Here is a 51943-nt window from a genome sequence, read left to right as displayed (position 1 = left end):
TGTCATCAGGAGGTTATTTCAACTTCAAAACTTTAACAAAAGTCCTGCATTACAAAGTTTCAAAGATAAGTTCTTACCAGACAGGGGAGTGTAATAAAAAGGCACAATGGTTTCCCATTATCACAAGTCAGTCCAATGTTTTTGGAGCTTGATTCATATTAATGTCTAAAAGTCTGAATATTATGACCTAATTAGCATCAAAGTCCCCCAACTTCATGGAAGTGCAATAACAGTCCTATAAAAGTAGTTTTTTGACCCAGCAGTCATCTGACTTTGGAGCCTTTAGCCTAAAGTTTTATATGAAAAGAGCGAGTCATAACATTTCAGAAATAAAGTCCACAAAACCCAACAAAGAGCATCCAGTTAATGGTCTGGTTAGTGTGTACGTTCAGTGAAATGACACAGAACTTTGTTAGAAGCCTCTTGTGTCAAGCATGACGAATTAAAAAGAGAACATGAATAGTTATGCGAGAAGAAAACCACAGACAGGCCCAAACGCTCAAGACATCTACAGACCCACAGGCACAACTGTGAAAGTGTGTTTACATGTGGCGTTTATATCTGGGAGACATTTTGAGTCTCATAAACTCTTGATGATCCTGACAGTGGTCTTGGTTACAGATGTTTCAAGCAGACTATACCATAAGAGCGTCACATCAAAGATCCATAACATCAACCTCCTCTTTCTCATATATTTGCACGCTGTCACAGTGTCACCACGTTCTCACGCAGCCCACCTCATAGACACTGAAATCACTCTAAAAACACAGCAATCAGTTCAGCGGAGTCTCAGCGTGACCTCAGACAGTCAGCGCCACTGAGGTCAGCAACATCATCACCACGCTGACGATGGCAGCTGCTAATAAGAGTGTGAATGTAGGCGGCCGATGGTGTGGCGGTGACTCACTGGGTTATGCCCGACCCCCACAGCCAGAAAATCGACGCTTGCTAAAGGAAAGCTGAGTGTGTGTGTGTGTGTGTGCTTGTGAGAATGTGTATATAGACAGGGAGGGTCGCTTGTATGGGTGTAATCACAGCCAAGTGAGATAGACAATTACTTTCAGAGTTTTGACATCAGGTGGAATTGGCGACCTGAAAAGAGGAGGAGCCCACAGCAGGTGAAGTCGACTTCGGGGGATGAGAGGGAAAAGCGAGAAGGGTCGCGAGTGAAGAGTGAAGCGTATTTGAGTTGACATTTATCAGGTTTGCAGTCGGAGCGATGGGTGAAACAAAGTGCAAGATGGGAGGATGAGTCAAGAGGCAAGGTAATTGCCATCAAATGGGATAAAATAGGCTTTTAAAGCATCAGCTGTCACTGAGCAAGAGTGTTGGTGGGGTGGGGGTGGTCACTCCTCTGACTCATTCATTTTGTTCATAAAGGTCTGTCATCCATGCTACCATAGCTTGTGTATGTGGAGGCTCTTTCTTCCAATCATGAATGACTATGATTGTTTCTCCTCCAAAATCCATTTACATGCAACTCTTCCACACTAGCACTTCTACTCTCTGTGGCAATCTTCAGTGCCAAAACAGGAAGTAGTGTCACGTTCATTTATTGCAGTGAAAAGCAAAGACTGTCCTTCTATGAAGAACAACAACATTCAGAAAGTGCCCCCAAAACAACATCATCATCAAACTCTGCATGTAGGTCACACTATACGGCCATCCACCACCTTGACCTCCTCACCCTCACATTCCACCTCGCTTCATGTTGGTCACACGACTTCCTGCTTTGGCTTTGAACGTTGGCACTGAACATAAATCATGAGGTGCAGATTCGTCAAACATCAGAGACGTCCTATGCAATTGGTCTGGAATTAGATGAGCATAATTCAGAGGAGATACGGTCTTCTTATGTGACTGCGGTCCTGCTCTGCGTAGTTCTCAGGCAGACCAAACATTGCAGCTCATCTCCCCCAGGAGCTGTGACTACTGCGGGCTGAAGCATGATCTCTGGGAAGTGAGGGACATTAGCAGATCACCACAGGGAATTTACATCAGCAGCTAGCAAAGAAAATGTCAAAGTGGCCAACTGAATATCTGAGTAACCGTGAATCATTTTGACCTTGCTTGTATTACGTGCAGCCAGGGCTTTGTTGTAGCAGCATTATGAAAAATAAATACAAAAAAAAAAAGTAATTCTACGTATTCTTTATTTAGCAAACTAATGTACTCAAGTTCAAGCGTTTCTGAATTAGCTCAGAAAATACTTGTGGGCAACTAGAATGTGAGAAAATGTGAGTGAGACTAGACGGCTGTTCAAACAAATAAAGTCTCTGTTTGTACTCTAAACTGAAATACTGAAGAGCTCTGCTCCTCTCTGCTGCCTCCTCTATCCCTCTGATGGCAGAATAAGCTGGCAGCAACTTGAAAATACATCAGTGAATTTGGGTTATCACCAGATTACAGATTACATTTTTGAGGAGACATTTATGCAAATTTTGCCGTCAGATTTCCTGCAGGTCTTATGCTCAGAAAACCTCAAACATGAGCACACAGAATTATGGGATTCTGTTGACCAGCTCGTCGCTTCCTGCTCCCAGATCCTCTCTAGGAATTCCACTCAGAGGGGAAATGCCTCACTAGCATCCAGCCCCGCCCGGCTCCTGTCAGCTGGGAGACGTCTGCCTGACTCGTCCCCTTTCATCAGTGCCAGAGGCACTTCATGATAACAGGCTTTAGCTCCGTCTCTGATTGAATTCAGGTAGAAAGGCTCATTTCCAGAGCATTGATCGCTTCCTTAATGAACAGACACCATGGAGCCTTTTGTATTAAGACCGCTAGTTTTACATTTATATGGGTAAAACTCAAACAAACAAAGAACAGAGATAACCTGGCTTTGAGTGTATCTGCCTCCATCAAGGAGGGAATCGGAGCAAAGCGCTCCATCAGTGGCAGCGGTAGATTAAATGGCCATTAGCCGACGTCAGTGGCCTGACTTTCAGGCAGACAGGAAATTACCTTTTGATCTTTTCTTTTACCTGTTTACCAGGCAAATAGACTTTTACAACGTGAAAACAAACACAGGATGATGATTTGCTCGTGGAGCGGAAAGGCAACTCATCCCAAGCAGCAATTTACCAACAATTCATGGAGTGCAGCTGACTGCAGTCTGTTGATGCTTCAGTTGCCATTTTAGATGCTCCTCTTTGATCCAGCTGACAGTATGTGACTCAGAATGAGAGTGCAAGCGCATTTCTCATGTAGACCCTCATGTGATGTCATCATCGTGTTTTTCAGAAATCAGAAAAAGCTTTATTGCCAAGTACGATCTTACACATACGAGGAATTTGTTGTGGTGAAGTTGGTGTATGACGCATCTACTGAAAAATAAGAGTACAAAATATAACAATATAAATATATATACACAAGTCTGTTTTATGTTTGTTTGTTATTTTCCGGAAACACAGAAGGAGATGAGGAAAAAGGAGGTAAACTAACACGACTGTTAGTTAAAGGAAGATTGTGTCTTTGGAGGCTCTCACAGCATTAGTCATTGTCATCTTTGGTACGTTCCAGGAGTTATTTATGAATAAAGTGTTGGAAATATCTTTTTGTGTGTCTACTTTGCATCTTCTGTCAGTGATTTCATACCTTCCCTATAATGGGAAACAAATATTCTCAGAGGACATGCCTGGACATGTTCAGGCTGTGGATGGAGAGGAAAGAACTGACAGCAGGAAAAAAATAATAGTTTTTGGAAAACTGAGAAAACGTGTAACGTGTTATTCATCCTGATCAACTGAGCCTTCAAAACGGCTGTGACCGAGTCTGAGTCAAAGCCCTCGATTTTTAATTTAGCAAGGCTGACACCAAACCCTCACCTCAAACCAAGAATGTGGGCACAGAATTGAGAGGTGCATCACCAAGAACAGCTGTTTAATAGTGTCACTGTGCATATAGATGGACTATTACTTCCACATCTGACCTCTTTGTGCTGCCGGTCTCGTCTGTCTGCTTCAGTACCAGAGGGACTTGTCCGCCCGCTGTCCTTCTGCTGAATCGGAAATGACTGCATGAGGGTATTCCCTGCAGATAGATCTGTCTGATTCTTTACTGGGTTGTGGTTGTGGACGTTTCGTTCTGTGCATCTGTGCGTGTGTGTGGGTCCTATCCATAGCCTGTGATGGACTTTTGTTGCTCATCGTTTCTGTCTCAGTGACTCAGGAGTGAGATTTATTTTTCACCAGGCTGACTCATCCAGGGCGTTTTGATCACCATCTGAATAACTGTCAGAATCTATTGGTAGAAAGTAAAGGTTGTTCATTCTGACATTCACAATTTATTTGTGTCTTCTCATTCTCTTGTCGTCTCTTGCTCTTATTGGTCATTTCAACAGCCTCTCAAATTCTCTATCATTGAATTTACTATAAGTTCTGAAATCGTAGATACAGTGTGTCTCCTTCTCTGGTAAACAGTTTCTACAACTAGTGCAAATGTAGTTGTAAGAACATGTCAGAAATAGATCTGGACTAACTGTCTGAGCCTTGTCTGTGACATGAATTAACTGATTAAATATAGTTTTGTTGTCACCAATTGTTCCTGACATCTGACCTTGAACAAAACCACATGAAGACCTTTAAGTAATATGTTTGGGAACCTCTGTACTGTATATCCCCACTGCAATTAACAATAAACAAGATGAGCTATGGACACCAAGGCAGGTGCAACAAATAATATTAAGAAAGCTACAGAAATAAAATAACTGCCACTTTAACAGCAAAACAAAATATCCCTGAAGCAGAGAGCACAGAGATGTATAAACAGTCTAAACTACTGTGGCTGCAGCCGCAAAACACACAGCACACAATCAAAGAGAGCTGCACAGTTTTTATAGACCTCAAAGTGCGCACACACACAATGCTGTTATGCTATAGGCAGCGTGGCGGTTGTCGTTTGTGTAGTAGTTGCGTACTCTGTCATTACGCACTCACCTGTCAAAACGTCATTCTCTGAGCCTCGAGTCATGTGAAGTCCTCGACAGTCTGCTCTTGTGTTAACGTCTTTGCCCGACCAATCTCAGATCATATTATAAGTAAGGTTGCAATGGTTTGAGATTTTCAAGGTACGGCAGTCGTCTCAGAAACTATCGTGGTATCACAGTGTTACACAATTATTTCTATTATAATTATCAGTTAAAATGTCAGATACAAAAGAAAAGAAAACAGAAGCTGTCTTGGTTGAACAAATGCTTCATTATAATATAACATATATTTCACAAAATATTACACTGACACACATGAAACTTGACGTGAACTTGCTGAATGAGTCTCACACACTCATTAATTCGCAAGTAATGTAGGGAATGTAGAAATCAACACTGGAGGATCCATCATGAGCATTTCAGCATTTAGCCGAATTCAGCAAGCACCTGTTGTCCACTCAGCATCTCAGGTGTGTTTGATTGGTGTCAGTTAGTGTGCTCAGCAGGTGGTGCATTAAATCAGTGATTAATTAAGGCAGGTATGACTTTTTTAACCAACCTAAAGTGAAACATAGTGTGCACAATAGGGAAATGGCTCTGAAACCAAGCAAATCTGAAATTTGTGTTTTGAGGTCACACTTTGTTTGGCATCTTCTTTCATTTCCTGTTAAAATGTTGAGTCAGACACACGTCAGCAAATGAACCATTTATAGAAAACAGATAAAACAAATCTGCGCATTTATGAGGATTCTCCAAGGAGAACCAACCCGATCTAATGAACGCATACATCCTTCATTCAACAATAATGAAAGTATTGCACATAGGGAGGAGGTTAGGGTGGTGGTGGTAGCTGTGGCAGCAAACACAGTTACCAGGAGTACATCAGCAGACTAACAGCAAGAAATGTCTGGTTATAATGGCCACGTAGCACACGTGCACGCATTTGATTGGATGTTATTAGTCAGCTGGTAGCTAAGCAGCTGATGAATGAGCCAGTGATTGTGAAGGATGAATGAAGCGGTTGATGCCAACAAGCCAAGGAAGGCGAGCCCCCGCAATGTGACTGTGTAAACAGATTTATGTCCCCACAACATGAGCAATACACACACACGCGCGCACACACACACACACACACACACACACACACACACATACACACAGCCCCTGCTCCTTCAGCTCTGCTATCTCTGACCCACATGTCTGCCCTCTTCTGCCCCTGCAGATTCTGGAGGATTAATGTCTTTTTCTCACTGATGACGGCACAGCAGCTTAATGTCAATCTGCCTCTAAACTCACAGACACATCCCCCCCACCTCACACTCACACACACACACACACACACACACACACACACACACACGCCTCCATAGTCCATAGTCCCTGTCTCACTTAGTTTAACAAATCAATGAGTCATTATTGGGGGTTGCTTAAATGAGTACAGATGGCAAAAATAAAAATGCACTTCCAATAATTCATCTATCTACTGAGGTTATTGGCATGTTGGTCAATACATGTGACTAAGTTTTCTTTCGCCATAAGCCAAGATCTCTTGGTTTCAAAACTGACTTTCAAGAACATCCTGGAACAAAAAAATTCTCCTCCCACTGATATTTCAAGGCACTCCCAACATGAGCAGGTACAAACCTCTCACCACAGTTTCGTGATATTAGGCCAGCACTTACAGAATGTGTTGGGACACACACTATTGGCTTAGTATCAAGGTTGCGAGAGCTCAGCCCTGATGTAGTTTAGTTTGGACCTTGTCCATTGCCCACGTAGTGCGCTCTATCATCTGTGACTCAGTCATTCATGGGCATTACTGATGTGTGCATCATTTCAGACAAAGCCATGTTCTAATCTTGGAGTAATATGCTGCAAAAGTCAGTGCGTCCCTTTGTGAAATCTAAATCTAAAGAAATGAAGACTTTGAACTGTGAATGGCAGTTTTGTGAACTGAATTTTCCTTACTGTAAATTTTAGGTTTCACACCTAGTAACATGTTTTTTCACCAACATATATATATTGTGTACCATATGTTCATCATGTTACCTTTCCTCTGAGAGCTGGATTTATAGTTGTGCATGAAGGTGTCACACGAGTTATAGTAGACACTGCACCTGTGCCATTGGCTACACAGTAGCTGGAGTAGGCAGGTGGGGTGTGCCTACAACTACACACTGGTGCTATGCGGCTATGGAGACACAACACGGAGACCATGCAAACTGTGATTGGTCAAGTTGGGTTGCTTGTTTTTACTCCTTTCTGATGCCAGTAAAGAGCGTCAATGGTGAAGACAACATTAAGGAAGATGAAGAAAGACTCTTTTTAGTAACACATCTAAAAAAACATCTCCACGGCAAAGCTTCCCCTAAAATAGAAGAAAAAAAAGCAGAGGAAGAAAAGAGTTCCACTCTGGTGTAACTCCGGTTTAGTGTGTGCACAGCCGACTGCTGCTCTATAACAACGTGAATGAAATAATTTGAACACAGCTGAGGGAGCAGGGGATGTAATGAAAGCGTGGTACAGACTGATGTTTGACAATACATCTGTTTAGTGTTGCAGTAGAGTTATCACCCAGTGAAATCTGACACTGAATTACACATCAAAGACTTGACCGAGGTACTTACCTTCAACCATAAAAACAGCTTTCTCCATGAAGATTGTGTTCAGTGTATGTTGCCATGAATCTCATTTCATTTTTGTTGCTGTCTTTATTTTATTTTATTTGTGTATTTAGTTATGTCTTTTTTTTTTTTTTTTTTTAGAAAACTGAGACTGGCTGTTTGGCCTTTTTTGAAGCCAGATATTCTTGAGAGAATCTTACATTATCAAAATGCTGACTGATAGACCCATAATATGCCAATTGGCAATGAAACTGAATTGAGCCATTCTGTAGCAGCGCCTGCAATACTGACTAAATTAGCCAGATGTGTATGTGATCTTGTATACCCTCTGTGCTTCACTTTAATGGCCACATGATCAAAGTCAGTGAGATGCTTTTCCATCAGGGCATCTGTACTGATATACCTCCCTCCTGTGATGGATGGATACTCATGGCCAGATGGGTGCCACGTCAAAATAAATGGACAGATCAGTTCGTCCTCCATCTTTACTTTTGGTTTGTCGGTGAAATCAATAAGAACTCGTATTTCTCACTCTGTCATCTGACCTGTTTCAGAACTGACAATCTGGAACACAGCTGGGTTTCTCCTGTCCTCCTCTGCCCCTCCCTGCGCCACTTCAGCCCTCCCACCCCACCCACAGACCAGCCTTATCAAGAAGCAGCGGCTCTTTGTAATCAAGGCAGTGGGTTATCCAGATAAAATTAGTCCCTCATTCATTTTATCTGATAGCTGTGTGGGAAGGAAGGGGGGAGTAATGCCTTCTGCAGTGAGGGATGCGTAACCTTCGTTTCCTCTAAAACAACCCAACTCTTCCCTGAGTCAGTTGGTTGAGGTGGCAGCCTCGGGAGTTACAGCCAATATGAGGAGCAAAAATGAAAGAAAAAAAAAAGAAATTGAGAGTCAAATCTCCCACATCCTTCTCCCCCTCTGTCACTGATTGGGGGAAGTTAGATGGAGACAGACAACATATGAGTCACCGGCCCAGCCCCCACCTCATCTCCTCTGAGAGGTTGTTAAAGACTGGTATAGAAAGAGGAAATGTCAGAGCTCAGCTGACTGTCTGTATGCCTGATAAACACACAGCCAGTTCAGTGTACACATCAGCTTCAACACAACTGCCGTGATTACACACGTACAAACACGGGAACAGTGGCCAACAACATTTCCATATTTCCTCTTCTAGGAGGGAACTGACCAAAATGTAAATATGATGTCACACAAAGATGATGGCAGGGCAGTTGCAGTGACGTCTGACGCTGAGGACGTCGGCATCGAAAAGGCAGGACTTTTTCCTGAAGCCATCATTCAACCAACCCTTGTCAAAGTATGGTGCCTACATTATCCACAATGCAACTGAACCAGTGGCGGTTCAAATATGAGATTCAGATCTGTTATGCTAGTAGCTCTAAGAAACCTGGAGCCTCAAGCAGAAATAAGGAGCACCACACCAGATCTATTCTGTGGTTTTCAGCCCTCAGTTTTCATCACTTAAGGCAGTTTGTCAGACTTCACGCTGCTCCCTCTTTATTAAGTTGTACAGTCAAAATCATTTGGCACAAGATGACCTGAAATTTGAAAGCATGCTGTATTTCCCAATCAATGAACTCTGCTGACTCAGCACGTACAGTGCAATAAATGTCATATCAGAGCTACGAGTTCCTTGCAGTTTACACTAAACAAGACTGATGTGTTTGTATTTCAGACATGAATGTGGCTCACCACCTGCACCGTCCAGCACAGGAATTCTTCAATAAGCTGTTTTAAACACCATGAGATCTTAGTACCCAGGGGTGGTAAGCAAGATGTAATGGAGAGAGGAGAATCGACTCTAGATTACAACAAAAACAGCACTTAAAGGCAAACAGCAGAAAGTGTCTGCGGACATGTGGTTAAACGTGGACTTTATTCCTCTGGGAAGTTTGTGGCAGCAAACCAGCTGGGGTTTTACTTTACAATGGGCTTTAACTTCACATCATCTAAACACAATAGAGTTGGCAATAGGTTTGTGGCTCATCATGGAAACAAATAGTATGTGACCTTCATGGGAAGCCATGTCACAAACCCTCCCCCACAGATGCACTGAGATAAGGGATTTTTTTTTTTGTTTGTTTTATTAAAGACCGGAAGTTAAGAGTCACTCCGACACCCTCCCCTCTGTCTGTCCGTCAGTCTGTCTCCCACTTACCCTCTCTCTCATCCTCTGTTTTACTTCCATCTCTCTCATCCTCTGTTTTACTTCCATCTCTCATTCTGTTGTTGTCCCCCCTCCATCCCCTTCATCCTCTGCTCTCATCACCTGTGTGGGAGGCACAAAGCCAAATCCACAAATCCACTCAGCTGGAATTAAACTCACTGGGACCTTACAGATTGTACTGCTCCACTTTAATCACACATAACACACACACACACACACACACACACCTGCAGATGGAAAGACCAGGGCAGGGATGGAAAGATGTGATAGATAGGAACGGGTGGAGGCTGGGGAGTGCCCACGTCATAGGAAGTAGGTATAGATATTACTGTCATACACGCACACACACACGCACACGCACACACAGCAAACAAAGTATAAACACACACACACACACACACACACACACACACACACACACACACACAAACCGTTATCACTGGAAGCAGGTGCCGGTGTGTCAGAGACATAGAGGAAAAGCATCAGCAGAGCAGACTGTAGTGATTCTGGATACGCAGCAATGACACACACATCACTGGCCGGTTGGTGGCAGTTGTTACACTTTTGCTGGTATACAGTGAATCCTGAGTCTCACATGTTCAGGAACTAACATTTATTTTGTGATCCAGTAACTTTAGTTTGTGTACTTTCTATCAACATCTATATCAGTTTGACATTTCCTACATTTCCCAGGATGCCTTTTGACAACCCAGAGAACAATTGTAAGGCTAATGCTTTCAGTCGATGGTGAGGGCATAAGTGTACAAATGCTAAAAGCTAGCCAAGCTGTTTACAAACATCAAGTAGTGTCAAGCATTATGTAACATGTGCTGTGGTTACATTTGTGTACTGAGTCAGATAGACTGGCTTCATTGACCTCTCCGTGATTAATTTATGACTGTTTGGTTTCTGTTCATCAGTGTAAAATGCAACTCTGTCTCCTAGAAATTACATTTACACAGTACTAATATTTTTCCCAATTAAAACATGATTTCTGCCTGGTTTATGTTTTTTGTTTCCTTACTCAATAGTTCTTAAGTTATTTCTTTAGCCGAAGGCTACAATCACAGGCCTCACTGCTTGCATACTTTCACCTTTGAAACACACGCACAGCTGCAGACACAAGCATTCAATTGTCTACGGGAATGTTTTTGAGTTTCCAAGCGAGCGTACTTCCTTAGACAACAAAGGCCGGTTTGCCAGCCAACGGGAAATGCTCAGTAGATGCTGGTGGTTGTTTTGCCTGTAAATAAATTAAGTTTTTCATGAGGTTCTGGCGGCGAACAATGCCTACAAAGGTAGGGAAGAAGGAAATAATGCACCCAAACACTGACTGGCACTCTTGCAACTACTTCAGTGTTGTGGAGTGAAAGTCCGGGGACTTTCCCAATGTTTTCCCAACATTTAGTTTTTTGCATATTTTCTTGCATCCGTATTAGTGCACTCAGTAAATGTGTAGCTCGTCATTTTATGCCTGACCAAAGGTGAACTACGACACACAGCCACTGTGACTGGATGACTTCTCCACAGTGACCATGACATGAAAAACCTTCAGTCTCCCCCATTACCTCTGCATTCATACAACCCAGACATTTTGTTCTTTTATGCAGCAAAGCTTGATGTACACATCCATACTAAGAGCATTTCAGGATTTATTCTGCAGGACTCTGAAGTTGATGATCCATTGGCTGACTCACCACCCAAGGATTAAAGTGATATTTATTGCCTCCTCAAAGTAACATTAACACCCTCAGAGAAGCTACATATCCAGTGCTGCCCTCTTGCTTATTTATCTTCTGGCTTCCTTCCTAATTCTCTTCCGTGACCCACTGTGCTCAGCGGAAGTGAAGATGGATAACAGTATAGTGACATATATGTATATTTATAGACACTAAAATGAGTTAGAGAGCAAAGTCGCAGCTTTAGAGGCATTGTTACATATAATGCTGAGGATGTGTTAGAATAATGCAGAGCAGGCAGACATGTGTGTGTTCACACTCTCAACTTGATTAATTACTGAGGCTGTTGTCAAGTTGCATTTCTGCCCAGATTTTCCACATCCTGCTGAAACAGGATGAGGCCACGTGAACCAATTTAGCACAAAAACACCACGTCTGTAGCTTTCCAGGGACACAAAATAAGCAATTATATACAGAAGTGTATCTGAAAGGGTTTGATGACGTTGTTGATTGAGCCCAACGATAACTCACATCTGGCTGGTGTCATACTAAACTTTCCTACACTGTCGACAAATGCCATGAAAAAACAAACCATGCGTGAGTTCATCACTCTCACCTCACTACTTGTCGTCTAAAGTAATCTGTTGAAACAAGAATTACCCGTCAATTGGCATTTCAAGACACTTTTATTTTCTGTAAGCCTTCCCTCAACAGGAATTGAGCTCAGTGCTGTCAGCAGTGTGTCAGTTTTGTAACAAATTGGAGTTGCAAAAGGCCAAGTAGCCTTCTTGACAAGCCAAAACAGGAAATGACACACTATTTTGTGCGATGATGTTTTACTTCTTCACCACATTTCTGTTAGATCTCTGCTGGAAATAAATTCCTCCTTTCTGTGTAAAGGGCAGGGATAAAGCACACAGCATACTCAGTGCTCTGGGTTTATGAGCGGTTGTGACAGGAGGCAGTACACTGAGCAGTTTCCAGATACGGCTGCATGTGAGTGTGAAGCAAGTGAAGTGAGTTGTCATCTGTTATGGTAAATTTCACAGATCTGCATGTGCAATTTGTGTTATTTTAAGAGATGTGATAAATGGGGCTCTTCTATGAAACTCCTCTTCGGTAGCCAGCATCTTGTCAACATGAAATGTTGTCTGCATTGTGGAACATCTGGACACGAATGGCAAAAATGGGGCAAAAAAAAAAAAAAAAAAAAAACTCAGACATGTTTGTTGTTCTTTATAGCTTGCACGTCACAGAGCAGCATGACAACACCTCGAGCTCCACAGTGAATTCCCACAGCACTCCTACCTCTGCATTACAACCAGGACAAGCCAAATTTATCACCACCTGAGGCCTAGGCTATTTTTATGCAGTGGAAATTTCACTGCAGACCCCACAGTGACTTTTTCTTTGGAACAATAACTGGGGGCAAAGAAAGGGTGAACTACCTTCTGTTTAATCCACCTCACACACACACACACAGAGAGAGAGAGAGAGAGAGAGAGAGAGAGAGAGAGAGACACACACGCACACACACACAGAGTCATGTTTCCATCACTTTCAGGGTCATTGCATAGACTTACGTTCATTTCCTGGAGACCATGACCATAACTGCAGCTTGCCTAACCCCTCACCCTAACCTTAACCCAAGTGTTCAACCTAAAACCTAATGATTTACATTATATGGACTTGTCCTTATAAGGAAGGCGAGTCCCTACAATGTGACTGTTTAAACAGATTTATGTCCCCACAACATGAGCAATATACATCCACAGACGCGCAAACACACATACACATAAACACACACTCTGTCTCTGTTTCTCTCCCTCCTGGACTGTCTTGCCCAAGAATTTGTCTTTCCTCGAAGAGTCATGACATGACGGTGAGCAGTGGGTGGAAATGGGGGGAGATGAGTCAAGCCTTTGAAGCGTGCGTTTGTGTTTGTGTGTGTGTGTGTGTGTGTGTGTGTGTGTGTGTGTGTGTGTGTGTGTGTTCAGCATGTGTCATCTGGGCCATCATATCATGACTTGAACAGGAATACCAAACATTCCTGTTTCATACTGAACTTGGCAGCCATTGGCTGACGGGTGCTTTGGATGTGATGTGATTTGAATGTGTGGTTACTCACAACGCTGACATTTGATGTTGCTGTCTCTGATCAGACACTGCATGAACAAGAACTGGCATGCCATCAGCAATCCCTGAAATACTTTCTGATTGACTTTATTGAGAATCCCATCAGGGTTACTAATCTTTCTTTGCTGACTTGTTACAAAGTTTATTTGCTCAACATTCTGCTTGTTTTTTCTACACTAATTCTGTGACTGCTGCTTTTGTCTGCCTCGTACAGGTGTTGCCAGATTGGATGTTTTTTTGCCTAGTTGAGCTACTTTGTATTCATGTGGGTGTTTAAAATTGTTTGGGGCAGGTCGTGACAATGTGGGCTTCTTTTTCTTATTGGGCGTTTTCCACCGAAAGAAAAGTTAGGCTATAAATCTGCCCCTCCTCTCACCTGAGGGGGATGATTGAGATTGACGGGGCGCTTTGGTGTTTGGTGGGCTCAGCTTGACCTGCACAGACTGATATCTGATGACCATCAAAACCAAAGGGTTTTTTTTCCCAGTGATAATTTAATTCCATGAAACACTAAAATACCATAAATATAAAGGTAAAGCAAAATATATGAAGTAAATGTATAACCTTAAAATGCCAAAGATTTACATTTCAAGAGCTGAATAACTCAAACATATTTAAATACGTAAAATACCACAAATAATTTAAAAAATTTAAAAAAAAAAAAAAATATGACCTTAAAACTAAATGTACCTTCAAGTTCCAGTGGGCTTACCATTCAAGACAAACAGCCTCAATGTTCTTCTTTTCAGACTTTGAAGCTGAACTTTTATAAGTGAACTCACTGTGGCATTTACTGTCTGTTAGCAGCAGCAGTCCTTAGTAGAACGTGTCTTTACTCTGAGAGTACACGTCATAATTTCCCCTTTTTTTTATCAGTAATGGCCACACTGACTTTCATGTCATGGGACTTTAGTGCTGTGGGGGACATTGCCAGAAATGACTGCTGCTTCTACAATAACTGCAACTGTTGATTGCAGTTGTCCACTGAAACTCCTTCTTTGAGTCATTTTTGGGACCAGAAAGGCATTCCAGCCTGCTGTACTCAGTGGTCAGCTGAGGTGAGATGAGTAATATGGGCCTTCTTAGGAAACAGCATCATCATCTGGAGGCTCTGTCAGCAAACCAGGAAGCACCTGTGCAGCTGAGGGGGGAGGTGGGGTGAGGGGGTGAGGGAGGGCACATGTCCCAGCAAAGGCGACCTATTGTGTTTTGGTGCTTTTTATAAGTCGCATGGAAAAAGGGACATTCTGGACAGGAAGTGACTTGACGCATTCACATACCACGCTAATGCAGTCTGGCCAACTGTTATTGTCTGTGTACATAAAAAGTCTTGCGGCAGAAGTTACATTCGCCACAAAAACAGACACATTACGCTGGCTTCAAACTATTCTGTCAGCGAATAATGTAAACAAGCAACATGCAGAGGAAATCTCTTCTTTTATGCAAGACTTCAGCATAAAATAATCCACATAACCGGTTTAACACCTTCAACTGGATACATGGACATTTTGAGTTTATTATTAGTTTATTAGTGTTTTGTATTTTTTAACTATTTTTGATTGCAAACAAGATAAATGAAGATAGTGTGATTTGATATCAAAATACAAGAAAGTTCCAATGAAGCTCAATAGCAGGAAATATTTACGACAGCAGGAACGATCCAGATGACATCAGTGACCTTTAAAATGACCTCACAGAGGCTAATGAAGTTGACCTCAGTTGACAATGAGTATCACATCACACGTCATTTGAAACCATGTCTTTTCTAGAGAAAATGAAATTGTTCAGCAGTCATACTGAAATGCTGGGGAAGTTTTTAAGAAGCTTCTGTAGTTGGTTATTGGTAACTGCAAGCTGCTTGTCACTCACACATTTAATGATATTTTCTCCCTTTATGACTGTAACTAAGGGTTATTTTCATTATTGATAAGCGTACCAGTTATTTTCTCTGTCTATAGAGCATCAGCAAATAGCAAAAAAGCTCCCAGAGCCCATAGTGACATCTGAAAATGTCTTGTTTTATGCAACCAACACTCCAAAACCCCAAAAATTTCGGACTGACAAAAACAGAAAATGTCCACATTTGAGAAGCTGGAAGTGTTTTTCCATTTTTGCTTTAAACACTGCCATCCAAATGGTTATTATCTGTTGATCAGCTCGATTAATCAACAAATTATTTCTGCTCCACTCTAGCTCAGCTGGAGTCTTGTGAGTCAGAGTCTTGAGTATTTTTTTATCTTTTATCTTGTCTTTATTCATATGTGATGTCTTTGACCTGTTACACTTGAAGACCTCACCACACAGATGACACACTCTGTGAAAATACTCTGTTAGACACAGTCACAGTCGATACAACAGAGTCCTAATAGCTGACCGGCTGACTACAGGACTCTGTGCAAGCAGGATTGTGGCTGGCTTAAAAAGTGCCAGCCTGCTTCCTAAATATATTAGCGATACTACAGAGCCACTGATACATTGAAGCAATCCTGTTAGAGATGTGTATGAACTCAAACAAATGATGTGACATGGAGAGAGGAAGGAGAGGGAGGGGTGGAAAGAGACCAGAGGAGAGAAAAGGGGAGAGGAAGAAAAAGAGGGAAACAGAAATGAAGCCAATTGAATACACATCTTGTTTATCTGGCTCATCTGGGTGTACTGTTGTTATTTACAGCTGACACTAACATACCCCATAATGAAATGAGAGCTCGGAAATGGATGGTGGGCCTCCCCACTCATCAGCCATGATGTCACAAGCCCAGATTAGACTGGACCATATGGCACGCTGCCTGCTGTCCTGCTAATCCTCAGCCGCCATCCAGGCATGTCTCCACCCAGCCCCGACCAACCCATCCAATTCATCTTAAATCTGTCCCTCTATCTATCTATCTATCTATCTATCTATCACACATTCATTTGACTGCCTCTTTTTAGGAATCCATTGTTTTGTTTATTACTGGGTTTTTTTTTTTGGGGGGGGGGGGTGTCAGGGTTTTATTTTGTCTGCTGTCTGTCCATCTGTGTCTGTTACAGGAGCTGTCACTGCGTCTGTCCCACTGTCTGTCCATTTGTCACATTGCTCTGTCTCTCTCTCTGTTTTGATCCTGTTATCAATTCCCACGCATCCATGCAGCAGACGCAACATGATGTAACACATATTTGTTGGACTCATTCGACCAAAGAGGCTTTCAGAGCCATGTTGTTTACATTATGCATAGGCTGCAGCTGCTGGCCGTGGTTTCATATTTACCATACAGACTTGAGAGTGGAATTGATATATTCATATAAAACCAGGAAAAGGGTAATAAGAATATTTCCTGCAGTGTCAAACTATTGCCAAAGATATGATTCTCTCCAGATTGATGAGAATCACTTTTTGTGTGTTTTTGTGCTCTTTGGTTGAGAATCTATGAAATGAATAATAACATCTGTGGACACAATAATAGGACATGGTAGCATTGTTTTCCAAGCATGACAAGGTGTAAATTCACATTTCATGGTATCAGTTGGATTAGGGGCTACAGTTACACATTCAAATCCAAACACGCACATGCAATACAAAACTTGAACACAGTCCTGAGCTCCATGTCGGGATTGATTGCACGTCATGTGAGCGCATGCAGTGTGACGTTTAAACCTGTTAATTCATTTGAGGGATTAGGCTTACATGCTGAGGAATATAAAACAGGTTCACTGGGCTATACATGGGACCAGGCGGAAGTTAGAGGTTGCTCTTGTCAGCTGCTTGTTGTCCAGTTCCTGAGCTCTCCTTGTCAAGTCAATTTTATTTAAATAGCCCAGAATTCTAAATCACAATTTGTCTCAAGGGGTTTTGCGATCTGCAGTATACAACACCCTCTGTCCTTAGACCCTCGATAGGGATAAGGACTTTTCCCCTGAAAAAACATTTAATGGGGGAAAAAGGAAGAAACCTCATTATGAGGAACAGAAGAGGGATCCCTCTCCCAGGACGGACAGACATGCTGAGGTGTCACGTGCACAGCAAAAAACAATCACAATGTATACAAATTTTGATGGCAAATTTACACATAGATTGTGAGAGAGTGAAGAGTATTAAAGTTATTGAAGATTATTCATAAGCAGCCTTTACAAAAATAAAATGAATTACCTTTGGGGATTTATAGTCAAGTGAGTACAGTACCCACTGATGTGTTTGAGATATTATATGGCATTTTACGTTTACTACTCGAAACGTTATTTTTGGAAGACTTTCAGTATGCCATGTCATATTCTATGCAATATAACGGAAATATCCTTCTGTATGATACCCCATGAGTGTGTGCATTTAAGCCCATTTGTGTGTTCGTGTCTGGTGTGTTTGTGTGTGTCTTCTATAGTGTGTGACCATAACCAGCTTTTCGTATAAGGGCTGAAATGAGTTGATTAGTTGATTAATTGAATGGTTGACTAATAATCAATTAATTGTTTTTCTTTTTTTTTGAGCAAAATTGCCAATATTCAATAGATCCCTGCTTTGGATTTGCAGCTTTTCTCCATTTGATATCATTGAAAACTGGTTAACTCTGGGTTTTGGACCGTGAAAATGTGTGAAGGGCATTTTTCAAGATGTTCTCATATTTTGCAAATGAAACAAATAATAAATTACTGTCACTGAGTAATGCAAGCAATCATCACTGCTGCCCATATTTCATAAATTGGATGGCATTGTACGATATTTCTTGAATACCTACTTTTGGAAGGAGCTCTGTGCTTGTGTCTTGATCATTTATCTAATAGCCTAATATCTATACTGTGCTTTTTCATAAGGACGTTTGTAATCCTGCTTGTGATGTTTGTGAGCAAAAACGTTCAAAACGTTGCATCCTTTTTCCAGTTGATATGATGCACATTATTGTCAGCTGTAGTCATTTTTCTCAAGAAAAAAAAAAACAACCAAAAAAAACTATGGTTTTATGTCCACAAAATAATATTGGCTGAACACAAAGTACAGCATGGAACTGAGAGGATGGAGCTAGAGGACACACAGTGAGTAATCCTTGAATCCGGCGCTCTGCAGGAGCGGGGTTTATTTACCAGCACCGGGGGGCGGGGTCACAGCTCAGTCATAGATGTGGGCGGGGTTTTTTGTGGAGGTCACACCTCGCCGGTGTCCATATATGGTTCATGACGTCAGTCGCCGGAGGTTCATTCACATAAAACTGATCGGCCGGAATCCCCTTGGAGGACATGTAGGCACAGACGCGCGCGGGACTCCTCGTTCGCCCGTATCTTCCGTTTAGGAGTAATCCAGTTTTTTCTTTAGGCAATAATAACAACTCCTGGACGTCAAAATGAAGGTGTCCAGCATAGACTGCCGGCGTCTGAGGAAAATCATCAGGAAGGAGTGCGGCAGCTGCCTTATTGTGGATTGCCGACCTTATTTCTCATTCACGAACTCTAATATCAAAGGCTCTGTCAATGTCAATCTCAACTCCGTGGTGGTCCGGAGATCTCGAGGAGGGCCGGTGCCCCTGCAGTTTGTCATCCCGGATGAGAGAGCCCTGTTTCGGCTTCGGGAGGGCAGCATATCGGCTATCGTAGCTCTGGATGACCGGACGTCCCACTGGCAAAAGCTGAAAAAGGACAGTGTAGCACAAATAGTAATAAACACTCTCTCACATCTGGCGAGTGGGGCAAACATCTGTTTCCTGAAAGGTGAGATATTTGGGACTGTTTCAATCGAGAAAATGAAGATAGTCTACCAGTTTGTCGAGTTGTTAGCTCATAAAATAGCTTTTAAAAACGAAGTGAAAGACAGACAGCACGGCAATTCACTATTTCACATTTGAGAAAACTTTTTTTTATGAGATTGTCTTTTAATCAAACAGTCTTGTTTTGGGATTCAACTTCAGATAGTTTGTGGTTTCTGTCCCACAAACTTAACTTTTATGTGAATGGCACCTCCTTGATATGTATTCTACTAAACCAATCTTGTAGTTTAGTAGAATATTAAAATTGTATTATTCATAAATCTTCAGAAACTGCGCTCAGTGGGGTAGAAAGAAATGATTCTCCTCTTCGGCCCATGGTTTTAAGGAGTAATTCTTTTTTTTTTTTTTTTTAATCTTATATGACTTTTTCTAAAAAAAAAAAAATCAGATGCCGTTATGGCTAAGTCATCTTTCTCCCCCTACTCTTCTCGCCTGTCTTGAGAACATTTTTGTCTCACTTCTTTGAGGGACAAATGTCCTGCGTGCGTCAGCGATGAGTCGGTGCGGGAGAAGCGCAGCCAAATTGGTGGTGCACTGACTGTCATTAATGAACGAACATTAAATCTCCGCAGACCCATTTCTTTTAGCCAGACCTAAATAAGTCCATCGGGTTTGTGATGTGTGGAAACACATCCATTTCCGTCTGTCACCTCTGCGTCCTCAGGATGTTGCTCTAAAAGGATTACCGGTCCTTCAACTGCGGGCTCCTGTAATTAATTACGCGTTTATAATCAGGTTATAAGGGTTATAATCCGATGCTAAGGCTGTTTCATAAACGCTGCTATTTCACAAGATGTGTGTGTGTGTGTGTTTGTGTGTAGAGAGAGAATTATACTAAGCTTATTTATAACAGTATGTACTCATGGTGCTCCCCTTTTCTCAGGAGGATACGAGAACTTCCACTCTCAATACCCTGAACTTTGCACTGAGGTGAAAACCATCGACCAGAGTGGAACTGAAACCGAGAAAAGAGTCAGCAGCCACAGCGAGAAGCTTTCTCACCACAAACCAGATTACGATCAGGTATGGAACACCCTTAACAATAGACTGCAGTCCTTGCACTCTCCCAGGCATCCTTACACTGCTAGTATTTTATTTTTAACCTTATCAAAAAAAACAAAAAAAAAACACATCCAAGCCCATGCTGACATCAGAGAGACTCATATTTGGCATGAAAAAAAAATCTAAACATAGATATTCTCTGACCTTCACTGCTCCCCGGCCATCTCATATGTTGCTCACAAAAGGGGAGAAGCCACTCCATGATGCCCAGCTGACATCAAGACAACTCACAGAGAAGAACCCTCTTTCATCTCTGACCTTTCTTCTGTCTCCTCCTCTGCCCAAACAGAAAGCATGTGGCTGCTTCACATTAGAAACCGCACTCTATTGTGTCTGCAGCTGACATATTGTGGCTTATTTCACTTGGTTTAGAGAACAGAGGAAACGCATTCCTCCAGCTGCGTGCATCTGTGTGCAGCTTATTGGGCTGACAGGTGTCTGGGTGTTGTGGCTTGGGCCGACCAATGGTGCATTCTCTCAGGGGTGGGTTATGGGTATGTTAAAGCGGATGCATCAAGGTCAGGGGTCCAGTGTTTTGTCTTGTCACTGTGTTGTATATTCCAGTCCTTGTCAACATTAACTCACGTCTCCCCCTCCCCGTCTCTCCCTCTCAGGGTAAACCTGTAGAGATCCTGCCTTTCCTCTACCTCGGTAGTGCCTATCACGCCTCCAGACAGGACTATCTCAGTGACCTTCAAATCACGGCCTTGCTGAACGTGTCACGCAGGGACCTGCAGCCGGCCAAGGGCCACTATGACTACAAGTGGATCCCAGTGGAGGACAGCCACATGGCCGACATCAGCTCCCACTTCCAGGAGGCCATAGAGTTTATTGGTGAGTTGAAGGGAATGAACGCCAAGCCTAGCTCTCTGTTCTCTATTTTCTGATAGACGGGGTTGCGCTCAAGGGTTTGAAATCTAAAGTCACTGCAGGATGGGCAAGGGGAATAAATACACCACCACCAAGATAGAGTCTTTTCCTGGAATAACATCAACCTCAGCTTCTGTATATTTATAGTGCAACATCATCCCAAGGAGTCTTAAAAAACTCACCTAAACATAGACGTGTTTATGTTTGCATCTTCAAATAAGCCCCTTTGTCGGTGCCTCTCACCTGCTGTCATTCACAAATAGAGGGCTATAAGAAACCCAGCTGTAATCAGTTTAACTTGATGGCCTGCCTTCAATCCCTCACCAACATATACCAGCCAGCCTGCTTTTCATTCAGGATTTGCTCACTTCCCCCATCCCCTTCCGACCTCCCTCCCTTCCTCCCCCGTCTTAACTTGAAAAAGACGCTCCCATGCCGTCATCGCCTCCTAGGCCTAATCTCAGCGACTTACTCTGCCGGGTGTGGCCAGTCGGTGTGACAACTGGGTGAGCTGTCCGCGTTTAGTAATGGCTGGGTGGAGGAGGTTAGGGGGCTGACTGACACACACACACACACACATACACACACACTCAAACACAGTTGTTTACGATGGCTGGGTGGAGGATAAAAGCTAGCTGACTGACACACAATGAGAAAGCACAGTTTTTGGTTGCTCACAGGTGGGAATCATTGATGGACTTGAGGGCAGCAGGTAGGCTAATGTGCTACAGAGGAAGAGAGAGTATGTGGGAGAGGAGAGAGGTGCTGGATAATAGCAGCAGGAGCAAAAGATGTACACAATGTGCTGATGGCTATTTATAGCCAGGCATAACCAAGGACAAAGCTCACCCACCAGCAGCTTGGCTGACCAGCATTGGGTGGCTGCTATTATTTGTATTGTGCATTGTTTGGGGATGCAGCTTGCATGTAAGGTGTCTTTTGTGTAAGCCCGTGTATTATTACATAAGGCCGAAAATTGTTCCAGGGGCAGGTTTAGCCTACATTCAAAAAGGGCCTCCAAAATTCATTAACCATTCCAAGTGATTAGAAATGCGATGCACACAAATCCTCACCAAGCTGCAGCCGGTCCCCAAAACAAAAATCAATCACTGATCAGAAACCCCTCTGACCTGGTGGCTGATGTAGAGTCAAAGAGCAGATAATAAATACTATCGACTTCCCGGATGAAAGCAGCTGCTGAAGCGTGTGATAACATCTCCAGCCAGTGAGGGCGCATCACTCGAGGGTGGTCATTTAAACACCCACTGCCGCCATCACTCCTCTTCCCTCTCTTGTTGAATCCTCCTCTCCAGATGGGAAGTTTGTGATTCATTTATGCGATTTATCGAGGATCAGAGCTGTCACAAATCATCATCGTTCCCGATGCACTGGCTCTCGGGAGCAAACAGAAGTGGCCCTCAGTGTTTCTATCTAATAGAAAGAGAGAGGCACATGTGTAGGTGGAACTGAGCGTCTGTAGGTAGATCAAACTTTAATGAGACAGACAGAAAAGGAGACATGTAGGTGTTTGCAGTAGTTCTAAGAATTAACAAAATCTTGAAATGTGTCATGTGTGACACTGAAACAGATGACAGAAAGATTTTTGTGTGGGCATTTGAACCTACAGAAAAGTGTGTAGGAGTGCTGCAGCACTGAATTAGAGCACACGTCTCTGTATCACAGTGAACTCTGCAGTAGCAACCAAGCGCCTCCACAGCAGTGTAGGAGATAGAAAGTCTCATGTACAGCTGCGCTCCGTGACTCACACAAGCCTCACAAGTGTGTGCACAACTGAAACTGGTATAGGATGTGTGTTTATTTCTGTGTCCCTGCGAATGAGGTGCACCGATAAAGTTGATGTTCCTGTTTGTCCATGATATCCTGCTGCTGTGAGTGTGTGTGTGAGAGACAGAGAGAGAGAAAAAAATGTAGATGTGCTAGAAGTGTTTGCATTAATAAGTGAGTGGGAGAAAGGAGTAGGCAATGGTTACAGTTAGAATGTGATTTTCATTTATTATTATTCACTGTTTCAAAACCGCTGTTGATTCATCGTAACCTCTCCGCCTCATAACTTGACTTAAAGTTATAAATAAATTACAAACACACTCACAAACAAAACAAAACATGACCTGCATGTGATATGGCCTAAATCATTTTGTAATAATTAAACTGATTGTTTGATTTTGTGCAGCAGTTTTGCCAGTGATCACTGATTGTGTCTCACCACCGATCATTAACATTTGCTTGTCTACGTCTTCTCCTTCCAGATCACGTGAAGCAATCAGGGGGAAAGGTCCTGGTCCACTGCGAAGCAGGCATCTCACGCTCACCTACCATCTGCATGGCCTACATCATGAGGACGCAGCAGCTGCGGCTGGATGCGGCCTTCGATATCATCAAACAGCGTCGGGCAGTCATCTCCCCCAACTTCAGTTTCATGGGTCAGCTGCTGCAGTTTGAGTCAGAGGTCCTCTCCACAGCCCCGGCTCATGCCGCCACACCTGAGCCGGCCACACCCTGCGCCCCGGAGTCTGCATCCTTTTTTGCCAACGACTTTGCCACAACCTTCAACACCAAAAACTTTGAGCCATCTGTGTTCACCCTCCCTACCTCTTGCCTGCAGACCCCGGTCCACCACCAGTTCAAACTGAGCCCAATAACTGCACTGCCTTAAAATGAACTGTGACTGCTTGTAGTCTTACTTGAAAAAAAAAAAATGCTGTCTGTGTGCCTGGTGTTGAAACCAGCAGAGCAGATAGACTGGAGATCAGCAGAAACAGAAAAGAGTTGAGATCATAGTATTCAGCTCATGGGTCTGTGAAATCGATGGGCGACAGAAATCGATGCTGTTTTCCCGTCTTCTGAACTGCAGTGATCAAACTCAGCACAGTGATAAACTACAATATACATGCCTTAGGTTGATATTGTGATTTATTTGCCTATTCACAAATACAGTCAGGCATTCAAACCTAACTTATTTGAAAATTACAGTCTGTCTGATTTTTCTTTTCAATAATGTGGATGTTATGTGTTTAATAGATGTTTTCACCACAAAAATAAAGTTGTTATCATGCAATCATTGTAATGTTGTGTTTGTAGTGGCAGTTGATGGCTCTTTAACTGAAAAGGATTGCAAATAAACTTTTTCAAGTTAGTGCAGGCCTATTCCTGCAAAGCGTGAGACAGAGGAAAAAACAAGACCATGCATTGGTAGAGAATAAATGTGGAAGGACAGGCCACAACAACAGGAGGGGCAACAGTGACATCTGCAGTGACTGAGTTGGCCCTAATGAGCGGATTCAGATCAGCAGCTTTGCTTCCATTCATACTCAGATAGCGTATTTCTAGATTCTTGGTCAATGAAATGGTGTAATCCAGTACTACCAAAGCAAATTACGAGTGAAAACTGCTGCATTAGATTTAGGGGGGGGAAAGCCACAGATAACACATTTCAGTCGAAGTTCCCATTAGAAAGAGCAATGTTATGCTTATTAAATATATAGACTTACTTAAGCGTTTTCTTTTGTAATTCTCAATTAAATCAGCCTTCGCCGACTGACAAGATACAACTTCATCGGTCTTAGTTTGCACTTTGGTATTCGGTCTTTGGCGCCTAGAAGGCAGACATCGAGACCGTACCAAATGTAGAAAAAGGGGTGTAAAGAAATAGCAAACGTGTCAAACCTATTGTTTACGGACAAACATTTAGTGACTAAGATGTAAATTATTGGACTTTAGCATGTGGCATGTGTTGTTGTCAAATTATGTCCAATACATTTCACTACTCATATAATTTAGCAACAGTTTTATTGTCACATCCCTGTTTTCACATAATGGTGTCGCCCATTCTATCCCGCCCCCGCCGCCATTTTCCATGTTATTTTCTTGCCTCACGGTGTTTGACCAATTTTGAATGCATCGGTTTGTAATATTTTGTTAAGTTTGGATTATTAAATTCCCGGCTTCTCCAGCTCAGTGGAGGAGGGGGGCTTATTTCCGAATTCAGTCAAGGAGAGGCCCTGCTTAGACAGCCATGTACATCAAACAGGTAAGCTAACAACACCAGACTTGTGCATGTTGCCCACTCTCTGTGGCCTAACGTCAATCGGGCTGGACATAACGTTATTCCATTGAATGATTATGCCCGCAATACCGAGTTGTTTTACCGTCAACCGTTGATTTGATTGCGGAACTAAGCAAATTCACCCCAAAGACGGCCCCAAGTTAAATAGCTAGCTAGCTAATGCTAGCCAAGACAACCTGGGATTAATTTCGATTGCCCGTCCTCCCTTGCAAGATGCTAAGCTAACGCTACAATGCTAACTTCATGTGAGCGGATTTGTCGCTATTTTGTTAACTTTGCACAATACCACCTTGCAGCCGATTTCATCTCATGTAAATATGAGCTTTGATAGCAATGCGGTTGTTTAACTTTTGTTTTGTCTAGTATTGTTTAGTTAGCAAGCATACAAACCCGTTAACGTCGTGAATGAAAATTGGCTCATACAGTCGCCGACAGTAAAGGCCTTATTGGAAGTCGTACTCCGCTTATGATACAGTTCATACTGTTCATGAAGCTTGATTGTAATTTATATGGGAGAGGCAGTAATATTATTGCATTAAAGAAAAGTCCCTGGCCTGATGCTGATAGTTCCTTCACATGACCACGTCTAACCACAGTAAGTGGTTATTGTTATCCTGAATGGGAGGATGTTAGATGACAATGTGGTGTCTGGCTTCATATGCAGGTCATCATCCAGGGGTTCCGAAGTTACAGAGACCAAACGGTGGTAGACCCGTTTAGTCCAAAACACAATGTCATCGGTATGTATGCGCCCACTTCACCTTTTCACCCATTCTTTTGTAATTTGCACTAATATTATGTCGATGTATATGTAAGGGGGTGTGCTTTGAATGATGGCACTTACATTGCCAGTACTGGTGTACCAAAGACTTGTTGGTGTTCATGTTGTGAACTTATATCACCATGTCCTCATTTATTTTTCTATTACAGTTGGAAGAAATGGGTCAGGAAAAAGTAACTTTTTCTATGGTACGTGAGCCTCCGAGAATTGCATCATACAGCAGCCAAACATTTTCCCCTTAGGTGTATTTATTGTTTTTCTCTAAAATTGTGACTCCTCTTGGTTTTCTTAGCCATCCAGTTTGTGCTCAGTGATGAGTTCAGTCACCTGCGACCTGAACAGCGCCTGGCCCTGCTCCATGTAAGTGCAGGCCAAGGTCACACACATTACACTTCAAGACTACTGTTTTGGAAATGAAACACCTTTCTGACATAGAAATCTCTTTTGAGATATGCTTATGCTAACAAAAGTAACTTCCTAATTACTGGTGGATTACAAGTTTTATAGGATTTGTTGCATTTCTTTTAAAAAATACAAATACGTTTGTCTTCATAGAACTCCTTTGATTGAAGTACAGTACAGAAGTACAGTACAGAATACTAATGTCACAGTACAGAATACTAATATTTGTACCATTGGTATTCAAACATTAGTATTATTATTGATGTGTTTTTTTTATTGTGTCAAATGATAATAATAATTTCTCCCCTGTCATTGTAGGAGGGAACTGGTCCTCGTGTCATTTCGGCTTTTGTGGAAATTATATTTGACAACTCTGACAACCGGCTGCCGGTAGGAATGGCAAACATTTCATATTGACCATATGACTCAAACTGCACACACACTGATTGATTCTTTCCAACGTTCAGTAAGCCTCTCTGGTAATTCCCTGTCTTATCCATAAAAAGGTGACTGTGTTTATCACGGTACTGCAGTAATAAAAGGGATACTCCACTAAAAACACGATTCTACCTCCTTTCACTCTATTAGCATGTAAGGTAACACATCTTAAGAAGGAAAAATGCTTAAAAAACAAATGTGTTTATTGGCTCCAAATAGGAATGAAAATGAGTTATTGGCCCACATGTGTCTTGGCACCAGCAACCTGCCCTGTAATGTAGGTAATTAGTAAATGTAATGTGATTCATCCAGCAAACCCAAATTATATAGTAGTAGCAGTCAGTGTACCACAGAACATGCCTATCAGGTACATTTACATACGGCAGCAACAGACACACATACTGACACAGCACATAGCAGGGGATACTTTCCTGTAACACGTTAGCTCTATCTATGTGAGACTACATAAAGAGCAATGTGAAAAACAGTTTCCCACATCCAACCTAATACTCTGGTTATTTAATTGACTTCAAATGAGGCTTAAGGTTCACACAGTTTCTCTTGACTGTCACGTGTGTGTGTACAACAGATGCCACATTAGCTGTGGAATGTGCCAATGGCAAGTTCAGCGGGCTAACCAACAAAATAAACAGTAAAACATCATAAAAATGGCAAAACTTAAAGGTTCTAAGTTTGAAGCCGGTATTGATCTGTCCTTGAGCTTCAGTTTTGAAATAAATTTTGCTTTGTATTGGCCCTCAAAGCAAACTGAAGAAAAATGATTAGCAGACACATATAGCCTACAGTTCTCCTGTTGTTGTTGTCGTTGTTGTTGCCATTGAGGGAACATTTCCATCAAGTAAATCCACTGAATCTTTGATTTCTTGGATGAGCAGATGAAAGCTTTGGTTCTTGCAGCCAACAAAAAAGGAATTGGTATGTGTGTTTCTTGTAATGTTGCCTTGCACATCTTTGTTTTACTGGGGTCAGTGTTATAGTGAGGAAAACAGTGGATGTAACTCCACTGCTATCAGTACATGTGTAGCCCTCTACCTACATGTCATAGCAGCCACAGTAAAGCACATTTTCAGTATGCTTAAACATTCATCACGGAAATTATAATATTGCAAAATCCATGTTGTGGCAGAACGTGACACCTTTGATGAAACTGGTGCACTGCCCACCCCTACCACATTGTTGGATGTCCAATTTAATTTTTTCCTCAGATGCTTGACTGATATTGGACTTCGCACTTTTGTGTACAACCTTTGTGCTAAGTCACCATCAAAGTAAAACATTTAACTTCCAAATTAGGCATGGAATTGAAAAATCTTTTAAGATGGGCAACTTAAAAGTGCGCTTCAGTACGGTCAATGCACGTGGAAAAGTACCAGATATGCACCACCTTTAAATCAACTTCTCTCAGCAGCCATAGTCCAGGCTACCAGTGGAAGTCGTACATTATCACTGTATTATGTTATACAGTTCATATTGAACTGTCTCCCCAAAATTGCTGATGACTGCTATGACCATTGATTGTAGTCACTCTGCCTCCAGTACAGACCGTACTTATTATTCTGAAAATGGAAGGCCGGATGTTTGCGCCACTTTAGTAATCCAAAGATTGCTTTTCACTGGGTGTGAAACTGTGATCACGCAGCCTGATAGTACTGTGTCATAACCAGACAATTCTGCTGCTGTGTGTGATTCTCCCTTTGATTAGTGATAAATTTCTCTCCCTCCAGATCGACAAAGAGGAAGTCTCCCTTCGCCGCGTCATTGGCGCAAAGAAGGACCAGTACTTCTTAGATAAGAAGATGGTGACGTAAGTAGCGCTGTGGGTCAACTGTCCATGTAATCACAGGAAATAACCAACTTTGTGAATCCTTGTAATCACTTATTTGATGGTCTCTGTGATTGATGCAGTAAGAATGATGTCATGAATCTTCTGGAGAGTGCCGGCTTCTCCCGCAGTAATCCCTACTACATCGTCAAGCAGGGAAAGGTGGGAAAGGAGTGTCTTTCAACATCACACTTGTTTAGAACATACTGTTTGTTTTTTAGTGTGGTGTAATGCATGGTAGTATTTAAGCAGGGCCGTAAAAAGAGTGGTAACTGTCCTCAGCTGGATGTCTTGGCCTGTCATGTTAAGATCACAACCTGATTAACATCTGTATCTAAACTGTCTGATTTTTCTGGCAGGGAAATCTCAGCACTGTATTATATAGCAGATATTCCATCTCACGCATAATTTCAATGTTTCATGCAGATCAACCAAATGGCCACAGCACCCGACTCCCAGCGTCTGAAGCTGCTGAGAGAGGTGGCAGGGACCCGTGTGTATGATGAGCGCAAGGAGGAGAGTATTTCTCTCATGAAGGAGACTGGTAAAACCATGTTAACATCATTGTTTGAATCAATTATTGTTGTTATGCTACAATCATAACATTTTAAATTAGATAATTATGCTGTATAACATACTAGCATTACTCTTCCAATAATGAAGTGCCCTGTTAATTGTGAGTTACATTTTTTTTTTAAAACAACCTGACCTTTCTGTTCCTCAGAGGGGAAGCGAGAAAAGATCAATGAGCTGTTGAAGTACATTGAGGAGCGTCTTCACACCCTGGAGGATGAGAAAGAGGAGCTGGCTCAGTACCAGAAGTGGGACAAGATGAGAAGGGCCTTGGAGTACACCATCTACAACCAGGAGTTGAATGAAACCCGTGCCAAACTGGATGAGGTAACATACTCAAGAATGAGACAAAGATGGACTGTATACATATCAACATGTTAGACTGTGTGATTGGTGTTTTGGTGCCAGGGTTAGGGTCATACAGCATATTACAAATGCACAATATGAGACAGAGTATTGACCTTAATTTGGCCATAACTAGTTAAAAAGCATTTTTGATGGTAGCTATACATTTGAAAGTTATGCCTGGTTCAGACAACACGGTTCTAGCCTGATTTTGAGATGATTTTGTCATCTAGTAACTGGTCCGAATACGGGAGCATGCGTATCATTAATCAAACATTAAAGTTGCCTGTTTGATGTGGCCATGAGAAACTCGTTGTTCCTGTCCTCATTGTTATCCGGATGCTATCCAGTAGATGTATAAATAATGACTGAATGGCCTTAAGCTGACCCCGCCTGTTGCAATTGCTTTTAATGTTATAGTGCATTGATTGACAGTTGCTTCACCCGCCTTCTTGAACTTGTTCGTGATCGTGAGATAAGACGTGCTGTGAGCAATATGGGATCATACATGTAGTCTGGCCAGTCACCCGACCAAGGCATGGCACGAGGTTATGGCACTGTGATTGTGACAACAAGCTACGGTGACCAATGTGCAGTCTGACCCAGGCCATAGTTGATAGAGAAATTAGGTCTTTGTTTGAATGCAAATGAGTGTAAGAATCTACCAGTCAGTGTGGCTTGTGTACCGAAATTGTAGTTTCTTTGTTTGTTGTGTTCAGCTTCAATACCAGGACTCTTTTTTTTTTCCTTTTAAAATACAGCTGTCCTCCAAGAGAGAGACCTGTGGAGACAAATCCAGACAGCTTCGTGATGCTCAGCAAGATGCCCGAGACAAAGTAGAGGTAAAGAATTCCACCTTGCATAAAAATAGTGAAAATAAACATTGTTGTGTCATTATAGCACGAGCTCTAAAAAGTCACAGTATTTAGTGACTTCTTCAAAATCACATGGTAAAATTTCAGATGCTCAGTGTATGAGTTTAAATCAAATAGTGATAAAATCAAACAGTGATTTATTTATTTTAACTTGACACATGAAAAGGAATACAGACAAACTCCTAATTCATTTAACATATCATCCATCCTGACAGTATGTGGCCTTGGGAAATAAACTGATCACTGAGGAGAAAGGAAGTTGTTGTATTTACACTCCTCTGAATTACAGCTCACAGCTAGTTTCTTAATTTTGGCTCCTTTTCTATAGGAGACAGAGCGTGTTGTGCGAGAGCTGAAGTCCAAGATATCTGCCATGAAGGAGGAGAGAGAGCAGCTATCGGCCGAGCGCCAGGAGCAGATCAAGCAGAGGACCAAGCTAGAGTTGAAGGCCAAGGACCTGCAGGACGAGCTGGCAGGCAACAGCGAACAGAGGGTACGGAAGCCTCCCATCTGCGTCACTCTGCACACGTGGTGCTGCACATGCAACAGCCCCCCACCCCCCACCCGCACCATCAGTGTATTTAGAGATGGGTGGTCTTTTTCTTGTTTCACCACACTCTGTTCATAATTGCAAAAAGGGTCACTTGCACACAGCTTCACAACTTTTCAAGCAGCAAATAGGGCGTTTGTGGCCCTCACAATTCTGCTGATTTGATCTGTGGATTTTTAGAAAAAATCATTGATCAGTTATGCAGTCTATTAGAAAAAGACAAATGAGTTTACCAAATCCTAAAAACAATATTTTTGGCTTTACAGTAATATGAATCAGGGAATGAAAAGGAAAACCTCACAGTTTGAGGAAATGTTAATTATTTTTTACTTTACTGTTACTACCGTTGAATTTCATATTGATTGACTTTGTGAATTCAGCTTATCAAAAAGCACCAGTTCGAAAAGCGCTGGGTTTTCTTCTCAAACTTTGCTAAAACAAGTCTAATGTTAGGGTTGACAGTTGTAGTGCTGACGATCTCATTAAAAAAATTTGCTGGTCCATTTGCTTCCTCCAAATGGAGGAAGCAGCAGCCTGTTTGCTATCATCTCCACTATACATTAATCCTGGCACAAGGTTGTGTGTGCAGAGCTGGTACTAATCACTCTCTGTATGGCTTTGTGTGTGTGCGTGCGTGCGCATGTGTGAGCATGTGTGAGTATGAGTACGATCATCACACCGGCTTCAGTGGCTCAGCCTTTGTATGAACCGTGATGGGTCCCAAGCTGCATGTTGGATTAAGCCCACCTGGCGATGGCTCCTACAGCATCAGCCAAAACTTACTGGAGCAAAATGAAAAGCGAGGGAAGCTGAACTGTGTCACTTGCTGCTGTTGGTTCTGATTTGAGATGGCCTTGACATAAGGGGGGAAGTAGAGGCTTTCATATTTATGGGATGACAACCCACCATCACCACCCACACGGAAAATCTGTCACTGTGCAGGTCTGCTGTTGGGAAGATGCAGATGAAAGCTGCGATTTCTAATTAAGTTAGAAGAAAAGATTTTTATATGATTTATTGAGCTGTTTCCAGTAACTTTGTTTTAGCATTAATTGAAGCACACAAATTGTGCAAATGTTTCACTGTTGTGGAGTAAGATTAAGGTGGCAAGAGCAAACATACATCTTAGATGTGAGCATAAAATCTGAAAATACTTTTCAAAATCGTCCCTTCACCGTCTTCCTCTCACAGCAGCTTATCCAGTTTCCTCTCATCTCCAATTTCTGCATTTTGAAGATTTGTTGTAAAATTGCCTGCTCTTGCTCTTCAAGAAACGCCTGCTGAAGGAGCGTCAGAAGCTGCTGGAGAAAATCGAGGAGAAGCAAAAAGAGCTGCAGGAGACCGAACCCAAATTCAATATGGTGAAGGAGAAAGAGGAGCGGGGCATATCCAGGTATGGATGACTCATTCTCAGCTACGGTCCCTCGAGCATCCTGTGACCAGGTATAACTCAATGAGTCAGTCTTCACATTTTTGATACATTGTGATAGCGAGAGATCAGGAGGTGGATGCACATGAGATATTTGTGGATACTTTGTGGGTACAGTGTACCTTCATGTAAATGATCAATGCAGCAGGCTTGAAGGGAAATGAGGAACTGTAAATATATCACTGCCTGACAAGGTTGTTAGCAGTGCACATGTCTACATGCAGAGTTTGTTGGGAAGTAGCATGAAGATGGCTCAGTGATATGGCTTCCTGTGGGAACTTGTGATTGAGCTTAAAAGAGTTTGTAACTCCCTCCATGGTCACACCTCCTTGCAGACTGGCGCAGGCTACACAGGAGAGGACAGACTTGTATGCCAAGCAGGGTCGTGGCAGTCAATTCACCTCCAAGGAAGAGAGGGACAAGTGGATTAAGAAGGAGCTGAAGTCTCTGGACCAGGCCATCAATGATAAGAAGAGGCAGATCGCAGCCATCCACAAAGACCTGGAGGACACAGAAACCAACAAGGAGAAGAACCTTGAGCAGTACAATGTAAGAGAACTCAGAACTGTTATACTGCTGCACCAGTTCCATGAATAAGGTGTGGATTTCAGTGGGGTGTCTGCTTGTCAGGCCCATTTTGGGGATCAGTTTTAAGAGGCAGGTACGGTTTAAAAAATGTACTTTTTGTCACACCTGTGGAAACTTTTGAATACTACTGTATGATGTTTTTGTCATGTAATTCCTGTAAAAGCTTTTTGCAGTTTTAATCCAATGTCTTGACAGGTGAGTGTGTCTGACCCACTTTGATTTGTGTCTTTAGAAACTGGATCAAGATCTAAATGAGGTCAAGACCCGCGTTGAGGAACTGGACAAAAAGTATTACGAGGTGAAGAACAGGAAAGACGAGCTGCAGAGTGAAAGAAAGTAAGAACCTGATCTGTCCCTCTGCCCTTCTCTTCACACACTTTGCTGTGAATTTGATTTAAAGTGCAGCCTTGGCTTGTGCTCATGCTTTTTTTTTTTTTTTTTTTGCATATATACCATCTCTTGATTTAGATGAATCTGTCCATGAGTCATGCTTCAATCTTGCATTAAGATGAAAGGATGAATTGTTTACCCTGTCTTAAAGCCAATTTGCTGTTTCCGCTTGGCAACCTTTAGCTACATGACAGAGTATTGTCAGCTGTGAATGTCACCGGACCTTCTCTGTCCACTTAAACAATGAGGTTTATTTATATAACAGATAGGATGATGTTTTGGGCCTCTGCTGCAAGATACCTTTTTGCATGTAAAAGGTCCTCCAGGGTGGATGAATCGTGTTGTGGGTTTGTGGTGGAAATCTAGTCCAGACAGCTGCTTCTCTGCCTCTTGAAACACAAGTAGCATTTCCATTCAAGTCTCTCCCACTGTTAATTGAGATGACACAGGCCATGTTTTTTTTAATTGAATTACATTAAATTCAGTAACAGGCCCTCATTATCATCACTTAATAAAACTGATTTCATGAATATGCTTTTGTTTGTCTGGTATTGACTCCATCGTGAACCCTCCAGTTCACTGTGATCCATTGTTGAGGTGTAGTGGGTGAAAAGGCAGCATAATGACAGCTTTGATGGAAAGAACACATCATGCAGAGCCCGCAGCTGCAGGTTGTTCTAAAAATATGAATGAATGCAAATGTTACCTTAATGGAAACAAGAGGGAGACTGTTTTGGCACTTCTGTTGTTTTTATTTATTTAAATTTGATGAATTAGCAAGAATTAAACAAATCAATGTTTCACTTGAGGATCAGTCAAGGCAGTGGATCCTTTTGTAATTCTCTTAATGTTGCACATACAGTGAATCTGCAGTGATAGACAAGCTGGTTGCTGTTTCTCCTCACTTTTATGGAGAGAAATGCATCCCCAATATAAAAACAACTGGAGGTCTTCTGTCTTGTAAGATGTTTGAATTTAGCCATAAATTATTTACATCAAAAAGATTTCTAAAGGCATGAACAATTTAGTATCATGTCCTAGTTTCTGGCTGCTTTTATCAGCGACTAACTCGTTTTTCTGCGGGTATCATGGCTGCTTTTTGGTTTTGGTCTTTCTGGTGACATAAGTGTAACAGTGTGTGATTGTGTGTGTCTGTCCAGCTACCTGTGGCGTGAGGAGAACGCAGAGCAGCAGGCCCTGGCAGCCAAACGAGAGGACCTGGAGAAGAAACAGCAGCTCCTTCGAGCGGCCACCGGCAAGGTCCGTGTCACTGTACATGACTACGTAATTATTGACTTGCATAACGCAGCGACGGGATACCTAATTCTTTTGTCTCGACACAAGTCAAAGATGTGCTCGTGTGCGTGTGTATGTGTGAGCACAGAAATCCTAAGAGGATTGAAATTCATGACAAATCTATGGTGCACACTCCCTCGCCTCCCTTTTCCTCAGGATGACACTCGTAAGCTCGAGGTAGACCTGCCACGCCACACATCTATTAAACCTTCATACACGCACTTACTTGCTGAACTGTACTGTGAGAGAGGAAAATGGCAAGTGAAGATAAATCAAATCCCAAGTGGAAAAGTGCCTCCCTCTCCAAATGAGCCCACCTGAACACTGCGAAGGACTCACTTTGTGACTCAGCCAGTTGTCAGGATAGGTATATGAAATGGAATCATTCATCTTCCTCGCTACTGGCACCTTATCATAGCTCGCTAAATTTACATATGACTCACTCCTCCCTGCCCCATCCGGTACCTGCCAGTCTTTTCTCCTGGCCAGATACATCAGTCAAATATCACTTCTGAATAATGTCTGCTGAGATGAAAGAAGGCTGTTTGTGGTTTCATGGACGGGTATTCTGCATTTATCTTTCTTTCACCGGTCTCTGCCGACTAATCCAGTCTCCAGCCTTTGATGGACTCTATCTATCCTCTCTCACATTTTGTATTTATAGTTTACAGTTCATAGCGTTGTAAAAATAACTTTCTCTTTCTATACCTCCCAATATTGCAGCAATATATTTGGACGTAGCAGATTTTGTGCTCAGAAATCTCTCTGTAACAATGTTCTTCTTTTGGCGAGATCATACCTGCTTTTGTGGTTTAAAAAGTCAGTAGTTATAATGAGAGTATAACAAGGATTTGGTATGTTTTTAGTTTTGCTGTGTTGTATCAATTGTTGCATTGATATTCATTATTTTCGTGTATAATACTATGTAACTTATTTTCCAATTTTAAGTGTTAACAGATTTTAGGTGTTTTCATTGAAGCGCGACTTCTTGTTTCTCTTGTGGTCCTTCAGGCTATTCTGAATGGCATCGACAGCATCAACAAAGTCCTTGAGCATTTCCGTCGGAAGGGCATCAACCAGCATGTCATCAATGGTTACCACGGCATCGTCATGAATAACTTCGAGTGTGAGCCAGCCTTTTACACTTGTGTGGAGGTGACTGCTGGTACCAGGTGAGGGCTGCTTTTTATGTTTCACTACTACGTCCCTGTATTGTTCGAAATGAAAATGTCACCACCAAACATTTGTGACGGGTATGAAAGCTTTCCAACAAAAGACACATAGTTTGATTGAAAAACAATACTGGTTCCACTTCATGCACACTAATACAAACATGTCCTGTGATTTGAAGGAGTGGGTTGTTGCTCTTGGCTGCATGAAGCCAATAGGCAAGTTTTAGTGTTCAGAGTCCTTGAAATATTGAGGCATTCGAACACTTTCTGTGGTCACCTACGAAATTTGTGTCAATCCAAGGAGAAACTTCTGGGGGCTTGTGTTCAATCCACAGAATGGAATTTTAATTCTGTGCTTCACTCAGTGCAGCATTGGTTCATAACAACTCAAGCATGTAGGAGTAGTTAGTAGGCAAGTATAATTAATAATGTGAACATAGTAATGCGATGACAGTAGCTAGTTTGTGTTGGCTGTCAAATTACCTCAGTGTCAAAGTATTGGGTAACACAATGTGCATACCATGTAAACAGTCAGTGCTAGAATAAGCACCTCTGCTGTGACCAACTGTCAGTGGAGTGAGGTTTTTCTACATAGAAAGTTTTTGGTCCTATTTTTGAGCATCCTCAGCATCAGTTTAACATCAAAGCAAGCCAAATATCACTTTCTCTTATGTAGTCAGTATCAGTTGTGCACCATGTTACCTTTCTGAAGTGTACCAGCACAGTCAGTGATGGGTAGGTGGGACCCCACCTTTATCTTGATCCTTTAAGTTTAATCTCTCTGATCCAATCAGTTGCTGTTGGAAAAGACTCGTACCCCCGGACCCTCAGACCCTCCAAGTTGTAACTTATTTTCTCTATCCATGCAAAGTTCTCACATTTTTTACTCCTCACCTGTTTGCATGCCTGAATATTGCATCATGTTAAGTTGTTCCTTGCTATTATGTTTCATCTGATCTGAATTTTAATGTCAGGAAATCAAAAGGTGTCTCATCAATACAGGAACAGATATTGTGTTTATTTTGAACGTTGGATGTTTTTGCAGATGTCCAGATATTTGTCTTTTGTTTACGATGAGGCGGCCATGATTTGTAGTTAAAGTGACGATGTTGAAAACCCGTCCACTCATACATCTCTGTCTGTGTCTGCCTGCCTGCTCCCATGTTTTCCAGATTGTTCTACCACATTGTGGAGACTGATGAAGTCAGCACCAAAATACTGATGGAGTTCAACAAAATGAACCTGCCTGGAGAAGTCACATTCCTGCCCCTGAGCAAGCTGGACGTCAGGGATACCGCCTACCCAGAGACCAACGTAAGGAACACACATAAATTGCATCTGGTACTTTGTAGGTAGTAAATTTAGACCTTGACCACAAATGGGTATAACACGCAACAGTTAAAAGAAAAGAAAAGGTATCCATGTATATTAAAACACACCTGTACTTTATTTTTCTATGTTCAGGTAACAAATGTCTGTCTTAATTTTCAGTCACACCAAATAAATATTCCACTCTTCCACATCATACGACAGACAGTTTTGTATGGCTGATGAGATGTTTAGTATTTTCCTCTGTGTTCATACCAACATGTTTTTGCCCCATTAGGACGCTATCCCCATGATCAGCAAGCTGCGCTACAGCTCCAACTTCGACAAGGCCTTCAAGCATGTGTTTGGAAAGACCCTGATTTGTCGCAGCATGGAAGTTTCCACCCAGCTGGCCAGAGCTTTCACCATGGACTGTATAACTCTGGAGGGTAAGATCGCCTGTGATACACAGTGTGGTTTAACCCCGGGAAACGAAACAGAAATACGATAATGGGAAAAAGCAGACCTTTTTATTTAGTTTTTTTGTTGTAGAAAATATATAGGCAACAACTTTAAAATAGATGTGAAAGCTGTGTGTGGAACCAGCTGAAAGCTTATTGTAATTAATAAACAGTATGGCAAAATGAGCTTATCTCAGAGCAGCACTGAAGACAGACGGCCAGAATCTTTCACAGAATCCAACCAAATTTATCTCGGACCAAGTGATTGAGACGTTTTTTGAGAGCTTTGTTTTTTAACTTTGACTGATCAGTGACTTTATTTTCACTTTGTGTTCATCCACTGTTTCTCTGATGACCGCCATGTCTTTACTTCCTCTCCCACTATTTTCACATCTAACTTTGTCAATTAAGGGTTCATTTCAACTGAACCAGAGTTGGTGGTGATTGTTGGAACAATGGAAAACAAGTTTATTTAGTTTCTCTTGAGTTTGAATGAAGTTTGTTTTACAATGGTAAAATTAGTGATTCTGTTAATGGAGTCTGGTGGCTTTGGTGAGAGCGATAACGGCTGTTTCTACTTAAGCAAAAAGGATCTCAGTCCCAGGGATCCTGGGATAATATGCCTCTTTTCACCTGTAACACTGACCTTTGTACATCTTCGTTCAGGTTTATGTAGCATGGATTACATTTTTAGAACTGCTTGTCAATGTAACTGCAGCACTGTCGAAGCCCTTTATCTCTTCTATGCAGTACATTGTGTTGTGACCTCCTAGGTGACCAGGTGAGCCACCGTGGAGCTCTGACAGGAGGCTACTACGATACCAGAAAGTCTCGTCTGGAGCTGCAGAAAGACATGAGGAAGGCTGAGGAGGAGCTGGGTGAGCTGGAGGCCAAGCTCAACGAGAATCTGCGCAGGAACATTGAACATATCCTTTCTATTCAAATATATAAGGGTTTGGTCAAGAGAATGATGCATCATTGATGCTCACAGGGAAATTTTGGACAGCGGTGCTGCAGACAATCTGACAGCCTGTGGATGGCTCGCTCCGTTGAATGATTTGCTTTGTTTGGGACCAATTAACTCAAAAGTGAGTCATGCAGTTTCTTTAAAAGCTTCGCCAAATGACCGTTTCATCAGAGAGTTTTTCAATCTCTGAGATTGATGTGTGAAATGTGTTGAGTCACATATGAATACTAAACTGTTGTTGTTTCAGTCCGTATCCCATTCGGTATACAGGAAGTACATGAAATTAGAGCAAACATTTCAAACCAAAGCGATTAATTTGCCTTTAATTATGCTAACCAGACTTCATCCTCTTTGAAAAAATATTATTATTTTAAGAAAGTGTTCAGTGTCAAGTTTTCTGACATATTTTCCCCTTTGATATATAAGGCAAACTTTAGCCCGTTGGTGTCAGGAGTATACTGAAATGAAATGGCACCTGTGATAAACTGCAGACACTTATGATGTGGCTATTCTGCACCCAGTTGTGAAAAAATGAGGGAGTCATTATTTTGTCACCAATTGCGGTGGAAACTGTACACATCAGCTGGAAAAGAGACAGTAGTCCCGTTGATAAAGAAATATTTTAATTCGTATGCCATCTTGCAAGCAAGAGCTTTTAACCTGTGAAGAACCCTTGAATGAAGGTGTAACACCCCAGAGTGCAGGGTGTGACATGGCTGAGTCTGTTTTTAAATATGGATTATATCCCTCTGGGTTATGTAGCTACCTCAGCCAGCAGGAGGCCGACTCAGAGGCACTGAGAGGGTCTAAGCAGGTCAAGAAGGATTAGTCTATGTTAGGTCATTTTGGTTGGAGCCGTGACTCACCGCTGGACGCCCATGAAGGCAAAACAGATGGGTCAGAGAGGATTTGTGTGTGCTTGTACAGTGTGTTTATGGATATGGTCACTTCCGCCCAGGTATGATTATCTGTGTGTTTGCACACCTGTGTGATTGTGCGTAGCTTCTCACTCACAGCCAGTATTGTGTATGTGGTTTAACGTGTGCACCTGGCGATTACGTGTATGTGTGAGTAGGCGGGGGAACGGATGACTGAGCTGATGACATGGTGCTCGTCCTTCACTCCCGCAGCGGTGAGTCAGAGAACGGATCAATTATTTAAAAGCCTCTTGTTGTTCGCTGTCCACCTCTGCCCTGTCGATAAGCGTGAGATTACGATGCACCTCATCCATCCCTCCTCTTTTAAGTTGCGGTCTTCATTTCGCCACCAGCACCACATTGCAGTGGAAATATACAGCTCATGCAGAAAGTGCACTTGCATCGTGATGGCTCGTAACTACTACAACTCTTACTGACTTTGTCAGGTGAAATGCACATAATTAATATTTTATTCGTAAATGAGTAATCAGTGATTAATACAGGTTTTAATCGTTTAATTCAGTAAAGGTCGCGGCCTGATGTCAGCTGTTACCATTCAAGAAATTACCGGATGGTCTTAAACAATCTGTTTTGTCCATCTGCAGTGGGTGACAAGTCCTCTGACTTTCAGTAGCCTTTTCTAAATCGGCAGATCGATTGACTTCAGTGTTTATTGAGTCCTGTTAAATCTCAAAGGCCCAGAGGAGCGTTGTAGTCCTGGAAGATCAATAAGTCTGTCTGCTAAATTAGCCTAATGATGAGTGTGTGCAGCCCTCGTTAATCCTCCACCTTGATATCAGTGATGAGACAGTCTTCCGTGGGAGGCCCAGTCACTCTGAGCCCTGACCTTTTTATTTACTGATGAGAGGAGCTTCTACAAAAACAGTTTTTTGTTCAATGCTTTTCTGTCCTGCTCTGTACTGAAGGGATAGAATGCAGTTTCAGCTGTCTGAGTGTTGTGTAAGGTAAAAATACAATGTGCACTCAGTACGAGGCAGGACAGCAGAGGTAATATGGACAGCTGCAGCCTGTAGACACTGATGAAATCAAGTTGGGAAAACGCAACTTTAGAAATCCTCCTTATAAATGACTACTGAGAGAAATTGCTCATCCCTGATAAAACTCGACTTGTACTTCCTTAATCGCTGCCTGCACGCATCAACAATGAGATCGACCAGCTGATGAACCAGATGCAGCAGATTGAGACGCAGCAGAGGAAGTTTAAGGCCTCCAGAGACAGTATTCTGTCCGAGATGAAGATGCTGAAGGAGAAGAGGCAGCAGTCAGAGAAGACATTCATGCCCAAGGTGATCAGATACTGATGTTGTTACAATAGCTGAAGTGAAAATTCTGGAGTTCACAATCAGTCTGTGCCGTCCACTCATGTCTGACTCTTTCTTCCTCTCCAGCAACGCAGTCTCCAGAGTCTGGAGGCCAGCCTCCATGCCATGGAGTCCACCAGGGAGTCACTGAAGGCTGAGCTGGGTACAGATCTGCTCTCTCAGCTCAGCCTGGAGGACCAGAGGCGTGTCGACGACCTCAATGATGAGATCCGTCAACTTCAGCAGGTCAGCTGACAGTCACAGGGATTTCTGTCCCTGGTGTAGATTTCTTTTAAATTAAGAATAAATAAGAAAATGTTTTGGAACAAGGTGGTCCAGTGCAGTGAGGATCTGCTCACTGAAAGTCCCAAGAAGATTCATTTAAAGCCAACCTCAAAAAGGCTTGTACTATTAATCTCGAGGACAGTCGATGCTTTCACCTGCTGCTTGTACAGTTAGAACATATTTATTTGAGAGACATTATCCACTATTTTGACATATTTTCCAACAAACGTTCTCAGTACAAATTGTACTTATTTATTTCTTTTAGGGTATAGGTTCCTTTTTTTTAATCTAAATTAAATTGTCTGCACCTGTATTTTTCATTTTCAGAATAGCATCATTAAGCTGAAATAGTGGATGCACACACATCCTTCCACCTGTTTTTATGTGGTTGTACGCCTCTTATCGGCACTTCGTTGTTTCTTCGTGCCCCCTCCCTCTTTGCCTCCTGCTCATATATTCACATGACCTGACTGAGATGACAGTAGCAGGCAGCAGCTGTGAGTGGGATGTTCCTGTGATCCAGTGTTTCCTCCTCTTTCTCTCTCACTGCCAGCTGCCCTCAGCTCTCACCTCAATGAACCCTCAGCCATTCTGGGTTGTGCAACAACCCCGCCCCCGCAACATAGAGCCTTTCATGTACCGTTGTGCAGTGTTGGCGGTTGCCAAGTTATATTATTTGCAACATAGCACTCGGTTAGGAGTTACTGTTAATATGGCATGTGCTCATATATACGTGAATGCACATGAAGGGGTGATTGTGGCAAAGACTCTATAGCAACAGATATTAAGCAGGCACAGTTTTTTGCAAATGTTTAATTCAATGCAGAAGTACATATTGTCATATTGGAGCAGAAGGCGGATATTGTTCTTAGATCTATTACTGCTGCCATTACTCATGTTTCTAGCCGTCTGGTGGCGTCTTTCTGTGTGGCAGATTTCCACGTGATACACAGAACAAGAGAAAACTGTGAAGAACTTGTAGATATTGAATTACTGGGAATGTGCTAATGTTCTTGTTTGTCTGCGCACAGACCTCACAGGAGTAACTATTTATATTTGTGCGTTGACCGTCTCTCCACCCACAGGACAACAGGCAGTTGTTGAATGAGAGGATCAAGCTGGAGGGCATTATGACCAGAGTGGAAACATATCTCAATGAGAACTTACGGAAGCGTCTCGACCAAGTGGAGCAGGTACACTGTCCCTTTAAATACCCTAGAAACACGTAATAAGTGTCATAGTACAGCTTTGCACAAAGAATGTTTTCTTTTTCTATAATGTAAACTAAGACTGATGTTTGACTGGTGCGTTAACCCTGACAGAAAATTACACATCATTACTTGCATCATCAGCAAGTTCAAGGTTTTTTGTTTGTTTGCAGTCTGTTAGATAATTAATTCAATGTAATGTGTTAAAATTGTGTGCAGTTGTAAATGGATTCAATGGTTTCATTCATACAAATAAGAAGAGAGGTGTTGAATTTGCATCAGCCTCTTTTATTTAATGTGGCCTAATTTTCTTTGACACAGGAGCTAAATGAGCTGCGAGAGACTGAGGGAGGCACAGTCCTCACAGCCACAACATCTGAGCTGGACGGCATCAACAAACGCGTCAAAGAGACTCTGGCTCGATCAGAAGGTACACACTAAAGCACCAAAGACACAGCTTGTAACCACAAGGTGAACTGTTAAAATCCACACACGCTGGAGAGCAGTTTAAAAAAACACACACACACTTACCCCTCAGGACCCTTCAACAAATCATAGATCCCAGTTCTTCGAGCAGAGCTCATCAGAAGGCAGCATTGGTTTGTTGGTGGTGGTGGTGGTTGAAATTTTAAACCTTGTATCATGTATCATCGTGCAGTTCAGTTCACTACTCATTATGATTAAAGAGCTGAATTGGATATCTTCTCAAGCAGCTAACAGAACGAAGCTTGCTGTTATTGTCTGGAATCAGTAATCTTTACAGATTTCTTAACTTAGCACTTTTTAAGTGGAGAAACTGCCTGCCTGTCGGTTGATGCCACCAGCAGATTGTGAGAACTGCTGTGAAGTGTTTGACTCATGGTTTGGATAATCTGGTGTTCCAGAGTTGGCCTCTCCACACAGTTGTATAAATGTTCTAGTGGCCCTGTGACTAAGATGAGGTTGATTGAATGCAGTTGTCAGAAAGCACTTGTTCCTGAATAGAATTCATTTGCATGGATTCATAGTTAATCATTGTCACTAACTTATTAAAGACACATTCAGAGCATGAGCTTATTTAAGTCGTCATTATGTTCAGTCCTTTTCTCTGTGGTCTTTGATTCAGTGAATGTTCTGATTTTCTTTTGTCCCTCTCCTTTAACAAAGTGGGAGAAATAACCTCCACATTAGTCGGTTGTTGAAGGCTGTAAAGACAAATCGATTAATTCTGGCTGCTCATAAAGATGAAACTGGTATGTCTGTAAGGAGTGCTGGCAGCTTTTTTTTTTTTTTACAGTCTAAGTACATTTCAGTAACTTTAAAGCCAGAGAGTCCATCCTGTGACAGCATTCATTTTTCATATGAGCCAGGAACATAGCCCCTATGTGCATGCACTTATACCTCATCTGCAGTGAAACCCAGCATTTATACTGCACCACCCTTCACCCACCTCTTCCAATGTCTTTCCCAGATCTGGATTCTCTGATTGACAAGACAGAGGGAGAGATCAAGGACCACATAAAGAGCATGGAGCGCTGGAAGAACATTGAGAAGGAGCAGAACGATGCCATCAACCATGACACGAAGGAGCTGGAGAAGATGACAAACAGGCAGGGCATGCTGCTCAAGAAGAAAGAAGAGTGCATGAAGAAGATCAGAGAGCTGGGCTCGCTGCCTCAGGAGGCCTTTGAGAAGTACCAGACCCTCACACTCAAACAGGTACACACACACACACACACACACACACACACACACAGGCACACACACAGAGCATTTACTTGGTGTAATCACTCCTGTTTGTACTGGCCGTTGAGAGAATCCTTCGTAATGTCCTTTCAGTGGAAGTGAAGGGGGACAGAATGCACAGTGTGCTGTACATATGGTGCTTCAAAGTTAGACAAATCAAGTGGATCTCGTGTTGAGTTTCTGTGTTTCCCCCATTCCACTGACACTGTTTTGGGAACAAGAAGCACAATGACAGCAAGCTGCCACTTGGGGGCAGCGGAACAAGCTGCGAACATCTTGTGAAGTTGTTACGGCAAATGTGTCGGCCTCCACCTGACGCAGAGCAACTTTAGCATCCATTTGGAGTTGTGCTTTTGTCCACCGGATAAATTTAGGTCGAGTATTCACTGAAGCTCTGGTCTGCTCTTGACCAAACTCCTGAGTATAATATCTGCCCTTTAGTGGCACAATGCTGCGCTATGTTCACCCACTAGCTGCTAATATAGTCTGCTTGCTGCAGGGCTGTCAAATGGCCAAAAACCACATAGGTGTGAACAATCTCTATTTTTGTGCATCATGTCCAAGCCAATACAACAAGAAACATATTACTTGTATATTATTAACGTAAACATTTATTTTAAAAGACCTACATACATTGCAAAAAGCTAACAGAAAATAATGCCCCAAACAGTGTTGTTGAATTATTTGGTCGCATCAGTTTGACCTATATTAACATCTTCAATCTATGAAAGGGACGTGTGCAGAGTCCACGTGTTCTGGAAGTTTTCAATGTCACGGACAAACGAGAGCCATTCCAGTCACATGTCATCTGTTCATAGACCTATTTTTGAATGTCTTTGTGTCCAAGTCAAACAATTTTTAAAACTGGTCCAGCATGGAAAGCTTTCAGTCGGCAGCCGCAAAAGAGGCTGCATTGCACAATGTGAATGCATGTTCACTGAAAGTGTTTGTATTTGCTTCTGGGAGGCTCAGATTGCTAATCTAAGTGTCTGACAGTTTGAGCATTAATTTTCAGTTGAATGTCTTGATATTTTTATAATTCAGTTATACATTCAAATGCAGAATATCCGTCGGCAGCCCTTGTCTGCTGTGGGCAGGTAGCACACATGATGTTTCTGCTGAAAACAGCTGTCTCTTGCAGCTGTAAATTTGCTCGCCATAAAACCTAAAGAGTCAGCTAAAGAGCGCTCGGACCCTCTGTATCGGCGAGGGGAACTGCAGAGGGGTGATAATTCTCTGTGAGATTGTCACTACCAGCTTTTACATTACACATAGCCATTTGAGCAGTTGTTAATATAAAAAAAATTAGTGCAGCTTTGAGCCTGTTAAGTTGTTAGGTGCTCTGAAAGAAAATGATTCCAGTGCCTGAAGTTTGGAAAGCCAGTCCTGGTTTCCAGTGTGTAGACATGGTGCTGTCGTCCCCTGAACGGTCTTGTCACCACAGTAACATTGACACGAAAGACATAAATACAGCAGCACTAACAGTAATTAACTAGGTCTACCAAAGGTCAATTTGTCTTTGCATCCTAACTTACTACCTGAGTCAAACTATAAGTGTGCACACATACACACACATAGACCCAGGTCCCCGAAGGAATAAGGCCTGAGGCCATCACATCTCATCCCACCCACTCATCAGTGACTCAGACACTCGTTGGGGCTCTGATTTTTTTATTTTTTTCAGCCAACTGCCTCTGGGAGCACAGACTGTGAGTTGATTGGACTTGGTTGCCTCTTTCATAAGTGTTTGTGTGTCATCTCCCCTCTCAGACAGTGCTGAAAATAGCCTCACACTTTCTCATACACACTCCACATAGTTAATCTTTCTCCACGGGCCTCTGCTGAGGGCAAGATGCTGCCATTGATTGCAGAAGTGGATGAAGGGGCCAAGTAATAATGGCACTTGCTCATGTTCCCTCACTCATCAGTGATTCATACGGTGAATTTATAGTTTAAGAGTTTGGAAAGTGCATGTCACACTTGAGCTGGGCTAAGCTGGTTTTTAATTAATCAGGTCATGTCCTCTTCAGATATGAATAGAATTTGGCAAAGCACATTTAGGTACTTGTTCTGAAACACGTAATGGATCTGAATTTATGTCCCTGTTGAAGTCAACAAGTTGTATTGTTACGCACTCTAATACTCCAGGATACAGCTAACTTGTGATGACACACAGGTTTGTCACCAGCATCTTTCTTATATATTTCACTGGGAATGAATCAGAAAATAATCGAACAATTGTGCAAAGTTTTCTGGCAGTGCAGTCGTAACAAGAGCAAAAATGCAAAATGAATGGTGGCTCTACATGCTATATACATCGATCTCTCATGTCCCCTCCTGGCTGCTGGCTCCACATGACTGTAGGTCTCAGCTTTGTCATCGAGACGTCCCAGTTGCACTGAGGAGTGCAGACTTGTATGGGTTTTTTTTTTTTACACCATCTGACTTCACCTGGAGCTGACAGTGATTTAATCTTTCCTTTAACAGCTGTTCCGAAAACTGGAGCAGTGCAACACAGAGCTGAAGAAGTACAGCCACGTGAACAAGAAGGCTTTGGACCAGTTTGTGAACTTCTCTGAGCAAAAGGAGAAGCTAATCAAGCGTCAGGATGAGCTGGACCGTGGCTACAAATCCATCATGGAGCTCATGAACGTCCTGGAGCTGCGCAAGTATGAGGCCATCCAGCTCACCTTCAAACAGGTACGTGGCTGTGAGACCCAAAGACGGGCACCTGCATCCATTGACATAACCCGGCTCCAGCATTTTAATGCTTGGGTGTTAAAAATCATTCTTTTTTTGGACACTTTGTCACATGTCAGATTAATGCTGTCGTGATTCCATAGTTCTTTATCTTTTACTAACAGCCTACACACAGAGCTGGTAGAAAAAAGTCACTGAACACACACCAAACACGCACATATATAGCTTTGGTACTTTTGAGACTATCAAATAAATAATTAATAGAGGTTGTAGCACCTTGAACACGTGGTATTTAAGAAGTGTCAATACTTTTGACAGCCTCTCATCAGATGCACATCATCTGATCTGGCTAATATTCACTTTTTGTGCCTCCTTTTGCCATATTTTCTCCTCAGGTGTCAAAGAACTTCAGTGAGGTTTTCCAGAAGCTGGTGCCAGGTGGCAAAGCTACGCTGGTGATGAAGAAGGGTGACGCTGAAGGCAGCCAGTCCCAGGATGAGGGCGAGGGCAGTGCAGACAGCGAGAGGGGCTCCGGTTCACAGAGCAGCGTTCCTTCAGTGGACCAGTTCACTGGAGTTGGCATCAGGGTAAGAGTCTTTTTCACTTATTCCTTTTCTTTCTTTTGACTGACTTAATTCACTTTCACCCACTGATGAATATAATTTTGAACAAAAGATAACTAATTTCTGTCTGTGTTTGTGCCTCGGGTCTGATAACCCCCCTGTCCTGTGTAGGTGTCGTTCACAGGGAAGCAGGGTGAGATGAGAGAGATGCAGCAGCTGTCTGGAGGTCAGAAGTCTCTGGTGGCTCTGGCCCTAATATTTGCCATCCAAAAGTGTGACCCCGCTCCTTTCTACCTGTTTGATGAGATCGACCAGGCCCTCGACGCCCAGCACAGGAAGGCCGTCTCGGGTAAAGTGCTAGAATAATTAGATTTAGAGATGGAATGAAGTGAATCTCATACATGAATTTCCATTGTTTGTGAGAAAATAATGACTCATCTTTCAGTCTCCCAGCATTAGCAAACACAAGACCGTCCTCATCGCCATCTTTGCGTTGTGTTTCAGACATGATCGTGGAGCTGGCAGGCCACGCCCAGTTCATCACCACCACCTTCAGGCCCGAGCTGCTCGAGTCCGCCGACAAGTTCTACGGCGTCAAATTCAGAAACAAGGTGAGTCTCCTGTTGAAGGGCAGGATTTCGTCAAGCTGAAGCTGGTCTGAAGAGGCTTTCTCACAGGCGGGCTGTGGGGGATCAGTGCCAGGACGTCCAAACACAAAGCACTTGTTTTTCATTTTGCAGGCGATATAAGTTCAGGAGAACCAGCTCAACAGTGCATTTTAGCAGTAAACTTGTTGCGAGTATATGTTGTAAATATCACATTTGTCCTGTGTAACAATATTAACTTTTCGGGTGTCTTAGTGAGAAGGAGGGAGACTGGGTTCTAACCCTCATCTTACTATCAGCTTTAGTCGAACTAGGGTTCACTTTTCATGACTGTAAAATCTAAAATATCCCGATCTTGGATTAAAAAACGGCTAAGTTCTACTTCAGTCTCTGCCAGTGGAATATTAATAAACTTTTTTGTATATTACATTTTCATATAAGAAATGCAGCTCAAAGTGCTTTAGGACAAAGAAATCACATCCACCAAGTGCTTCAAATAAAAAGACATGAATGATCGTAAAGACAGGGATATAGCTAGTTAAAGGCCAAGTTGAACAAAAAAGTTTTAGCTTTCTTTTGAAAGAATTCAGTGAGCTGCCCTGATATCTGTAGGTAGTGTGTTTCAGAGCTTTGGGGCTTCATGGACGAAGCCTGCATCCCTGATTTTCTTTCTACTGTTGCTGGAAACCTCCAGTCGAGCAGCAGCAGATGATCACAGTGTTCTTGAAGGCAATTAATAAAGGTTGGAGTTAGCGATGTAGCTTGGCCCTAGTCCATGAAGGGCTTTGTACACGAGGAGGACCTTAAAATCCTGAATGTTACAGGAAGCCAGTGCAGAGCAGCAAAAGATGGACTGATGTGCTCTCTCCTCTCAGTCCTCATTCTTTAAAACACTGTCAAACACCCTCTTCACTTCAAAAATGCTGCAGGTACAGGTCGACACATTAGGTGGACGAGTCAGTGACACCTCACTGACAGCCTATCAGAGCTCAGTTCATGTCATCCAGGTGAATTTTCAGTGCATCATCATCACCATCACCACCATCGTCCCTCTACAATCTCGCTGATAGAGAATTGTAAATAATGAAAAAAATTATGATCTGGGCTCACTTTACTGAATTTAATAAAAATGCAGCTAAGTGCAATTTATGTAAACAGTTTGTTGTGTATGAAGGGGGGGTTACAGCAGCCACCTTGTGAAGCACCTGCAAACACAACAGACATCTGTGGATGTAACTCTGTTTCCAGGTCTCGACTCTTTGACTGTTTTTATGTTATTTTCTTTGTTATCTATTTCTGCAAGTGTCTTAGAGGCTCAGGGACTGCAGGTCTTTTGGTAATTGGTAATATTGTTGAAGTTTAGCTTCTTGTACTGAAGCACGTGAAGAGACGTCGCCACCAGATATCTTGTTTGTTGTTTTTTGCACCGACGTATGGAGAGTAGTATCAATCAGAGTGTCGTTAAGCAGCAGTAACAGTATTATTCAAGCCCTGGTCTTAATTTCCCACTTTGCCGTTAGTGATTCTGCTTTGAGTTCACTGTTTTCTGATGACTTCTTCACACCGTGGCTCTGTGAACCAGGTCTGTGCTGTGCTGAGCTGCCTCAGTGAAAAGAACACGTTCCCTCTTGAGTTTTTGAGCTTTCATAACAGAAAAGATGACTGATTATTCAGCGTGGCTGAAATGGAGGCATTGATTGGTCATTAACTGTGTGTGTCTGTGTGTGTGTGTGTGTGTGTGTTTAGGTGAGTCACATCGATGTGATCACAGCGGAGCAGGCCAAAGACTTTGTGGAGGATGACACCACCCATGGTTAATAGTCTTCGCCTCTTCATCATCCTCCCGGCCCCCTCCTCCCCCGCCTCTACAGTGCACTGCGTAGCTTGAAGCCTTCCACAACAGGGAACAAAGACAGAAATATCTCACTCAGTCCACCAGCCTTTTTTAGTCCTCGTGTTAAAGATAAACGATGCAGCGCGTCTAAGCGTCTCAGACCACCTCTGGAGCAGGAGACTGAATTTGACATGTTGAGCTAAGCTCAAAATTACTGATTGAACTGTTTACTTTTTGACTTCATTTCAGGCTGATAAAACTAGAAATTAGAGCGGGAAAATGTGGTTTTGGTGAAGATCTGCGAGCAGGGGACTTTTGTTTGGTCACATGTTCCTGCTTTGCCTGTTCTTTTACACTGAAAAAAAAAATCCTCCTTTTGTCTGAAGAGATCCTGAAGAGAGTACTTGTTACCTTTTGCGTGACTGTTGAATTTTTCTATCAAACAGTCATTTCGGGCATCTGTCCTTTGAAACGGGGAGTGCCAGAGAAGCTCGTAAAGAGTAACAAACCTTCAGGATCTTCTCAGAAAGCAAATGGTTTTGTGTACAGTTGAGACTGTTGATGTGTCTTAGATGAAGAGTGTTGAACTGAAACCCTGAAGCTCGGTGGAGATGGAGGCTCAAAAGCTGGTCTGGGTTTTGTTTTTGTTGCCACCCTTGAAGCAGAGTTTTTGGTCGCTCTTGTTTCTCTAATGTGTATACTCTTTGTACTCATGAAACATTGCTAACTTCTGTCATAACCAGCCACATGGCTTCAAATGTGTAAAGGTCGCGGTTCCTTATTATGGTTGTTACCGTATTGCGTTAATTCCTGTTTTTTAGGTCATTTAAATATATGAAAGGTTTAATTCCAGAACACCAGATATCTTTTTTTGGAAATCAACACAGCTCCCTGCATTTAATCAGTCGATATTTCAAAAACAGAAGTGATTCAGCGTTGGACAAACGCCGTCTGTTTGGGTCACGGAATGACTCATAAGTTCAGTAATAAGCCAAGTTGTTGTTTTGTGGAACGACAGGATGTAAGTTATCTTTTGTGTGTTTCCTTACTGGATGTATTGTTTGGGATTAAACTCCTCATATGTTGTACCTAGTTTCATATCTGCTTTTCAAATGTTTGAGTTTCTTTTTATGTAATTAGAAAACTTACAAAAATAATAAAAAGATTTCAAAACAACCTGTATGATGATGTCAGTGTTACATCTCCACTACAAGACCACTAGGTGGTGCTGTGCCACTGATACCTGAGAGAAAAGGCCCGTCTGAAGGTGGAAATACTATATGATGCGTTCAGAGGGCTTCAGTGAGTTACTCGTCTATTAAAATTTTATTTTATCCAAATTAAAATAATTTCTCAGAATACCAACATACTGCATGATTATTTTGAAAATGTATCTGCATTATTATTGTAATTCATGCACAGTAAATATATTCTGAAATTATCATATTCTTGCATTTATCTATTTTTTAGAAACTCTCAATACTTTTGGAAACATGTTTTAGTGAATCTATAAGCATGAATAATTCACATATTAACCAAAAAGTTTGAAATCTCAATACATGTGCTCGTGTTTCATGATTGTATTCTAGCATCAGGTTTTATGTAATTTCTGTATTTTTGTTGCCTATTTTCTATATAATAATTAATAATAATGAGCCTGTATTAAATCCTTCAATTTCAACACAAAGTGAACCTTTTTGGATCAATTATATTTCATCTTGATATAAATGAAGAGGGAAACTCCGCTCGGCTTTAGATCCTGCATCAAACCACGGTGGACTCAATGTCAGCAGCTGTCTGGCATCAAGGTCAGACCCCGGCGCTCATTACATCTCTGTTATATTTTGTTTTCGATATCAGTGATCCTGTTGAATCACAGTGTGCCAGTGGAGATCCCACATCACACAAATGTGGCTGCCATTCTTGTGTAACATCACCTTGCACTAAGTGCATCTGAAAGACCGTGACCTCCTCGGATGGATTGGTAGAGCCCTGTTGTAATACCGCAAACCTCCAGAGCATCTGGCTCTGCTGCGTTCGCCAGGACTCACATTATGTCACAGG

General features: G+C 42.3%; 2 protein-coding genes across 2 annotated transcripts; both read left to right on the top strand.

The window, feature by feature from the left end:
- The first annotated feature begins 18758 nt into the window (after positions 1-18758).
- Positions 18759-24294, top strand: dusp5 (dual specificity phosphatase 5). The gene is made up of 4 exons (XM_076729186.1): positions 18759-19230; positions 20170-20309; positions 20963-21182; positions 23486-24294. The coding sequence occupies exons 1-4, from the start codon at positions 18867-18869 to the stop codon at positions 23890-23892; spliced, it is 1131 nt and encodes a 376-aa protein (XP_076585301.1). The 5' UTR covers positions 18759-18866; the 3' UTR covers positions 23893-24294.
- Positions 24295-25063: 769 nt separating this feature from the next.
- Positions 25064-51055, top strand: smc3 (structural maintenance of chromosomes 3). The gene is made up of 29 exons (XM_076727907.1): positions 25064-25266; positions 25967-26042; positions 26233-26271; positions 26376-26443; positions 26804-26875; positions 28669-28748; positions 28850-28928; positions 29193-29310; positions 29491-29666; positions 30446-30526; positions 30888-31052; positions 32381-32502; positions 32874-33087; positions 33359-33462; positions 34677-34776; positions 35824-35984; positions 37157-37298; positions 37591-37741; positions 38527-38679; positions 40793-40944; positions 41047-41205; positions 42330-42437; positions 42774-42882; positions 43903-44150; positions 46665-46877; positions 47273-47464; positions 47612-47789; positions 47945-48051; positions 49792-51055. Exons 1-29 carry the CDS (start codon positions 25252-25254, stop codon positions 49861-49863), a joined length of 3654 nt encoding a protein of 1217 aa, XP_076584022.1. The 5' UTR covers positions 25064-25251; the 3' UTR covers positions 49864-51055.
- The last annotated feature ends 888 nt before the right edge of the window (positions 51056-51943 follow it).

The sequence above is a fragment of the Chaetodon auriga genome, chromosome 4 (genome assembly GCF_051107435.1).
Source record: "Chaetodon auriga isolate fChaAug3 chromosome 4, fChaAug3.hap1, whole genome shotgun sequence".
Lineage (NCBI taxonomy): Eukaryota > Metazoa > Chordata > Actinopteri > Chaetodontiformes > Chaetodontidae > Chaetodon > Chaetodon auriga.
The sequence above is the reverse complement of the archived record's forward strand: the minus strand, read 5'-3'. Positions and strand labels throughout refer to the sequence as shown.

Excerpts from the sequence above, each read along its gene's own strand:
- dusp5 (XM_076729186.1), top strand. The coding sequence starts at position 18,867 with ATGAAGGTGTCCAGCATAGACTGCCGGCGTCTGAGGAAAATCATCAGG. Across the intron at positions 20,310-20,962 it reads ACAAACCAGATTACGATCAG|GGTAAACCTGTAGAGATCCT; the intron begins GTATGGAACACC and ends TCTCCCTCTCAG. Across the intron at positions 21,183-23,485 it reads GGAGGCCATAGAGTTTATTG|ATCACGTGAAGCAATCAGGG; the intron begins GTGAGTTGAAGG and ends TTCTCCTTCCAG.
- smc3 (XM_076727907.1), top strand. Across the intron at positions 44,151-46,664 it reads AGACCCTCACACTCAAACAG|CTGTTCCGAAAACTGGAGCA; the intron begins GTACACACACAC and ends TTCCTTTAACAG. Across the intron at positions 48,052-49,791 it reads GCGTCAAATTCAGAAACAAG|GTGAGTCACATCGATGTGAT; the intron begins GTGAGTCTCCTG and ends GTGTGTGTTTAG.